The 57,126-nt window shown below is 37.4% G+C and overlaps 5 protein-coding genes and 1 pseudogene across 12 annotated transcripts; 4 read left to right on the top strand and 2 right to left on the bottom strand.

Moving 5' to 3' along the window:
* Positions 1–18,212: 18,212 nt before the first annotated feature.
* Positions 18,213–19,704, top strand: LOC126613763 (uncharacterized). Its single transcript, XM_050281353.1, has one exon. It carries the CDS (start codon positions 18,501–18,503, stop codon positions 19,458–19,460), a length of 960 nt encoding a protein of 319 aa, XP_050137310.1. The 5' UTR covers positions 18,213–18,500; the 3' UTR covers positions 19,461–19,704.
* A 1,884-nt stretch (positions 19,705–21,588) lies between these two features.
* On the top strand, positions 21,589–22,526 carry LOC126601793 (uncharacterized; annotated as a pseudogene).
* Positions 22,527–25,123: 2,597 nt separating this feature from the next.
* On the top strand, positions 25,124–27,628 carry LOC126613762 (cytochrome c oxidase subunit 6a, mitochondrial-like). 2 transcript variants are annotated; one of them, XM_050281352.1, is made up of 5 exons: positions 25,124–25,233; positions 25,266–25,410; positions 25,898–26,004; positions 26,122–26,164; positions 27,353–27,628. In XM_050281352.1, the coding sequence occupies exons 2-5, from the start codon at positions 25,296–25,298 to the stop codon at positions 27,388–27,390; spliced, it is 303 nt and encodes a 100-aa protein (XP_050137309.1). In that variant the 5' UTR covers positions 25,124–25,233; positions 25,266–25,295; the 3' UTR covers positions 27,391–27,628. The 2 variants fall into 2 exon arrangements, with proteins under 2 accessions (XP_050137309.1, XP_050137308.1); XM_050281351.1 differs by having other exon boundaries at positions 25,169–25,410.
* Positions 27,629–28,402: 774 nt separating this feature from the next.
* LOC126613756 (uncharacterized) lies at positions 28,403–31,936 on the bottom strand. Of its 6 annotated transcripts, none has more exons than XM_050281341.1 (3): positions 31,667–31,936; positions 31,407–31,523; positions 28,403–31,182 (listed from the first exon to the last, which is right to left on the bottom strand). In XM_050281341.1, the coding sequence occupies exon 3, from the start codon at positions 31,126–31,128 to the stop codon at positions 28,549–28,551; it is 2,580 nt and encodes an 859-aa protein (XP_050137298.1). In that variant the 5' UTR covers positions 31,129–31,182; positions 31,407–31,523; positions 31,667–31,936; the 3' UTR covers positions 28,403–28,548. The 6 variants fall into 6 exon arrangements, with proteins under 6 accessions (XP_050137298.1, XP_050137300.1, XP_050137297.1 ...); XM_050281343.1 differs by having other exon boundaries at positions 31,370–31,519; XM_050281340.1 differs by having other exon boundaries at positions 31,407–31,519.
* A 205-nt stretch (positions 31,937–32,141) lies between these two features.
* On the top strand, positions 32,142–33,930 carry LOC126613759 (cysteine desulfurase, mitochondrial-like). Its single transcript, XM_050281347.1, has one exon. It carries the CDS (start codon positions 32,203–32,205, stop codon positions 33,571–33,573), a length of 1,371 nt encoding a protein of 456 aa, XP_050137304.1. The 5' UTR covers positions 32,142–32,202; the 3' UTR covers positions 33,574–33,930.
* A 1,094-nt stretch (positions 33,931–35,024) lies between these two features.
* On the bottom strand, positions 35,025–38,192 carry LOC126613758 (ankyrin repeat-containing protein At5g02620-like). Of its 2 annotated transcripts, none has more exons than XM_050281345.1 (3): positions 37,568–38,192; positions 35,947–36,464; positions 35,025–35,785 (listed from the first exon to the last, which is right to left on the bottom strand). In XM_050281345.1, the coding sequence occupies exons 1-3, from the start codon at positions 38,190–38,192 to the stop codon at positions 35,165–35,167; spliced, it is 1,764 nt and encodes a 587-aa protein (XP_050137302.1). In that variant the 3' UTR covers positions 35,025–35,164. The 2 variants fall into 2 exon arrangements, with proteins under 2 accessions (XP_050137302.1, XP_050137303.1); XM_050281346.1 differs by having other exon boundaries at positions 35,735–35,820.
* Positions 38,193–57,126: the final 18,934 nt, after the last annotated feature.

Below are 57,126 nucleotides of genomic sequence, written 5' to 3'. Positions count from 1 at the left end.
GTTTGATTCTTTTTTTCTGCGAAACGGTTATTCAGATTATGGTTTGTGCCAAAATGAGAAGTGTAATGTCTAAGAAGATTGTTCAGGTGCTTATTGAGGAGTTTGTGCAGTATGTTTTCTTATCTCAGCCTATAATTTCAGAGTCTAACCAACTCAGTTGTCAGCATGAATCTATAGTAAGTCCGGTTATACGATGAATTTTGAAGAAGTTGTAAACGGTAAATCCCATGAAGGATAATTTCGTGATGTGAATAAGTAAATCCTACAAAGGGTAGAAGAAGTTGTTAACAGTAAATCACATGAAGGGTAATCCTACATAGATGTTGATTTTTAGTTGTTGAAATTGTGAAGGCCGATGCCATTGTTCAAAGAAGTTGTTTTTGATAAAATCCACAAAGGGCGATCCCGTGGTGCTATAGTTAAGGCCGATGCCACACTATATTTTGTTAATTTTCTATTTTTTGTAAATATTAAAGGCTGAAGCCAAGTTGAATGAGATTGTTGACGGTGAATCCCACGTAGGGTAAACCCGTACCGACATGAGGGTGTGTTATGACTACCTTATAGAAGGTTGTCCTTTGAGAAGCTCCTGTCATAGGTAGAGGAAGGGTGTCAATTACAGCTACTGTTATTCTTCCTACAAGGTGACGAGTCCCACAGACATGGAAGAAGATGACAAGTCTCCAGAAAAGCTTATTGGAGGTCATGAGTGCAACCCTACATATATAGATTCAAATGAACATTTCAGTGCAGAGTTGGATAATGATTCAGAAAAGCATATCATTTAGATCATTTACACGGAGAATTTGAATACTGCAGATACTCAAGTAAACGAAGGAGCATAATTATGTGTTAGTGGAGATGTCTGGAAGGCAGTTAATGTGCCACATTATTACTATGATTCAAGGAATGATGCTCAAAAGTGCATAGAAATGATGAATGGGGGATGGTTTGGCGGTAGCAAATACATGCTAGTGAGGATGATGGTTTAATTAACCATGCTTCTATCCGGAATCTGGATAAGGATGTTGCACGATCAGGGCAGTTTGGCGCCGAACTTGAAGCTGAATGAGTTTTATATAAACGCCCAATAGTTATGTTAGTCATATGCAAAATTTGATTGATGTTGATACTGATGAAGCTATTGTGACATGGAATGAATCTGAGTTGGATGAATTCAATCATCCAGAAGGATTGCAAGATTGCAATTGGTTCAAGTTTGTTCTATTTTTCTGGGTTTCATAGTAGTGATTGCTGATGTTCTTCCAATCTCAAACTGGGTTTCCCCAGTTGAGATTGAGGGAGAGTATTAAGGGTACAAGTCAGTAATACAGTTAGAAATATAGTAGCAATACAGTTAGTAAATTTGTTAGTATTTGGTGAGAGTAGTTAGGATTTCTCTTATAAAAATAGTGTGTGTAATCTTCATTTAGTCAGTCAATACAAATCCTATTTCTCTCTCTAAACTCTTTCTCTCTCTCTCTCTAATATCTCTGTGTTCATCCTTCTATTCATCATTTCTTCTTAATTTTCCCTTCAATTCCCAAATATTGCAATGTAGTTAACACTTGGAATCCAAACTCATCTTGCCATAGTATAATGAACGCCACTCCTCATGGTTAAACCCTTTCCCATTCACCCTTCCAAGTTCGACTGCAGTTTCTAAAAAAATATGTATTTTTCTTAAGGAAGAGAAGTAATGATTCCGAGGCAACCATTTTCAGTGATAAAGATGAGCGTCAGAACTTGTTCTTCAACCAAGTCTAGCTTGCACAAGAGCACCATGCCAAAAATGAATAATTATTTCGTCAAAAGAAATGGGTCCATTGACTTCAAAACCAGTTGCAGAACTACCATTTTTCCAAATAGTGAAGACAGCATAGCAACCTTCAGCATCAAGGTAAATGCCTCTGCCAACGGTCATGAAATCTAATAACCATTTTTCCTTAGTGATGAAATCTCCATCAGTCTGTAGATTAAGGGGAAGTATGATGTTAGGGTGTTCTCATTCGTACTACTTTACAGGGCCATCATCCCCTAGTTTCCAATTGTGTAGTAACGTGGAGGTACTATAGTCAGCACCGCTCACGGTTGCTAGCAGTTGACCCTTGTAGGCATTCAAAGAACAAACCGCACCTTTGGTTTGCTTATTACAAATCAGATCTCTCTTCTCAGAATGAGAGAAGACCCGAGGTAAATTCCCTTGCCAATGAACACAGAATCTAATACCCAATCTATTTCAGGTCTTCTCTTGTTCTGAGAAGAGAGAAGACATGATTTGTAATGAGGAAACCAAATGTGCAGTTTATTTAGTGAATGCATGCAATGGCCAACCGCTAGCAACCGTGAGCAGTGCCAACTAGAGTACCTCCACGTTGTTATCTAATTTTCGAAACTTGGGGATGATGTCGCTCTAAGGTTGGAGTCTAAATGGGAACGCCTTGACAGTTGACACCGTACTTCCCCGTGATCTACAGACTAATGGAGATTTCATCACTAAGGCAAAATGCTTATCAGATTCCATGTCAATTGGCAGGGCATATACCTTGATTATGAAGGTTGTTATGCTGTCTTTACATTTAAGAGAAATGATAGCTTTGCAACTGAAGTCTGTGCATCCATTTACCTTGATGAAATAATTAGTCGTGTTCGTTCTCTTGTCAAACTAGACTCGGTTGAGTAACAAGTTCTGACACTCATATCTTTATCACTGAAAATGGTTCCATGGGAATCATTACTTCTCTTTTAGATGCATATTTTGAGAAGCTGCAGTCGAACTTGAGAAGGGTGATTGAGAGAGGGTTTAACCATGAAGGGTGGTGTTCGTTGTAATATGGCAAGAGGAGTTTGGATGCCAAAAACTTCGTTGACGGCAACCTTTTAAATCGTTTCTTGATCTTAGCTACTAGAAGATGAGTAAGATTTTGTCACCATTGGGTGTTTCAGAGGACGAGCGGCACAATAGAGTGGTCCAGTTAGACGACCCATCAATCAACAAATTGGGATATAACCTTCTCAAATATTTAGACTTTCGAGTTTTTGACCGAAGAAAAACAAATTTTGGGTTACATATGATCGCATTAAACTGACTTTTATGTATTTAGTCTTTTAACCTTTCATTGAGTTTTATTTATTACGACTTTAACCTTTCAAATTCTTTGTCCCAACTCCTTAGCACCATCGGATGGCAGAGGATTTGATTATTTAAACGGCTCTTATGGTTTACCAAAATTTTTCTTGAATTAGAGCGAACTGCAGAGAAAAGAGGGAATTCTGGCCTTTTGCAAAATCTGAGATGAGATGGAGTCTCTCTTTAAGAGAGGGGACATAGTTTTGGGGAAAATTTTCTATGTACCCACATCATAATACAAGTGAAGGGAAACTGTAAATTATATCGCGCTTGACCAAGCCTGAAACTACAAGTAAGCGTCAAGTGAAATTGATACATTACCTTGTGCATCTCTACCAGTTAAAGATACCACCCCTGGAGGGAGGAAGAGTACTTCCAAAGAAGATGCCACATCTACCTATGAGACAGATAAGGCAAGTGAAGACGATACCACACTTCGGTACTTAAAAGTTTCGTGATTACGAGATCATTCTTCCACAATATTTCCTAATGTCATTTGTACTAAATCATTCACTTGTACTCACTAAAGGAGAGCTCGAACCTATATACTGTGTAAACCCTTCACAATTAATGCGAACTTCTTTACTCCGTGGACGTAGCCAATATGGGTGAATCACGTACATCTTGTGTTTGCTTCCTGTCTCTATCCATTTACATACTTATCCACACTAATGACCGGAGCAATCTAGCGAAGATCACAAACTTAATATTTAAGATGATATTCTTTAGGGTATGCTTTTTGCAAACGATATAGTGTTGATAGATGAAACGCAGGAAGGGGTAAACGCGAAGCTTAACCTTTGGAGAGAAGTGTTGGAATCTAAAGGTCCTCGCCTAAGCCGATCAAAGACAGAATATATGGAGTGCAAGTTCAGTGCAAACGGAGGCCAAAATGAGTTAGGGGTGAGGATCGTAGATCAGGAAATACCAAAGAGCGACCGTTTTCGCTACCTAGGATCTATCTTGCAAAAGAACGGAGAATTTGATGGAGATCTCACCCATAGAATACAAGCTGGATGGATGAAGTGGAAGAGTGCATCCGGCGTGTTGTGTGACCGTCGTAGGCCACTGAAGCTCAAGGGAAAATTTTATAGGACGGCAATAAGGCCGGCAATGCTGTATGACATAGAATGTTGGCCGGTGAAGCATCAACACGTAGGTGTAGTGGAGATGAGGATGCTTCGTTGGATATGTGGGCACACGAGAAAGGATAAGATTAGGAATGAGGATATCCGAGGTAAAGTAGGAGTAGCCGAAATTGAAGGAAAGATGAGAGAAAATCGGTTACGGTGGTTTGGACATGTGCAAAGAAGGCTTACTGACGCTCCGGTTCGAAGATGTGACCACGGGACAGAGGTTCAGGGCCGAAGGGGTAGAGGAAGACCTAGGAAAACTTTGGAAGAGACCCTAAGAAAAGACTTAGAGTACTTGGATCTAACGGAGGACATGACACAAAACCGAGCGCAATGGTGTTCTAGGATTCATATAGCCGACCCCACTTAGTGGGAAAAGGCTTTGTTGTTGTTGTTGTTGTTGTTGTGATGACATGTGGTGTACCGACTCAATTAGGCCATTATTATATCATCCTGGATAACACATATTTAGACAAGGTTGAATGAAGAAAAGGAAAGGTGTACATGTTACCTGAATGCGAGTACAAGAAAGTCATTAGTTGTAATTGCAGAAAAACAGCTACTTTAGTTGTGTAAGTTAATTGTTTCTCCCGCTATGTATTGAATTTAATTAAATATTGTTTGTTTTCTATACATGTAGGGGTTCGCAGTGCTGATGAATGGAAATTGTATTGAGGACCTGCAAAGGATGTAGTATTTTCACAAGAGTGAATGCCTTTGAATCACTAGTACAAGCTCTTAGCTCATACACCCAGATGGTGGGGAAGAGAATTATCATGGGTGAAGATGAAGAAATGGTTGCCTCACTCGTCGTGAGATTGAAGTTTTTTGTTGACAACATATAGAAGGAAAGCTTTGTCAAGAATTTGGATATGGGCAAAACCATTGAGAATCTGCAGGCCAAACTACTGGAAGTGGGGACTGTTTCTGATGGGCTAATGTTGGTGCAGGAAGGAGGGGGTGAAAAGCCTGGAGCAGTGCGCATGGAGCCGTGGCTGGCTGTTGGTGGTGGTGGTCTTAGTGAGTGGCGCTCAGAAGTCTATGACTTGAATTGTTACCTGACATTTAACTATTATTATGTCAAACCCACATCATACAAGTTATTTTTTTTCCATGAATGATCAAGTTTGTTTAAACGCACGTAAATGCACGGATGATGAATGTAGAGATTGAATCCTGGTCAAAACTGCTAGATGTTATCTCATTAAGTAGTGCAGTGACTAAACTTTGGTTTAACCAATTTCATTTAGCACTTCATTTAATCTAAAGCAAATTTACATGTGCTAAGATCACATTAGCCTTACTTTTATTTGAAGACACTTGATGAACCTTGTAGAAAATCTCTCTCTAATTTTTCGAGAGATATATGTGCCTTTCCTTGAATTGGTATCGTGACCATTCAAATCTTCGCCAAGAGACACTAATTCGTATGAATCTATTAATACCATGTAGAGTTTGTGATTCTATGGCTACACCCGACTGGTCACCAAACACGATCAATCGATCACTTAAGACAGAAACTTGATGTTTTTAATTTCTGAGCATAATTGATCGGTGATCAAACATGGTCCATCGATCATCATATACCAAGTCTTTCTAACTTGATTCCGAGACGAATTGAACTCAACCATCTATTTTTTAGGTTTTTCCTCAAAGATTGTCTCTTCTGAAAATCACTCAAATCCAAAATTGTCTCTTCTGAAAATCACTCAAATCCAAAACCGTTTGACAGTTGGATTAAATGATAGTTATTTTAGTGTATATGTCCATTATCTTCTCTACTTGTTTTAATGGTTTTGAGTTTGTTTAGTTTTTTGCAAGAATGGTCTATGAATAATGAAGTGAAATATAACCGATTTAGATTAGGGAGTTTTAACGAAACACTCGCAGTACGGTTTACTTTTAACGAAAAACCACATTTTTACCTTTTCCTGGTACTATTCACTACACATTTATATGTCATTTTTCATTAAAACTAAAGTTTTTTGGACTTATCGTTAGTTTTTCTTTTAGATTATCGAGTGGACACTGAGCAAGTGTGTCAAAATGTGGCCCCTAATCCTAACTATTTATGAGAGACCTTAGGAATTTATTATATAAAGGAGTTAGAATTCTTGGAAAAATATGTCTAGATTATTTATGGAAAAGGTGTTTACAAGAAGGTAGTGGATATCATTCATATAGTTAGTTAATTTTTGGCAGAGTTGATCTCTATATGGTACCTTATAAATAGATAATTCAAGTTATCATATAAAACTGCAGGATAACAAGGAAAGTTCATAAAATAGAACGGTAAGGTCCAAACAAGACGGTAATAACAACAAGACAAGTACACATGTAGAACAGGAAGCAAAAAACGCATGTGAAAAATTCCTCCATCCACCATATTCTATTTGGACTTTTTTTTCTGCTCCTAAAAATCATGTTAACAATAGCTGCTAGACATTATTGGTATAGACAATAGACTTGTAATTATTCCTCTAGCTAGCCATCATTACTTTACTTTATAGATAGTCATCATTACTTTACTTTATAGCTAGCCATCATTACTTTACTTTATAGCTAGTCATCATTACTTTACTTTGCTTTCTTTTTCTCATTATTTTCCTCTTCGGTGTTTTCCTCATGTAATCATCATTTGGCTTGTCCACTTGTTAGGACTAGTTGTGTAGTTTTTGGCCCTCTATAAGAGAGGCTTCCCTCTTGTAAACAAATAACAATGAAGTTTATTATAATTTCTAAGATGGTATCAGAGCAGTCAATCATGACTGACTCTTGAACCTCAAAAACAAGAAAAAAGGTTCCGCCATATCATATCTCAATCATTATATCAGTTTTATTTTTATTTCAACTTCATTGATCTTAAGCCTATACAATGGCTAGTGATGATGAAGTATCAGACCCACCAATTCAGTCCTTCACACCAGGTGAATCAAACTTCACCACACAAGTGGTCACCATTCAAAATGATAATTCCAATTTCTCTGCAGGAATTAAACTTGATGAGAACAACTATTCTCTATGGCATCAAGTCATAGAGATGAAAATTGTTGGTCGAGAAAAACATGGGCATATTTCTGGTGATACCAAGCAGCTTGCAGTTACAGACCCACTGTATAACAAGTGGCGAGCTGAAAATTGCCAAGTCAAAAGTTGGTTATTTGATGCTATGACACCCAATCAGATGAAGCGATTCATCCGTTACGACACAGCCATGCAGGTATGGGATGCCATTAAAAAGACTTACTCAGATGGCTCTAATGAAGCCAAAATTTATGATCTTCATAAAAGGTCATTTACCATGAAGCAAAATGGAGCTCCTATTGCTAACTATTACAGCAATCTCACCGAGATTTTTCAAGAACTTGATCAACTTAGTCCTACTAACATGAAGGACCCAGATGATATCTTATCAAGGTAGCAAGAAATTGAGCAACTTAAAGTCTATATTTTTTTTGCAAGATTAGACAACAAGTTTGATCAAATTCGTGGTGAGATTTTGAGGATGGAGCCCAAACCTGGTCTTGAAGGAGCATACTCTCATGTCAAACGTGAAAGCAATCGACAAGGAACCATGTCAGAAAGTGCTACCATGCTTGAAGCTATTGTGCTCTTTACCACAAATTCTCGATCTCCACAAGGAGCTCGACTTCAAAACATAAACTCCTCAACAGCTGATCGATTTCGTAATCGACCACCTATGCAGTGCACCAAATGCGGATTGAAAAATTATACTATTCAAGGCTGTTATGAGATTATTGGCTATCCAGAAGGATGGGTTCACAAAGGACGAAAGAAGGAATCCAGCAGAGCATCATTCACCACTTCTGAGTCTTCTTAAGATGTTAGCTCATCTGACTAGGTCCCAAAAGCCTTGAACACCTCAGGTATATCTAATTCTACATCCGCTAATACTTGTAATAGATCGTGGATTATTGATACAGGTGCCACATATCACATGACATCTGATGCTAACATTCTTCACTCACTAAAAATAGCCAACCATACATTCATTACCAGTGCCAATGGTTCAATCTCTCCAGTTACCGGAGAAGGCTTTCTTTCACTAACTTCCTTACTCAACCTTGATCATGTCCTAGTTGTACCATCCCTAGATTACGATCTTTTATCTGTTTCTCAAATAATTGACTCCCTTAATTGTTCTGTTTCTTTTTTGCCACTATATTGTCTTTTCCAGGATCTGCTCACCAGGGCCGTGATTGGTTGTGGTACTAAAAGGGGCAAACTATATTATTTGGACTTAACGAAAGAATGCAGCAATAGATTGGGTCAAGTGCATCATGTAAGCAGAGACGAATCAACCCGAATGAAGAAGATTTGGTTATGGCACAGGCGATTAGGACATCCATCATTTGGTTATCTTAAACTTTTATTCCCTGAACTTTGTCCCCAATTCAAAGAATCCGATTTCCATTGTGAAATTTGTATTTTGGCCAAAAGTCATCGTGTTTCCTATCCATTAAGATTAAATAAAAGTTATGTGCCATTCATGGTCGTTCATTTTGACGTTTGGGGTCCTGCTAGAATTCTTACCACTTCTGAATTTAGATGGTTTGTGACATTTATAGATGACTGTACTAGAATGACCTGGGTGTTTCCAATGAAGCACAAGAGTGAAGTTCCTACCAAGTTCAATATTTTTCATCAATATGTTGCAACTCAGTTTGACAAGAAAATTCAGACACTCATGTCTGATAATGGAGGAGAATATGTTAATCATGCTCTACATAACTATTGGCAAGAGCATGGTATTGTTCATCAAACCACATGTGCCTATACACCTCAACAAAATGGTGTAGCAGAGAGGAAGAATCGACATCTCTTAGAAGTGGTTTGTGCATCTTTATATGGTGCCAACATGCATTATAAGTTTTGGGGGGAGGCACTGTGTTCTGCAACATATCTCATAAATCGAACACCATCCAGTACTCTCCAATATCAAACACTATTCCAAACACTTAACCACCTTCTCACCATTCCATCTATCCAAACTTAGAACCACGTGTCTTTGGGTGTGTGGCTTATGTACAGGTTTATCCACATCAATGGGGGAAGTTTGATCCATGTGCCCTCTGGTGTGTATTCTTAGGTTATTCTGATACAAAAAAGGGATACAAATGTTTTCATCCTCCTACCCAAACTCTATACATCACTGCAAATGTCCAGTTTCAAGAAGGAGAAACATATTTTTCAAAGGGAGGCATTGAGTATCCCTTTCAGGAGGAGAAAAGTATGTTTGAAGAGGATACCCAAGACATTAGCAACATTAAAATTGTTGTAGAAATTTTGGAAACTGAGATAAATGTTGATAAGTCGGCAGACGACTGTAATCAAACAATACATGCAGAAATAGAATCATCGACTTCAACATCAAACACAAAAGTACATCCAGCAACGTTAAGTCCAGATGGCTTGGGATTGCCTTCTTCGACAGTACCACATGATCAATCAGCCCTTGAACACAATCAACAGGTAACTGATCAATCTAATTCTATTGAGATCGTACCTGAGTCAAGTCAAATTGAGTCCACTAATTATCAACTTCCCCCTCGAAAATCTCGAGGGATTCCTAAACAGTTATATGATCCTGATCCTAGAGCCAAGGTTAAATACCCAATTGCTAACCATGTGTCCTTCCATAGGCTATCTTCATCATATGAGGCATTTGTAAATCAATTATCCATTGTATCTATTCCTTGTAGTGTAGAGGATGCTATGAAAGATCCTACATAGACTCGTGCAATGAATGAAGAAATGGAGGCACTCCAGAAAAATTCCACTTGGGAGTTAACTAACCTACCCAATGGGAAGAAATCAGTTGGTTGCAGGTGGATATACACAGTAACATTCAATGCAGATGGCACTATTGAGCGATACAAAGCAAGATTAGTGGCAAAAGGCTACACGCAGACATATGGCATTGACTATGGAGAGACTTTTGCCCCTGTAGCTAAGATAAGCATTATTCGTGTACTCTTATCCCTAACAACAAACCTTGACTGGCCTTTGCAACAATTCGATGTCAAAATGCTTTCTTGTATGGAGATTTAGAAGAAGAAGTTTATATGGAGCTTCCCTCAGGACGCAAGCTAGATCCCAATCAGACCAACAACGTTTGTAAACTAAAAAAGTCGTTGTATGGTTTAAAGCAATCACTAAGAGCTTGGTTTGGGAGATTTACCAAATCGATGAATTTTTTTGGATACAAGCAAAGCAACTTGGATCATACTCTTTTCTTAAAGCATAAGAAAGGTAAAATCACTGCTCTTATTGTTATGTGGATGACATGGTGGTTACAAGAAATGATCCAGAAGAAAAGGCAGCACTGCAAAAGTATCTAGCAAATGAATTTGAGATGAAAGATCTTGGTGCTTTAAAGTATTTCTTGGGCATTGAGGTGGCCCACTCACAACAAGGAATATTTCTATCACAACGGAAATATGTTCTTGATATTTTGACGGAAACTGGGATGCTAGCATGAAAACCAGCAGATACCCCAATTGAGCTGAATCACAAACTTGGTGAACATCCTGATCAGATACCTACCAACAAAGAGAGATATCAACGAATTGTTGGTAAGCTAATATATCTTGCACATAATAGACCAGATATAGCATATGCAGTCAGCATGGTAAGCCAATTTATGCATGCACCAAGTGAAACACACATGGATGTTGTAAACCGTATCTTGAGGTATTTAAAGTCAGCTCCTGGGAAAGGATAAATGTTTTCAAAACATGATCATCTAGACATTAAAGGCTACACTGATGCTGATTAGGCTAGTGATGTAACTAACAGACGATCAACATCATGATACTTTGTTATTGTTGGAGGAAATCTAGTCTCTTGGCGTAGTAAGAAGCAAAAGGTTGTTGCTAGATCAAGTGCTGAAGCAGAATATCGGAGCATGGCACATGGAGTATGTGAACTGCTTTGGGTGAAGAATTTACTGAGAGATTTGGGATTTAGGCCCAAGCATGCTATGCGTCTACATTGTGACAACAAGGCTGCAATTGACATTGCTCACAATCCGGTTCAACATGATTGAACCAAACATGTGGAGGTGGATAGACATTTTATTAAAGAAAAAATTGAGGCAAGACTTATTGAAGTTCCATTCGTTAAATCTGAAGATCAATTAGCAGACATGCTTACCAAAGCAGTCACAAGTTCAGTATTTCACAACTCACTAAGTAAGTTGGGCATTCATGACATCTATGCACCAACTTGAGGGGGAGTGTCAACAATAGCTTCTAAATATTATTGGATTAGACAATAAACTTGTAATTATTCCTCTAGCTAGTCATCATTATTTTACTTTATAGAGAGTCATCATTACTTTACTTTATAGTTAGCCATCATTACTTTACTTTATAGCTAGCCATCATTACTTTGCTTTGCTTTGCTTTTCTCCTTATTTTCCTCTTCGGTGTTTTCCTCATGTAATCATCATTTGGCTTGTCCACTAGTTAGGACTAGTTGTGTAGTTTTTGGTCCTCTATAAGAGAGGACTTCCCTGTTGTAAACAAATAACAATGAAGTTTATTACAATTTCTGAGAAATCCTCCTAATATAGCATTATATCTATTGTATCAACCTTCCTCTCCTCCTGCTCTGCAGTTTTGCTGCCCTCTTGATATAATAGTAAGCGTCCTCTAAATGCTAACATTAAATAAATAAGGATTGTTCTTTAAATGCCATTGAGAAGAAAAACCAGAAAGCTACTTCTGGCAAGACTCAACATCTAGACACAAATGATATCCTAGTAAGCAAGGAAGTCGTCTTCCTTGTTCTCATTTCTTATTTTTCGGCATACGGTGATGTGTATTTTTTTGCTTGTAAAGCTCCTATTGTCTTTCTTAATTAAGCAAAGGATAGATTGAATTGAATAACTCATTAAGATTAAAATTAACAAGAAAAAAGAAAACAAAAATAAATAAAATAAACTCATAATAGAAAGAATTTAAGAAACGATGGAAGCCTAATATTATGAAGCCACCAACAACAATCATATTTACTTTTTCCAGAGCCAACTATTATCAAATTATCATGCCAATATTAAAGGTTGTTCTTTCTAATGTATAAATTAATCAGTGGTCATGCATCAACTCTTGTATATCTACATGATAATTTTATCCCACTGGTTAGGCATACAATTAAATACATGAAGACCCATTAAGCGTGGAAGAATCATGTCAACCAAGCAGGGCTAGCTTGATATTGGTCATGCACACTAGTTTATCTACTCTTCTTAATCTTAGTTCCAATAAACTGATAGGAGCATATTTATGTGACTTAGTGAGCTTGTTCTTGTGCATTTATGTTGTGTTTTCTTAGTTAAACTAGTATTTTAAGCTATTTTCATGTGTTTTCAGGTTTTAAGGGCAAAGTATGCAAAGTAGTGCATTTTGGAGCCTTTTGGAGCAAAATTGAGCTTGGAATGGATATCACATGCTTGGAACGAAAGGAATGGACGAGATTGAAGGAGTCCTAATTGAAGAAGGATTCCTAGAAGAATGAGGATTCCTACTCAAGTAAGGTTTCCTACTTGAAGTAGGAAAGTTAAGCCTAAAGTTTCCTATTTTGGGTTGATCTTTCCTAAACCTAAATGGCCTTAAGTTCCAGCTATTTTGAAGGTTTCCTAAGCATTTTTTGACACAATGAAAGGTTCTAGAACACTTCCCCATACCTGCCACACCAATTTCAGCAAGGAAACCTCTTTTCCTTGCCTTGCAAGGCATTCTAGAAGCCTTATCCTTTCTTAACCACCTTTTGGCCTTTTCCCTTGGGGATTCTGATTGTTTAAGCCTTTTTCCTTATGGATTTGGATTTTACAAGTCCATATCTGATTTCCCTAGGGTTTTATGTGCCTATATATACTCTTATTCAGCCCTTGGCCGAACTACCACCCCTCATAATTCATCAATTCATTCCAGAAACCTCTTCCCATTCTCTGCTGCATACATCACCACCATTCTTCTATAATTCCTGACCATTATTAACCCTTGCCGCACCACCCATCCATCCTAAACATCACCATACTATTTCCCATCCATTCTACACCATTCATAACCCACAAACCTGTCCCCAAGCTTTGTGTCGCAGCAAGGAGGAAGGAGAAGTTCGTGGATGCACCTGTTGTCCAAGTTGGCGCGTCTAGGTGTTTTCTTTCTTTGGATTTCAATGTCTAAATTTACTTATCTTTGCTTTGTGCATATGAGGAACTAAACCCCCCTTGGCTAGGAGAGGATTCGAAACCATGTTTATGCTTGCTATATAATTTGATTACTTTCAATTGCGTTTCATAAGTTGTGAATTCAATTTGCTTATCTATATGAAGTTAAACTGATTTGTGTGTGTTGGTTGAGAGTGCACGCTTAATTTTCATGCATAAATCTGATGCTAGGATATAAGGGATTTTTACCTAATTGTTATGAACTTATATTCAATAGTAGTAAAGGTTGCTAATCACAATCGTGTTAAGTAAATTCTTGGCATAAGTTTCATGCAATTCATAGTAACAAGTGCCTCGTCAATGCTTATGATTTTCATAGAACTTAATGATTCTTGTGGGGAACTTGTGGGGAATGCTTTGGGGAATGCTTTGGGTTGTTGTATGCAATCATCCAATTCAATAACTTTAGGAAAATCTGAGGGTTAATTAGTGCAATTCACGGTTAATCTGGGGCGTTAAGAATTCATAATTTATTGAAAAGCAATTGGAAATCGTTTTGTATGCGAGTGTGACATGTGTGGAGAAGAACCTCCTAGCTAGCCAATCATCCATCTAATTCACCAAATTTCGTTTAAAATATGTTTAAGTCTTTCTTGTTTAATTTCATTTAATTTTCGTCCAAAACCAAACCCCCTTTACTTTAGAGTGTCTAACTAGTTAGAATACGTTTTAGATTGTGTTTTTAAGTGTTTTGAGTCAAGAAAACCCAAAAATTCGTCCATAGGAGTGTTAGAGTTCAAATCTGCCCAGTTTGTGTTTTTAGGCAGATTTGAGTGTTTTTGGGCTGTTTTGAGTCTTTTGAGTTGTTTTAGTGTTTTCTAGTTTAGTTTTGCATTCTTTGAGTCTAGTTTAGTGTTTTAAACTTTGTTTCATGTTTTGAGTCAGTTTTAAGTGTTTTAGCAATCCCTCCTAATCCCCGGCTTAGAACGATCCCTACTTATATACTTTGCTACAATTGATAAAAAGAGGGTTTAATTTGTGTGCTTATATATTTCGCATCATAAACCTAATTGATTGGTCATCCTTATAGATTTATTTAAATATCTAGATGCAAAATTCCTAAGGGTAATCAAGCATTAGAAATCCGAACCTAGAATAAAACAAGCACAAAGATTAAGAATATAACATGACACATAATTGAATAATTAACAAAATACTTCACAAATATTCATATCATGACTTCATGATAAACCTTAGAAAATAACTTAGTTACATATAAAAATAAAAATAAAAGAAGGATACAAACCTAAATCCATGGCAAGGCACGCCCCTAGGCTCTTCTTCGCAAATTGCGTAGATGGTGAATGCTAGTATGGTGTGGCAGTGATATGGACGGCAGCCGGGGGGGGGGGGGGTAGGGAGGAGCGGCGGAGGGATTACGTAGAGAGAGCTTAGGATGCCTTAAAACAATTAATGACACAAATAGGGAAATATCCCTTCTAGGCTTGGGAAACATGTCATATGTCTTGCACGCTAGTTTTGGGGTCGATTTATTTTCTGAAAAAATTCTATAAAATATGAGAAACATAGCTTTATGTCTTATCTTTCCAAGCATACATCACACACCACCAAGAAAAATCGGGTAAGGCTCCATTCATTGTTAGAGAAATTATAATACAAAGACAAATTATCAATGTTGATTACTTGATGTAGCGGATAGCTTGTTCAAGTGTCTTGTCAACGGTTTCATACAAAGAATAAAAATGTGTGGAGAGAAAGAGCAAAAACTTATAAGTTTTTCAAAGAGTAAACTGTAGCAATGATTCCTTAACTTAACTCAATTGGAGCAATGATCCCTCAACTAAAAATCCATTACCATTGGTCACTCAACTCATCAAAATGTGCAGCTATAATCCCTCAACTAAAAATCCATTACCATTAGTCCCTCAACTTTAATCCAACTGGAGAAATGGTCCCTTAACTTGAACCCAATTGGAGCAATGGTCCCTCAACTTTAACCCAATTGTAGAAATTGTCCTTCCAACATAACTCATTTTGACAAAATTCTAACAAAGTTGATGAAAATGATCATAGCTACATGTTTTGATAAGTTGAGGGACCCCAATTGTAGCAATGGTCCTTCCAACATAACTTATTTTGACAATTTCTAATGAAGTTGACGAAAATGACCATAGCTACACATTTTGATGAGTTGAGAGACCAATGGTAATGGATTTTTAGTTGAGGAACATTGCTCCAATTTGATTAAAGTTGAGGGACCATTGCTATAATTTACTCTTTTTCAAAAGAGGCAAAAGTCTTTATGCTCGTTTTAGGGGCAATTTCCAAAGTTTCCCACCCAAATCATGCTATAAATATTCCCTTAACTAACTTATAAAAATATAAGGGTTAATCTCAATTTATTACCCTGAAGTTTCTTGGTTTTCAACATTTCATATCAAGTTTTTTTCGTCCAAGTCTAGTACCAAAAGTCATAATTCTGGGATACTTTCATACATCCGTTAAGTTTTCTGTTAAAATGGCCGTTAATCTGTGACGTGGCTCTTACGTGACCAGGGACAGGGTGCCACGTGTCAATCTGGCCCCACATGAACATTAAAAATTAAAAAATTAAAAATAAAATTACAATTTGGCCCCACATGAGACCCCCAAGGTTCGAATCCTGGATATGACATTGGTCACATAAGTATATTTCTTCAGTAACCAATTCATTGATCTGGAGATAATTTAAGCAAATAAGCATAAAGAATAATCACGAAAATGGCTATCACAAATGGTTACCACAAACAGCACCGGTACAGATTTGTTAAAAAACATAGACGCAACCAACCTGTATACAAGGACACACGCTATATCATCGCTAACAAGTTAGACTATGCTTATAAGTGAGGCCACAAATTCAGTAGCATTGGTCCCATCTTGTAAGTTGCTTTCTTAATTTGGTTGAATGAAAATTAGATTTAGTACTGCCCCATACGCAATATGGCCCCCCAATTTCATAAAATATTGTGTGCCAAACAAACGCTTGTATGCCATTTTGTGTGTGTATTGTTTGTTTGTCACCGAGATCGTATGAAAACAGCCGGGATTCAATATATCCGTGCTCGACAAACGCAATAGAAGGTGTACGAATATGCATGCAATTATTTGGATATGAGTTCGTTTTTACAAACTTAATGCCTTCATATCATTTTCAACACTTTATGCCAAGGGAGAATGTGTGTCACGTTATCACGAAACCATGTGCGATCTAGCTTTTGTGAAAGGATGTGATTTGTAAATTGACTAATTAGATTAATTAATCACTGGGATTTTTATACATTTCTTTCTTATAATACATCCAGAAGGATCATGGCATCTAGTAGAGGTAATATTTCTTAGTTGCTTGAGTTATAAGCCTGTTGCACATTTTATATGCTTTGGATAACAATATGATGTATTTTTTTTCTTGGGCGATAGTTACCACTACTTAAGCTTGATTATATATGAACAAAATGCTAACATTTACTCTGTAACTCAAAGGACATCACTTTACTCTCTGAAACTCAAAATTTGTTCTACTTTGACTTGTGGACTCTCTTTTCTCCATGAAACTTATAGGTCACCTCCTAAAATATATGTGGACCTTGGAATAAATTTGATTATAAATCTCCATTATGCGTAAACATTCAACAATAAGAGAATATTAAGTTTAAAAGAAATTGAAGAGATGACAAAAATAAAAAAGATTAATTAGTATGGCGCCCCAAAACCAAACTCACACAAGAAATTAAAAGATCTAAGGCAATGTGGAGCAAATTTTGAGTTTTATAAAGACGACTTTCAAGTTTCCGAGGGCAAATTGGGATCAAAATTGAGTCTCATGGGGAAAATTGAAGTGAACTTTGAGTTTCAGGAAATAAAGTGTCGACTTTTGAGTTACAAAGAGCAAAGTGAGATTAAAATCGATTTCTAGGGTGCGTAGATAAAAATATTGACAAACGATCGGATAATTACACTTAATTCATTTAGACTACGGAAATGAGGTGATACAAATTTGGGTGTAGAGGAGAGTGCAATGCTCTAGCTGCCTTAACTAAAATTCAAAAGAATGTGTTTAGTTATCAACTAAAATTCAAAAGATTGAGTTTAGTTATGTTTTTTGACATATAAAGGCGTATTATTTATTTTACAAAAAAAAAAAAAAAAAAAAAACCCTCGATAATCTTGTTCTAGCTAGGGTGGGTAACAAACAAAATGGCGGAAGGCCAACTCTACACAAATTGATTTTCTTACATATGCAAGTTAAAGATGCAAGCAAGTGGATTTCAAAACCCTTTTGTATTTAATCATTTCAATGGAAAAACATCTCGTAATGTATTTAACCAGAAAATAAATTATGCTTCTGCGAAAATATTTACTTGTTACATAATCTTAGATGTCACTGTATCTAGTTACCTTAAATCAATTGCAAATACAATGTATTCCCATTGCTTTTATGGTTTATTTTTCCTTGACTAATATATCCCTATTGCCAAATTAATCCAAACTGTTTCCTTTGAAGCCATTCCATCAAAATCTATCCTTATATTGTTTGCAATTAATATACAGTTTTAAATGTCTACGAGACAAAAGAGGCATGAAATGCAACGCATAGATACGTATATATAATAAGATGCCAACGACCAGCACGTGAGGCCTCATGCACTCGAACTCCCCCCTTCTACAGCGAAACCAGGACGCGGGAGTCTTCCCGATTAAGCAAATCCAACGCGGGAGTTTTCCGATTAAGCAAAATCCAACTCACACATATGCTGCTTCTGCCACCTAAATCTAGAAGTCGACGTTAAAACGTACCGCTTCCTTCGACGACTCTTTCGCCCAAACAGTTCATCACAAAAAACAAAACAAAAAAGAGCATCTTCTTCCCCTCTTCTGGTCCTGCTCCTCCACCAAATCATCCGGTCAAAAGATTCAAAACTAAATAAAATTAATTAATAAAAAAAAAAACTCCATTTCACATCTTTACCATCTCCACCGAATGGCACCGTCAGCACCAACCAACCACCACACGATCATCAGCAAGCTGCCACCAAAACCCAACTCCAAATCCACGACTGCCGCAGCCAAACAGCCGCTAGTCTGCTTCTCCGTCGCAGCCTACGCCAAGTCCGTCGTAAAACACCTCCACTCCTCACCCCACAACATCCCAATCGAGCAAGGCCTCACCGATCAAGAGCTCGCCTCCCTCGAAGCCGCCTTTGACTTCACCTTCCCACCTGACCTCCGCACCATCCTCCAGGAAGGCCTCCCCGTGGGCCCCGCCTTCCCCAACTGGCGCTCTTCCTCCCACCAACAACTCCGGATCCTCCTCAGCCTCCCATCCCGCAGCCTCCTCAGGCAAGTCTCCAACGGAACCCTCTGGTGCGAGTCGTGGGGTCCGAAGCGTTCACCGCGTCATCGTCATAGTGATGCTGACGTGGCAAACCAGCTGGTGATGAAAGCGCCGGTTCTCGTTCCGATTTACCGGAACTGTTACGTGCCTTCGAGGCCGAACGTGGCGGGGAATCCTGTTTTGTACATTGACGCGGAGAGGGTCAGGGTTCTGAGCTATGACATCACCCGGTTTTTTTGCCAAGAGTTTGGGTTCGTGCACGTGCCCGCGTGGGCCCCAAGGGCAGCGCGGAGGATCGAGTTTTGGAGCGAGGTGGTGGGGCGTGAGGAGACGCGCGGGTGGTGGAGTGGGGAGGACTTGGCGGAATGTTTGGAGGAGGTGTTTTGGAGGCTGAGGGAGGGCGGGTGGAAGGAGGAGGAGGTTAAGGAGATGATGATGATGGACGGCTGTGGTGAGAAGGTGAGAAGTGGGCCCCACATGACGGGAGATGGTTATGAGGAGGCGGGCGTGGAGTGGCGCGTGAAGGTACTGTCTATGGTTTTGTTGCGTGGGGGTTGGACCAAAGAGGATGTGATGGACTCCCTTGGTCTCGAGGGAACAGGATGAGTACTATGCTATGCGCTTCTTCTAGAAGAAAATATTGGATTCGGGTTTATAATTAGATCTATAATCCGAGTTATGTTATGAATTATTCAAATCATAATTGGATCATCCGATTTAGATTCAGTTGATATTAGATTAGATTTATATTTTAATATAGAAAGTATCTCACCAGATGTGATTGTATTTAATTAGTTAGGATGGAAATTGGTAATATTTTGATATTATTTGGAAAGTTACACATGGTCAATTAAGTTGTTCGATAATGATTTCATTTTTCAGATTTTAGCTTTTAGTTTTTATTTTTTTCTTGCTTGTTAAGAGTCTTCTTTAAACGGGACTCTTAATTCATGCCTCTATATATTAGTTAAACGTTGTTGGTTAAATGGACGGGATAACTTGGTGTGCAAACAACCACATAAAGAATATCACACGTGCCTTATTATGAATCAACTTCAAGCGCATACTTGCCACTATATAAGGGCATGCAAACATCCATGGAAAGGTAATTGGTCCTTAGCCATAAAACCTAGAGCTTACATAGTTACATATTCATTTCTCCAATCAAAGTCTAACTTATGCATTAACAAGGATTTCGTTGGACTAGAATATAGAATGAAGTAACATCAGCCTGTAATGCAGCGAAAGAAATTTCTTAGTCGGCAAATGAAAGGTAATTGTTCAGTTGCGTCTTTCATTTGAAGCCACAACTTTTTGCATGTTTTGTTTCGGTATCATTGTTATTTACCATCGTAGTTGAATATACGTAACATCAACTTTCCTTGTTGGCTCAAATATGACAGTGGCTCTTGAATCTTGTCGTTGTTCTTGTTCCTTGTTTTTTTTCCTATCTGTTTTATGACAAAACAAATCTGAGTCTGCGAGTCTAATTGTTTGGTTGTTGGAGTGGAATTTCAGACCTACTTGTGGTTCATATTTATGCAGTCTACAAACTATAATGGACGGCAGATTCTCTGCCCTCCCACTTCTCGTGCCCTTCCGTGCTCTCTTGTTTATGTGGTCATGGTTAAGCCACGTCAACATTTTATATTACTATTCTTTTTTGTCTTATTATCTCTATAAAAAAATAATATAAAACGTTGACGTGGCTTAATCGTGACTACACAAAATAAAAAAGTACAAGACTTGAGAGGACTGAGAATCTGCTTCCAACTATAATTCTAGTAGATGATCTCTGTAGCTTCATCCTTTAAATCCTAGTAGTCAAATGAAGGACAAAGGACTGTACTCCCCCTACCCCAAACAACGTACTCTACTTTTAAGAAGCTTGACCATTAGTAGAATCCATGTGTCGGCACTAAACAAAGTGAGGATATATACTCAAGAGCTTAACATAGATTACTATGATCTCGAGAACAGCGGAAGGACCTCCAGTAAATATTTGACAGAATAGAGCAAACTCCAGGGGATCTTAACAAAGAGTGTTATGATCTTCTCAAAAGGCAACAATTTGAGAATAAAGAGTGTTTTTCTACTTTCCTGCACTCTGTTTAATTATGTTGTTTATTTTTATTTAATTTAATCAAGAGATACTTTGAATTAGGTTCAAAAATTTGACCTCTGGTTGGATTTATTCAAATTTCATTATTTTTCAATTTTAATTAGATTTCTTAATTTATACATCTTCAGAATTTTTTAATTTGAATATTTCAATATGAAAATCTAACCACTTTTTTTTTATAGAAAATAATTAAACTAAAATTTATATGTCATCATATATGATACATGTACCATAGATTGATAAAATATATTTAACCTGTTATACAAGTATGTATGAAAATAAATGAAAATTAATCTACCTATCATCAATGAAAATGATATATATAGTACCTACAATATAAATTAGTTAACACAATTAACGTGTGATGGAGATAGAGTAAAAAATTGAGATACAAATTAGGAAAAGGAAAAAGGAAAAACACTATTTAATTCTTATATTTAATCCTAAAATTGAGTAAAAGATAAACATATAAGTAAGAGATTACATTTATCACAGTTTAACAAAAAGATAATGAAAAAAACCGAGGTAGATAATCAGTGAATTGACCTAATTCAACAAAGTGGACTAAATTCTATGGACACTTTTAGGATGCGTGCTAGGACTTTCAAATATATGGTAAAGGGTTGGAATACAACAACTTTTGGTAATTTAAATGAGCGTAAGAAAAAAATTCTTGGGGACCTTGCTGAGGTGCAAGAAACCATCGTGAAAAACCAAAATGTTGATTCAAAGATTGATTTAGAAATAAAGCTTAGTGAGGAACTTAATTCAATTCCAAGACAAGAAGAAGTCATGTGGGCACAGAAAGCTAAAGTCAATTGGCTGCAATTAGGTGATAAGAGCACAAGGTATTTCCAAACGGTGGCAACTGTTCAAAAAAAGAGAAATGAAATTAGAAAGATAAGGGATATTTGTGGGTTTTGGTGGAATGAAGGTGATGATCTAGAACATGTTTTTGTGCAGGACTTTAAATTGCAATTTTCTTGTGATAGTCCCCTTGCTCTCGTGGATATCTCTTCTATTGCAGATATTATTGATCCTTGTATTGACCACCATCACCAATGAACTTTTACTCAAGCTTGTTGAAAAGATAGAAATATGGGATGGAATTGGTGCGTTGAAAGCACTAGGTCTGGATAGAATTGGTGCAATTTTTTATCATGAATGTTGGGATACAACCAAAGATTCGGTGAGTGCTATGGTTAAGGATTTCTTTCAAAATAGTACTACCTTGAGGCTTATTAATCATACCAACATTGCCCTCATCCTAAAAGTGGAAAATCTTGAGGTAGTAAGTAATTATAGACCAATTAGTATTTGTAATGTGAGCTAGCTATAAAATAATCACGAAAATCATCATTAAAAGGTTAAAGCCACTTCTCCACAATTTCATATTTGGAAACCAAAGGGCCTTTGCTCCTGGACGTTCTATTCATGATAATATTTTGATTGTGCATGAAATGTTTTCTAGTTTTAAAGGTAAGAAATGAAGGACCGGAGCAATGGGAATAAAGTTGGATTTAGAAAAAGCATATGATTATCTTAATTAGAAGTATATCAGGTGCGTGCTTCTTAGATTTGGTTTCACAGAAAGATGGGTGAGCTTAATTATGGAATGCATTACTTCAACTTCCTTCTCGGTTTTGATTAATTCTACTCATGGTTACTTTTACCCTAAGAAGGGAATAAGGCAAAGGATCCTTTATCTCCTTATAATTTCATTTTTTGCATGGAACCGTTGATTAGACATTTTAACGAAATGGCCACTACCCCTAAATCGCATGTTGGTATTCTGTCATCTCCTAGTGGATTTATAATATCAAATCTAGTTTTTGCAGACGATTGTTTGTTATTTGCTAGGGCAACTACAAAAGGTGCTAGGAATGTACTTCATGTTCTTAATATGTTTGCCAAAGCTTTGGGTCAATCCACAAATACTCGCTTTATTTTTCAGAAACTACTAATGCTTAAACTAGAAATGCTATTGTTAATGTTTTACATATTCAACATAAACTACTATTGGCAAATATCTGGGCATTTATAATATTGTGTTTTGAAAAGATCCAGTTAATGAATGTGAATTAATGAAAAGAATTAAGCAAAAATTGTTGGGTGGAAGACTAATACTCTCTCTAAGGTAGGAAGACTAACCCTCATTAAGTCCAACTTATCTGGTGTGCTGGACCATTTTATGTCTTGCTTTAAATGTCCTACTTGAGTAACTAAGAACTTAAACAATGAGTGTAAGGACTTCTTTTGGGGGAGAGATAGGAAGTTAAAACCTATGGCTTGGAAAAAAGTGTGTACTTCTAAGGATCAGGGGGGGTTGGGTGTAAGAAAAGTGGATCATTTCAATAATGCATGTTTGGCTAAGTTAGTATGAAAAGTTTTAAAGGATGAAGACAATTGGTGGGTGCAAATTGTTAAAAGAAAGCACTTAAAGAAAGATGATTTTTTTAGTTGCAAAGTCAAGCAGAACCACTTTTTGGCCTCGAAAGAGATTTTGAATAGTAGACATGTTATTCACATGGGAATTAGATGGGTTGTGGGTAATGGTGAATATATCCTTTTTTTGGGACCCATCATTGGGTTTTTCCTTATCCTTTATTCCAGCTAATTCCTAAAAATCAACGACATAACATAAATTGGGACACTAAAGTGAGTGAGTTTATTGATAATAAAAGTTGGGATAGAGTTCGCCTTTCCCAAGTGTTGGACCTGGATGTTGTGAGGAAAATTTATATGGTGCCTATTTCCCTTCAAAATAAAAGTGACAATTTCGTGTGGGAACACTCCTCTACTGGTGAGTTCTCAATCAAGTCTGCAACTTGGATTTAGAGTAATAATAATCAAGAAGTTAAAAGGAATAAGCTCCTTAAGAAGATTATGGAAGTTAATGATACCTCCAAAGGTAAAAAATTTTGCATGGCTTTTCACTCATGAAAAACTTCATACTAGGATGAGATTGAGTAAATTTATTCAAAATATTGACAAATTGTGCCCTATGTGTGGCAATGAGGATGTGACTCAAAATCACTTTTTTCTTAATTACGAGCATGCTAAAGAAATGTAGAACATCTCTCTGGTAAGTCATTGGAAGAATAATTTGACTCAGTTTAATAATGTGTTAGATTGGATGGAAATAATTGACAATGTTGAATGCAATGATTTGAGTGATCGTAGTAAAGTTATTTTGAATTGTTGGCAAATATGGAATGATAGAAATAATAAATTTTTTAGAAGTATGATTCCTAATCCGGCTAGGAGTATCTCCATTGCCGCAAGTGTAAGCTTATCTTTTTTTTTAAGGATAATTGTAAGAAGATCTCTAGGGGTGATCCTTGCCACCAACAACCCATTTGCTGGCGTCCTCCTCCCCATGGCTATGTGAAATTAAACTTTGATGGGTCGGTTAGTTTGGATCGTTCTGCAGTTGATTTTGTTCTAAGAAATGCGGAGGGGCAACCTGTTGGTGTTGGGGCATTGAACTTTGATGGCGCCACCATTTCGATTGTGGAGGCCGTTGCTTTAAAGGAAGGGATTTTGTTTGCTAGGCACAAAGGTGTGAAGAAGCCGATGGTGGAAGGGTATTCTAAGCTTATCATCCAGGTGGTGCAAGATGTTTGGATGCCCCCTTGACATCTTAAACCTATCATAGAGGACATCAAATGGCTGGCTTCTGAATTTCAGCATATCAGTTGGAAGCATATTTATAGGGAGACTAATTTCGTGGCGGACGCATTAGCTCATGTGGGCCTCGCTGTTGCCAACCCACATTTTTGGGATTTTTGTCTTCCGATTTCAGCTATGGAGGCTTTTAATTTTGATTGTATGGGAAACGGTTGTATTAGAGGTTCTAAGCTTTAATAAATTTCTTCTTCATAAAAAAAATGTTAGGTTGATAAAATTTGTAGACGAAATTTATAAATTAAATGATATATCATCAATAAGAAATAAGCACGTCAATCAATACTTGACTAATAATCCAATCATCAATTTTTATATTATTTAGTTTATAAAATTTCGTATATATTACATTTAGTCTCGTTAGCATTATTCTTGTTGATAAACATGCATTTGCAATAGGCAACCTTGGGCCTGTAACTAGTTGGGTGTAAACAGAAACTGGCGTTAGATAAATGGGCTTTTTTCTCTTTTTAATTTCTGACTTCCTCTACTACGCATTTTCTGCAACGAAATTGTCAAAAAAGGGTTTCGCATTTTCACTTTCCATAAATTCTCTGCACAAAACAACATTTTTTTTTGAGAAGATCTGCACAAAACAACATCAAAGAGTAAAAGATAAGAGTTGCTAAGAAATGGCGACGGCGATGTTCCGATCTGCTGGGCTTCGAACCGCCCTGCGTGGCGGCTCTCGATCCGCTGCTCCTCCAAGGCGCTCATTCTCCTCCTCTGCTGGACACGACGATGCTCGTAATTTCTTATTTCTCTATCTGTCTCCGTCGCGTGCGCGCACACACACGCGAATATATGCGACTCGATTATTTAATTGTTGATCTTTGATATATAATTATTATTTCTTAGTTTTAATTCAAGATTTATTAATCTGAGAAAATCCAATTAGCATTTGCGGGAAAATGTTAGGGTTTTGACCTTAGTTTCTTAGGTTTGTGATAATTTTTCTCTTTTTGTTCAATGTTTCTGTAGATATGTGTATATTGTAGTGGAAATTAGCAAAATGTGCCATAATAGATGAATTTGATTTCGGATTTCGGATTTCGGTGGAGTGGAAAGCCTTTCCGGTTAGTTTGAATAATTTTGAATGCCATGGTGACAGCTTAAGGATTCAGATCCATCTGGGTTTGGAGCATAAAATTCATTGTTTTAATACGTTGGCGTCGCCGATTATTTTAGTGGTTTTACTTTGTATTTGATCTGTTTTTCTCTTTCATTTATTCAGGTGAGACGGCCAAGTGGGAGAAGATAACTTACCTGGGCATCGCTTCCTGCACTATTTTAGCTTTTGTTAACCTGTCAAAGCCGCATCCTCACTACGATGCGCCTCCCGTGAGCTTTCTTCTTAAGCATTGTGATTTTGTTCACTTTGTTTTCCTTGATATTATATATAGCTTTACCCTATGCATTTGATAGCGATTCCACGTTATCTGCTGTCTATGTTTGCAGGCTTACCCATACTTGCACATCCGCAATAAGGAATTCCCATGGGGTATGATTTTGAACATCATTATGGCCTGAATTTATAATATTCTTCTATTCACCAAATGCATGTGGTCCCTGTTTTCTTTTTACAAGAAACATTGGTTAAATTTAAATTGTGATAAAGGCTGGTTTTATGTTTTTAATTTCTTCTCTAGATGGATTCTATGTTGGAAGAATCAAGTAGTCTGGGTTTTATTTTTTGGGACGAGTAACTTGTTTGACTTGAATATTTTTTGTTCTTTCTTTACTTTAATATTTCTGCAAAGTTCTACATCTTGCAGCGCATTCTATTTGATTGTATTCACTGTACCTATTACTTATTGTTGTGGGTTTTGTTATAGTTGATCAGTATGTCTAGTGAAGAACGTCATTCTTTGGTTGTTCAGTTAGTGGAAGGAGCATGTTTGAATTGTTTTAATGACCTTAGATGCGTTTTTATAACCTTAAAATGGATAAAGGGAGACCAATGTTGTACCATGTTTGTGTGATGTGGCCCCAAGTTGATAGTTATTCTACCACTGGCTTTTAGAAATAGATGAAGTTTTTTGGTAGCAAGGAAAGATATGATCTTCCTGTCTTGAAATTTCTTCTCCCACAGATTGGTCGAACGAATAAGTAAGATTTTTGTATTTAACCTCAAACTGTTGATAATAATGGTTTGGCCCTGTCTTGAGTGGGGGCTAATAAGCTAAATGATCGTTAATAGTATGGCTCACTATTTATTGCAGTACTCCTGGCATGTTTTAATAATGTAGGCACCTATTTATGTAAGGTCTTACAGTGTATCGAGTTCGGACTGCCATATTTGATGCTTGAATATTCTTAACTTCAGTATATGCAAAACTTTGAAGTCATTGTTGAAGCTGGTACATTGTTGTTGTTTGCGGATATTCTACGAGCCTTTGTCCTTTTCAGCTATTCTAGATAGTTGTCCTTTAAAGATATTGGGTAGACATGTTGTATGCTTATTGGTAAAACGGTACTTTCAATAACCTGTTTTTGATTTTCTTAATTAACTTACAAGAAGAGAACTTTCAATTGCTTTTGTGCTCTGTACTGCTGTCTAATCCACCAATTTGAGACGTTGAAGCATTATTGTTTTCTGGATCTATGTGTTCGTTAGGTTTCACCTTTTTATTCTCTTTCTTAATAAACATTGCTCAAATATCTGAGCATTTATATTTTTGTTGTTCAGGTCCAGATGGCCTTTTTGAAACAAAGCATGAGCACTAGGCTGGCATTTGGGACATTTCAAGGAGGCACCATTTGGAATAACTCTGTTTCACCTTCATGTCGTATGGATTCATCTGTCTTCTTTGAATTTCTTTCGATATGAATACTCGCACTTATTTTTCAACATGAATTCGGGATCAAGACCTTGTGGCAAGTTGTTCAAATTTTTGTTATGTTTGTCTGTAACCATTGACACAGAGAAATAAGATGATGACATGTTGGTTTGTTTCCCTTTCCAGCTTCCTGTTCTTCAAAATTTATGCCTATAACAAATACGAGTATAGATTAGTGTGTCATTCGGCAATAGCACTCGAAGTAAGATATTATGTCCTCCCGAAACAATAATCTCAAGTCCTTTCTCTGGAGAAATTTTAAGGTCCAACTACTGGACCGCCTAATTCATAAGGACCTGGACACAAAATATCTTCCCCTATCCCAGGTCCAACTGCCCCCACACCCCCTGAATTGTCATGCTAACCACCCTCTCCTCGCACTGCCCCCAATCCGGTAACCTCTCCTTTCCCTGACTTAGCATTGATTTGGCGAAAGACAGGGAAACAAAAAAGAGAGATTCTTGTTTCCTTTGGCAAAAGGGAATAGGATTTTCTCCCCTCCTAATCTCTCATTCCTTCCCACCCATTCTATTTAAACGGTTACGATTAAACCATGTCAACAGCTTATAAAGGAAATGTGAGAGTAGGGGAGAGAAGGAGAGGGAATTAGGAGGGAAGAGAATCCTACGCCTGACGAAAGACAGGTAAAACAAAAAAATTCGTGTTTCCGGATGCTTGTATAGGGTACTATACATAAGGGGCAGGACGGCAGGTTGGAACAAAATACAAGCGTTAGGATTGTGTTTCCGGAGATAGTCATATGGTCTGGATGTCCGAACCTAAAGAATTTCTCTAGAATAGTAAGAGGAAATACATCATCACAGAGTGGATGATATGAAGTTATGAACTATGCAATTTCAAAAAAAAACCTGTCAAAATATTGCCCTCAAGAGTCAAGATTGATAAAATAACTTTCGCACTATAATCACAAGAAGGTACAGCCATCAATGAAGGTTACAGTTATGCCGAATCACCTCACAAGAAAAAAAATGAAATCAAAATGACATATGGTTGCGCAAATGAATGGTGAACTTATTGAAATGTTTTACTCAGCGGCCGTATCATCATTGTTATTAGTTGCAGTTTTGCTTTCCGGCAAAGTATCCAGGTCTATACGAGCCTCTTTCTCTTCTTCGGGGATTGAAGCATTAGACGAATCCACTGTCACATTCTGGCTCTCATTAGTATTGTCATTCGTGTTTGACGCATCTTCATTCTCCTTCTGGGCATTACCAGAGTCTTCTCCGCCAGCACCTGTGTTCTCCTTTTGGCCTGCATATGTGTGGTCATTGGTGTTGCTCTTAACAACATTCACATTCTCATTCTGTCCAGCCTCAACATTAGTATTGGCGTTTGAAGATTCTTCTTTGTCCTGGGATACTGAAGAATTTGACGAGTCAACTGATCCTTCCTTTTGGCCTGCACCTGTATCAGCGTTTGCATTTGTGTTGTTTGGAACACCACTGCCATTTTCGTTCTGGCTTGCATCCGATTTGTTATCTGGGTTTGAGGGCGCATCTTTCTCTTGTTGAAAGGAAGAAGAATCACCACCTTGCTTTTGGCCAGCATCTTCATTCTCGTTTGTTTTTTGAGAGAGTATATTTTCCTGTGTTCCTTCTACCTCGGTGTTACTGCTGAGCTTTTGAGTCTGAACAATGCTCATGGTTGAAGGTGCAGAACTTTTATCTGTTTCCGTAGGTGTACCGGAGTTGACAGTCTGACTATCCGAGATAGCAGATTCAGAATTACTAGAAGTATCTGGGGTTACTCCATTTGTAGCATCACCATTCTCAGTTATAGTGGAAGCTGTTGTGGTAGAGTCTTGTTGCTCGCTGTTGGCAGCTACATCAGATCTCTCAGTTTGCTCTAATACAACATTTTGCTGTGTAGAGTCATTGAACTTAGTCTCCACGTGCTGCTGATCTGTAGAATTTTGCGGTGTAGACTCATCCATCTTTGTGTCCATTTGCAGCTGATCGGTTGAATTTTTCGGTGTAGAGTCATCTGTCTTGGTGTCCACTTGTTTCTGTTCCGTTGAATTAGGCGTGGAACCATTGTCTGGTTCCAAGTGATTACTCTCACCACCGCCCACTTCAGTTTCCTTGGCCTTTTCATTACCATACAGTTCAATCTTTTCAGTCACTTCCACATTTGAGACAGACTTGTTTTGATCAACATCAACCACTTCAGTGCTATTTGTATTATTCTCTTTGTCTCCAAACTGCTTTTCTTCATTAGAATTTTCTGAACTGCCATTATCTTGTGTCGCATTCTGAGTTTCGTGGGCCATAGCACTGGAAGCATCATCTGCCTTGTAAGGCTCTTCTCTTGCCCCCTCATCAGTTTCACCTCCATCTCGAACCCGATCATCAGTTAAAAGCATCTTCTCAATCTTATCACCTTCCTTCTCCTCGGCCTCCTTTTCTTTATCATCTGTATCATTGCGTTCCTCTCCCTCTTTATTATCCACCCTTTGAGTCTCCTCTGATGTTCCTTTCTCTTCAGTTTTGTCCTCTTTGATCTCTTCATTCTCCTTCTGTTCAGTTTCTTTCTCTTTGGTCTCATCGTTCTCCTTCTGCTCACTTTCTTGCTCTTTGTTCTCTACATTCTCCTTCGGTTCACTTTCCGTCTCTTTGGACTCTCCGTTCTCCTTCTGTTCACTTTCTTTCTGTGTAGTCTCTACATTCTCCTTCTGTTCACTTCCCATTTCCTTGGTCACTCCGTTCTCCTTCTGCTCACTTTCTTGCTCTTTGTTCTCCACATTCTCCTTCGGTTCACCTTCTGTCTCTTTGAACTCTCCGTTCTCCTTCTGTTCACTTTCTCTCTGTGTAGTCTCTACATTCTCCTTCTGTTCACTTCCCATTTCCTTGGTCACTCCGTTCTCCTTCTGCTCACTTTCTTGCTCTTTGTTCTCCACATTCTCCTTCGGTTCACTTTCTGTCTCTTTGAACTCTCCGTTCTCCTTCTGTTCACTTTCTTTCTCTGTAGTCTCTACATTCTCCTTCTGTTCACTTTCCATCTCTTTGGTCTCTCCGTTCTCTTTCTCTACAGTCTCTACAATCTCCTTTTCTTCACTTTCTTTCTCTTTGGCCCCTTCGGTCTCCTTCTCATTGCTTTCCTCACTCTGCTTGGCTTTGTCGTCTTCATCGTTCCTGTTTCCATTTTCGTTCTCTTTACTCTCTTCATTTACATTCACGTTGCTCTCTTCACTAGTAACCTCCTTGTTCGTTTCACTGTCTTTCTCACCTTGTACTGAATCACCTTGATCTTTTGTCCTCTCATCAATTTTGTTCTCATCATTTTCATTCACCTCATCATCTCCGGTGCCTCTTCCAACATTATCGATCTCTTCAGGCTTGTTTTGTTCTTCTTCTTCCTCCTCCTTCTGCCTTGCATTCCTATCGACAATTTCCTCCACAACAGGCTTGAGATCCTTTCTTCCTAACTTGAGGATCTGATCCCCACCATCCTTTATTTTATCCCTGAACTCCGCTTTCTTGCCATGAGACTGCTTGACTTGGTAAGCCAGCCAGACGCACACACCCAGCAAAAGAAACAGCTGCAGCGCATGCTTGACCTTAAACCCCCTAGATCTCGAGTTCCTGCGAGGAGATAGCTTGAACATCCCGAATCTCTTTCAGGCTACAAGCCTACACCCAATACGTCCTTTAAACAAAACCTGAGTAACAATTAAACTTTTCTTAATTCATCGATTCGCATCCAAACACGGGTAAACAAAAATTGAAATCTTCCCAGAGTCATAAAACCAAAATTTAGTACAAAAAGAACAAGTTCACTTATAACTGCAAAAAAGTGTTTGCAAGGCAGTAAGTATGTGAACGAGGGATGGAGCCGAAATCAGCAACCTTGAATTCAACTGGACAAGAACCTACACCCACTCACCCAGCAATCAATGTCCCATCCATTCTCACATGAAAAGCTATCAACACTGTTAATGTCTGATATCACCAATGAGAATTTTCAAATTCCATAGAAATCCCACCTGGGTTTGATCACTATCTAACCAAATCAGTAATCTTTTTCACATTCCGATCCAAGACATTAACAAAATTACCATCAGATCTAATCATGTTCCTAGTTTCTAAATCAGAACACCGAGTCAGAATGCCAATCAAGAGAGAGAGAGAGAAGGAGATAAATACCAGAGGGAGTTGCAGGCGGTTGGATTCTGCCAAAGGACGAAAAGTTTTGAAAAGTCCAAAACTTTTCCTTTTAGGAGTAGTAGGTGGGTATACTCCTTTTAGAAATGCAGACACCAAAATGCTGCTTTTTCTTCTTCTTATTCCCACCCACCTTGGATTTGGATCTGGAATCTGGTAGTGCAAATTTGGAAGTTGCAACTACGATAAAACGACAATTTAACCATCAAATTCTAGTGAGAGAAAGAGAGAGGGGAGAGAGAGAGGGGGGGGGGGGTGTTTAATAAAATCACCGGGGCTTGCTGTCATAAATTTAAGGCAAGTGGGGACGTGGCCCAAATCCAAACCCTTTGCTTTACATATCCGTTACCTTTTTTACTCCAAATACGACGGCGTTGCATTTGGCACGTACCAGATTCGGATTCGGGGTTCACGACCCACCACGTGTCCATCTCGATATTAAGGTCCTTTGCCCTTTGCGACTTCATCACAACACCGCCAGAAAGACGCAGACGACGACCCACAAAAAAAAAAAAAAAATGGCAGCGAAGCTTCTCGCTTCCGCTCTCCGCCGCCAAACCCTAACCCCAAAACCTGCCTCCGCTGCCTCCCATCTCGTCCGCACCCTCTCCACCGCGGCCGCCGTCGCCGAACCCGTCGACGACGCAGATGGAGTTTCAATGAAAGGGGTGAAAATTTACGGCCGGCCTCTGTACCTGGACATGCAGGCCACGTCGCCGGTGGACCCCAGAGTCGTCGACGCCATGCTTCCTTACTACCTCACCCGGTACGGAAATCCCCACTCCCGGACCCACATGTACGGCTGGGAGTCCGACTCCGCCGTTGAGACCGCCCGCGCCCAGGTTGCCGACTTAATCGGCGCCTCCCCCAAAGAAATCGTCTTCACCTCCGGCGCCACCGAGTGCAACAACATCTCTGTCAAGGGCGTCATGCACTTCTACAAGGACAAGAAGCGCCACGTCATCACCACCCAGACGGAGCACAAGTGCGTTCTGGATTCGTGCCGTCATCTGCAGCAAGAGGGCTACGATGTGACCTACCTTCCGGTGAAGTCCGACGGGCTTATCGACCTCGACGAGCTCCGGACCGCCATTCGGCCCGATACAGGGCTCGTATCGGTCATGGCGGTGAACAACGAGATTGGGGTTATTCAGCCGATGGAGGAAATTGGGGAAATTTGCAAGGAGTTCAAAATTCCATTCCATACGGACGCCGCTCAGGCGCTTGGGAAGATCCCAATTGATGTGGACAAATGGAATGTGAGCTTGATGTCGCTTTCGGGGCACAAGGTTTACGGGCCGAAGGGGGTCGGGGCTTTGTACATGAGGAGGAGGCCGAGAATTCGGGTGGAGCCCCAAATGAATGGAGGTGGGCAGGAGAGAGGAATTCGAAGCGGAACAGTTCCTACGCCGTTGGTGGTAGGATTTGGTGCGGCCTGCGAAATTGCGAAGAAGGAAATGGAGTACGATGAGAAGAGGGTAAGAGAGTTGCAGGATCGGATGTTGAAGGGGATTAGGGAGAAGCTTGATATGGTTGTGGTGAATGGTAGCGAGGAGAGACGTTATCCCGGGAATTTGAATCTGTCGTTTGGTTATGTGGAAGGGGAGAGCTTGTTGATGGGGTTGAAGGAGGTGGCTGTGTCGAGTGGGAGTGCGTGTACCAGTGCGAGTTTGGAGCCGTCGTATGTGTTGAGGGCATTGGGGGTGGATGAGGACATGGCTCATACTTCAATTCGGTTTGGGATTGGGCGGTTCACCACGGAGGAGGAGATTGACAGGGCGGTTCAGCTGACAGTGCAGCAGGTGAAGAAGTTGAGGGAGTTGAGCCCGCTGTATGAGATGGTGAAAGAAGGGATCGATATCAAGAGTATTCAGTGGTCACAGCATTGAGGAGTTTGTTAGAGGGACCGGGTGAAGCTGCGAGTGTAAAGATGCACGAGTGAGAGCTGATCGAGTAGATGGAGAATTTGAGGTTCATTTTGCTATCCTTGTTGTAAATGCTTTTGACAACTCTCCATAATTGCTCCATAACTAAGTTTTGCAAACACGTAGTTGTTTTCGATACTTGCCCCCTGCTGTTGTGCATTCTTGGCATTTGATATGGGCAAAAATACGGGAGGATGACACGTTTGTTGGTCTGATATTTTGTTTTCTTTGCTAGGGTTTTGTATCTTGTTGAATGGTTAATGTTTCTCTACAGAGATGCTTCTATATGATATATGAAGATTGTGGTGAATATTTGAATAATGGTTGGAAATTTTACTTCTTTTTCTTACATAATATTCACATTTTAAGGACGTGGAGCATCTGTGCAAATCCCAATGGAGGAGTATCTCATGGAACAGTTGTGGTTAAAATTCGAGGTCATTTTATTTTTCGGCTTTTGTATTGAATTGTTTGTTAAAGTGTAGTTTATGTGTTATTCATGCACGTAAATAGTTCATTACTTGATTCAAGAGGAAGTTGTGCAATACATGTAGTCAAGATGAACCTCGTTGCTTGAAATACACTTGAGGCACTTTGACTTTCTCCCAGTGAGAAGTTTCTTGATGGTGTGTAATGCATATTTAGAAGCAAACGCTGTTGGTAACGGTGCTTTGCTTTAAAACAGTTAGCCAGGGAATTTGGATACGTTAGGGTTACCCCCAAGTTTAGGATATGCATCTGTTTATTAAGTAGTGAATGTATTTCTGCTTTTTCATTGATATTTAATTCCCTTGTGTTTTTTGGTAATGATATATTGGCAATGTTCTTGAAATGTTAAACATGCTTAGAGAGTGTATGAGCCTAGGAGAACTCTGTGAAGCTGTTGGGATTAGAAATAAGTTGGGGCTCAACTAATAAATTCTAATGTTAGTAATGTCGCCCTACACGACGCATGGGTCGATTCTGAATTTCCTGAAATTGGCCACCCTGCTGAATTTTCATATCTTTGTAACTGAGACCATTGCCTCCTGTTGGAAGCCATGCCTTCTGTCTCCTACTTGTCTTTCTGCATTAACTGGAGTGCAGTGCAGTTAACCTTACTTTTCATAACCGTGCTGTATTTTGTGTCAAGTGTAGGTTTACATAGTGTTTTGTGGTGTATATTATGATCATGCGATACAAAGTTCGAGTAGTTCATTTATACGGGTTTGATTGTAACTTTATCAAGTGTTCGAGTAGTTCATTGGTAGTGCATTTTTAACAATGATTTCTAAAGTTCCTTGTACTTTGACCAGTAAGAGATATCTCAAGCCCTTTTACAATTAACTTTCGTCCACCCTCGCTCGAGCATTTCTTATTGGTTTTGTGGTGTAAATTTTATACCTCCAATTTGTACTTGAAGTTATTGCAAATGGTAACGGACCCGAAACCACAGCTTGATTAGTAGGTAGTTTCGGTAACTTAAAGAGTTTCATGATAAGATAAGCAAATACACCATCAAACTTGTACAATTGAAAGATGAAATGAGTAAAGACTGTTTTTCTAGTAAGCAGCATCATATTATGCGGGTTCGGAGCCATTGCCGGAACTTTATTCGGCGCATGGCCGGTTGAGCAATCCTGGACCTTATGATGACAGCATAACAGACTCTGCAGCATGCTAGAATGATCAGAATGCCAACTGGACTGTATTTGGGTAGCACTACAAACATTCCTGAAGAAAATGCTACCACCATTCCTCCAATGGCGTACTGAATGAGAGCTGAAGGTGTTGCTAGAGCAGTTCGTGAGACAGTTTTCAACATAAAATGGTTAAACACCACAAAAATTGATAGAAAGAAGGAGATGCTGTCGAATACCACAAACACTTGGAAAAATGCCCTTTTGTACAAGACGGGCATTCCGTTGCCTTTGAATCCTCCAGGCAGGGTGAAAGCTGCTGCAAACGTGACGGTTGCAATAAGCATCGCTACCACTAGATGGGTGTCAAACTTGCTCGATTCATCCCAATCAGCTAGCAGTGCTCTCTTCTCTGCAATATCCAAAATGTTGTTTGGTGTATCGTTTTTCTCTGTTGATTCCAGTTTCATAAAGTCGAGGCGGATTTGTTGTTGGAAGATCGGCACACCAACAGGGCGGCCCAGAAGCTTCAAAGCCACACGTCTACCGAAGGTGTCCTAGAGTGTATAATGCTTTGTTAGGCTAACCGGGTCTAAAAATTAATACAGAAAGAGTAATGTTCTCTTGCCAAACAAGTGTTTATGTTGCCAAACTATAAATCTAAACAAAAGACGAGGGCTAAGAACTCAAAATGAAATAGCTATTACATATTTCTTACCAGTTCAATATTGTCCCCAAGAAAAATGTCAGCAGCTTTCAAGTGTTGATTATTGATAGCAGTATTATCCACTCTAGGGTTTCTTGCCATAGTTTTTATGACCGCAAGACTACGTTGAATAGCAGCTAGATGCAAGGGCGTGTTTCCGTCGTTGTCGGCTTCATTTATAAGTCCTGCAAACTTAGACGTCCTCAAAATGTATCTGACAGTAACAAACTGCCCACCTAAAACTGCTGCGTGCAGAACCGTTTGGCCTTTGTGATTGACCAATTCACAAGTATCAGGCCGGACTTGAGTCAGCACTTCCATCACTTTCCGGCGGCCTGCGTAAGCCGCAACATGAAGAGCTGACATTCCAGATTTGTCCAAGATGTAAGAAATAGAACTATCTTGCTGCATCAATAATCGAGTTGCTCTGACGTTCCCTGTCAATGCTGCATAGTGTAATGGAGTCCATCCGTTGGCATCAACTTCTTTGATTATTTCAGGGTTCCTGGAAACCATCATCTTCACGATGCCTAAATTGTATGGAAACATATAGGCCGGCAGGAAGAGAGAAGTTTTAGTTAGTTAAAGTATGTTTTTAAGAGAAGTGATTTCCGTACACTGTTATTTTTTTCTAGCCTTCGAAAATTTAGAAAAAAACTTGATATGAATCAAATTTTTTGAGCTGCTTCTGAGATGATTCCAATTATATTCCATGTCAGTTTCCCTTCATTCCCGTAACTAATTTACCCCACTTGTAACTAATCAATATTATCCCTGGAGTTTTAGATTAGGATTAGGGTTTGTGATGAGTTTTGACTCGAGGTTTAAAGAATTTAATTCTCATAAAATTGTTGGATTTAGTTCTTTGTATTCTTTCCTTTTCTTCTTGTTATATAAAACCCTTTTCTTATTGTTATACAAAGCCCTTTTCTTAGTTTAGGATATAATATTTACCTATGCTAATATTCTTCCTTTTTGTGCCTTACGGTATTATTTTTCAGTTTTCTTCTTCTCCTTCTTCCGCTAAATTTAAAATTTGGTTGTGTTTAATCGAAGAATGGAGTGGATCTATGGTAAAAGTATTTTATTTTATCATAAATTAAAGAATTAAAACGTTTTTTTTTCTAGAAATTTAGTAGATAGGGAGATGTTTAAACATTCACGCCATCTCCAACTGAAGGAGGGCTAAAGGGTCATTTTCAGCCCTATTGTCCTGCAAGATATTATATTTTAATTAACAATGCTAGATCATATTTTGTACCATCTCCAACCGACATGGCCAAAAGGTCATAGGCCATAGGCCAAATATAGCCACTTCACAAAAAATCCATCTCCAACTGAAAATGCCAAACGGCTATAGGCAAACATAACCCCTCAATAATTTATTATTTTAATTGAATTAATATGGTTAATTAAATTAAACTATCATATTAAAATAACATTTTCGAACATATTTTGAGTATCACTTGACACTAAATGAATAAAGTGGACCTAAATCACAAATTTCTAAACATTGGACTGAAGCCGATGGTACATGAATTTTTTGGAACTTTATCTTAATGCTCCTTTAATATATATAAAATGAAAATTTAGGAAAAAAAAAAAAAAACAGGAGTACGCAGAAATCATTTACCTTTACAGCTGATATTGCGAGTTATTGCGGCATGCAAAGCTGTGACACCATTAATTCCATGTAAAGAAGATGTTGGAAACTTTTCTAACATGTAGCGAGCAATCCTCGGAAAGCCCTTGGTAATAGCTAAGAACAACGGGGATTCGTTGGCACTATTAGTAAAACAACACAACTCAGGATCGGCTTCGACCAAAAGAATGACCACTTTGAGGTGACCGTACTTGATGGCAACATGTAATCCTGTATCTTCAATCAAATTTTTGATCCGGAGCAAATCTTTATATGCTTTGCCATCGGCCAGCGCACTTTCTTCATCTGCTCCTTCAGTGTATAGTATCCTTGCACGATTAATGAGCAACCCTACTACTTCATCACAGCCTGCTTTGGCAGCTACGTGCATGGGAGTGTCGCCTTTGTTGTTGGTGTCCCAAAATAGTGGAGATTGATTGTCGATTGGGACGCCTCTGAAAAAATTGACTTGTTTGAACTCAGCTGCAAGGTGAAGAATATTGTTATTTTTAGGTGTTTTCTGCAAAAGAAGATTAATCGACAGATCACCATCTCTAATTTTTTTAAGGAAACCAAGATCACCCGATCTTGCTGCCTCGTACACAGAACGATCCATGAGTTCAAACATCATCTTTCAACTTTTTATCGAAATATATAGTAGAAAAGGTACTGGTGTGAACATTGAACTGTACATATATGCCAAAATTAGTTTATTGCAAATTGCCCGTCAACGGGCACAAGATTAGTCTTCTTTTTTTTTGTTGGGTAAATAATATGGGAATATGACCTTAGTTGGATCCTTTTGGTAAATATCAGGATGATCAATTAATTGTGTTCGTTCATCATAAATCATGCAGTCAGAAATTATTTTAAATTAAATATAACAATACTTAATAAAAACTGACCGTTTAATGTACGATGAACGAATACAATGGATTAATCCTCCAAATCCTCACAAAGAGGATTCGGAAAGGATCCTCATCCAATAATATGAGCCATTTCAGTGCGATTATATTATATGCATATTTGCGCAATCAAATTGAAAAAGTGTATGAAGTAAGAACGGTGCTTATTTTAATGTGAGGAGGTCGTCAGCATTTAAGTACATGTCTGAGATAACTTTGGGTATGTTTGGTGAGGAATTTTCAAAATTTAAGGTGCCGTTCGGTCAGTAGCGGAGGGAGGGGGGGGGGGGGGGTCAATGGGTTGACTCGACCCAACAACTCTGTATTACTCCATATAATTTTTGCTACTGGTCCCGTCCAACAATTAGGTTCAGCTTAAGTTTTATGTCTTCGTGCCTTTGATTTCTTATTTGATTTCCATTAGTTTTCAAACACTCTATTAATCAATGGTCTTTTCACAAACGTTGGTGTATTTGCTTATGACAATCAAACTAACAGTTGTGAATGATTGACTGGAAAGAGTCTAACTAATTATACAGTGAAGATATATAGTTATAATTTAATTGTATACATTGAGATATGTAGTAACGATAATGATAATGATATCGTACAATAATGAGTTCAAAGTTTAAGAACCAATCATGAATTAAAAATGTTACAATATCTTCTTTATCACAATAGCAGCGAGTTTAAATTTTGGATCCATCACTACTTTTTATAATTATTTTATTTTCAATTTTTATATTTTTAAAAAACTAAAATTTTGTTTAGTAACTCTATCTGTCAACTTATATAGTAGAAGAGGCACTGGTGTGAACAGGGCAGAGGCGTTGTACAAATCTGACAAAATTAGTCTATTGCAAGTTTGTTTTGATGGAATATTTTTTGCAAATTGCCCGTCAATGGGCCCAAGATTCGTCTTTTTGTTGGAAAATAATATGATCAGTCATTTCGGTGCGATTATATTGATATGCATATTTTCGGAATCAAATTGAAAAAGTGTGTGAACGGTGTCTGATTAGGCTTACTAAAATACGTTAACGTCATCAACATTTAGGTACATATGAGAAATTACTTGGGTACGTTGGGGAGGAACTTTCAAATTTTAAGGAGACATTTCATAATCATTTTGTTTTTCAGTTTTTTCATTTTTAATTTTCAATTAAAAAAAAAAGAAACTGAAATCGTGTTTGGTAACTACTTTTAGTTTTACAAAAAATAAAAAATAATAAAAAAGTAAAAATTCAAGGTCAAATTTTGAAAACTCAAGAAAGTAGTTTTTGTTGCAGTCATATTAGATTAGAAATGTGATTGTGTAAATCCTAACATAACTGAGATATCTTTATAAGATTCTACCATATCTTTGAGACTAGATATTATCATATTGGAGTTGTAAAGAAATTTACCTTCCCTACTACCAAATTAGTTTATTGCAAACAGGTGTGCTATATACATTTGAACGTATATATATGTGTGTGTGTGTGTGTGTTAGGGGTAATAATATGTGTGTAATTATTTGTTCATTGTAATTAAGGTGAGTAATAAAATTTATTGATTTATTTTGAATATTGTGGTACAAGTTGTAAATATTTTGTAATAATAGGTCAATTACTTTTTTACTTTGCAGTCATTTTCAAAATTGGGTTTTATTTGGATGTTTATAATTAGGTGGGTTTTTGTCTAAGAAATAAGAGTTGCAAGGGTCGATATCTAAAAAACTCTTTTTTGTATCACATTTGTGCACTATTTGATGTGATAAGTGATATGTACATATTACGTCAATTAATGAAGTTATCCTATTCAGAGCCGGCCTTGAGCGTAGCCGAAGTAGGCGCCCGCCTAGGGCCCCCTAATTTTTAGGCAGAACTAGGAAGGTTTGGACAAAGACAGGCGGGAGCTATGCGGACTTATATGTAAACATCGGAATCTGGAAATTTTTTGTTGCAGGGTCGGCCTTGCGCAAGGAAGAAGACAACCCTATTTCCAACATCATTTTAATTGCACGATTTTACTTAAGATGGTCCAACTATCTTTTTTTTTTTTTTTATAGCTGCACGTCTTCTCCCTTTTAAATAGTCCACACCATTTTATTTTTACTTTTTTGCTTCTCTCTTAAATATCACCTTTATGTTTATTTTTATGAGGTTTTATTACCCTATTTTAAGATCACACCACTTATATCTTTATTATGTACATAAAAGATTAAAACTTTCACCTTTTTGAAAATGACATATTTAATCTTCAAATTAATTAGTTTATATAATATATAATAAATTATTCAAATCCACCTCGTCCATGGTTCGTATACGAAAATTACCATCCTCTTCACTCTAGTATTTTTCCTAGTTGTAAGATGTTGTCTCTGTAATCCAACTATTCATTCATTTATTGAATGTAATAAGTAACATTGTAACAATAGAAAAATGATTGGAATTTGGCGTACTAGGTAGGGACTTCTCTTTCTGTTTGAATTAGTTGAAAACTTAGATTATGTAAACTTAATAAGTGCATTTGCATCTAAAAACACGAGACGGGTAATATTTGAGTAATGTTTGTATATCTTTCTTGTTTTTTGGTATTAATTTTTAATGATATTTGATGTAAAAATAGACTTTTCATGTATTTAGTGAAATTTTTTTACACACTTCAATGTACAAAAGGTCGGGAGTTAGAGAACTCTTGAGCCCCACTTCGAAGGCTCGCCTAGGGCCTCCAAATTCTCAGAGCCAGCCCTGATCCTATTGAATGATGATTGTGTACTTCTACCAGCATTTTTTCATTAATTTTTTATTTCAGAAAGCAGCTTGCTTAATTTGCACAAAGAATTCAATGTAGTGCCTTATTTGAGAGGAGTCCAGAACCATAAAGTCAGGAAAGATACATCTAAATGAAAATTCATGGAAGATTCGTAGAAAACAACTATCCAACAGTTGATAATTTATTATTTTATCTTTTCTGTGGTGCCTTATTTGAGACTAGGAGACCAGAACCATAGAGTCAAGAAAGATACATCTAAATGAAAATTCATAGAAGATTCATAGAAAACAACCATCCAACAGTTTATAATTTATCATATTATCTTTTCTCTTTCTTTTTAAATTGGGTCATAATCTGTGTTTTATTACACCTGACATTCATGTCATGTTTTTTATGTTCGTGTCGTTTTCGTGACATATCTGATATCTTAACGGGGTGTGTCGTGTAACACCCGTTAAAGTAAATGGGTAATATGACCTGACCCGAAATCGACCAGTTACCCGTTGAAGAAAATATATTTTAAATTAATAAACAATGAAAATGAAAAACATAATTTGACCCAAAAAAATGGAAAGCATAATACTAAATTAGTATATGCATACCACATTGTTGATATTATGTTCAGAGTTTTAATATTAGTGAAAATATTGCTCGAAGTTTATAAAGTCTCTAGAAACTATATAACATCAACTCATATTTCAGTTAACTATAAATATCGGAATGTGATATTCACGATCCGAACTGTTCATTTTTCTACATCCGTTAAAGATCACTTTTCAAAAAAGAAAATCTAACAAATTTTATTTGATTGTTTTAGGCAAACTAAGATCCACGATATTGGGTAGGCCTGGCAATTCCTGACACGACCCGATAACCCGACACGACACGACACGAAATTAACAGGTGTTCGGGTCGACACGATAACGAAACAGGTCGTTATCGGGTAACCCGATAAGCACCTGTTAAGATAACGGGTTTGTTCGGGTATACACGTGGGTAACACGATACACGATAAGCAGAATATTAATTTAATAATTTATAACCCTAAAAAAATACTATAATAATTATATATATATTAATTTAACAATTTTATAACCCTAAAAACTATAATAATTATAATAATTATATATACTATAATAATTATACCCAAAATATTAACTATAATAATTATATATATATATATATATATTAAATTTTATACCCCTAAAAACTATAATAATTATACATACAAAATAAATAGATTTAAATCTACTTAATAAATAAATATATATATATACACACACACCATTGAACTTCATGAGATACGAATTGTACGAAACTAATTTCAACGATCCAACTGTCAAACATGTTTGTATATATTTCGAGATCGCATACGCCAAAAATTGCAAAAAACAAACATTCAGAGAGCAAGTGACGGGACAAAACTTTTTGACGGTTATAAACGAAAAATCACGATTTAACGGTCATTTTAACTCCGATTTTGATGATTTTTTACAACCACACTCCTTGACCCTATATGAATACAATGATTGAATTCGATCTTCAATTTAAAATATTTACACTAGTGGATACCACAAAATCTTATGTTATACTTAATAAAAGTATGAATAAACTCTTAAGTATTAGTGAATCTATTGTTTTGATGGGATACTCATTCTACAAAACTAGTTTCAATGATCCAACCGTCAAACATGTTTGCATATACTTCGAGATCGCATACGCCAAAAATTGCAAAAAACAAACATTCAGAGATCAAGTAATGGGACAAACGTTTTCGACGGTTATAAACGAAAAATCACGATTTAACGGTTATTTGAACTCCGATTTTGATGACTTTTTACAACTACACTCCTTGACCCTATATGAATACAAGTAATGAATTCGATCTTCAATTTAAAATACTTACACTAGTGGATACCACAAAATCTTATGTTATACTTAATAAAAGTATGAATAAACTATTAAGTATTAGTGAATCTATTGTTTTGATGGGATACTCATTCTACGAAACTAGTTTCAAAGATCCAACCGTCAAACATGTTTGTATATACTTCGAGATCGCATACGTCAAAAATTACAAAAAACAAACATTCAGAGATCAATTAACGGGACAAAACTTTTCAACGGTTATAAAAAGAAAAATCACGATTTAGCAGTCATTTTAACTCTAATTTTGATGATTTTTTGCAGCTACACTCCTTGACCTTATATGAATACAATGATTGAATTCGATCTTCAATTTAAAATATTTACACTAGTGGAAACCACAAAATCTTATATTATACTTAATAAAAGTATGAATAAATTATTACGTATTAGTGAATCTATTGTTTTGATAAGATACTCATTCTACGAAACTAGTTTCAAAGATCGAACCGTCAAACATGTTTGTATATACTTCAAGATCGCATACGTCAAAAATTACAAAAAACAAACATTCAAAGATCAAGTAACGGGACAAAACTTTTCGACGGTTATAAACGAAAAATCACAATTTAACGGTCATTGTAACTCCGATTTTGATGTTTTTTTACAACCACACTCCTTGACCCTATATGAATACAATGATTGAATTCGATCTTCAATTTAAAATATTTACACTAGTGGATACCACAAAATCTTATATTATACTTAATAAAAGTATGAATAAACTATTAAGTATTAGTGAATCTATTGTTTTGATGAGATACTCATTCTACGAAACTAGTTTCAATGATCCAACCGTCAAACATGTTTATATATACTTCAAGATTGCATACGCCAAAAATTGAAAAAAACAAATATTCAGAGATCAAGTAACGGGACAAAACTTTTCGACGGTTATAAACGAAAAATCACAATTTAACGGTCATTTTAACTCCGATTTTGATGATTTTTTACAACTACACTCCTTGACCCTAGATGAATACAATGATTGAATTCGATCTTCAATTTAAAATATTTACACTAGTGGAAACCACAAAATCTTATGTTATACTTAATAAAAGTATGAATAAACTCTTAAGTATTAGTGAATCTATTGTTTGATGGGATACTTATTCTACGAAACTAGTTTCAATGATCCAACCGTCAAACATATTTGTATATATTTCGAGATCGCATACGCCAAAAATTGCAAAAAACAAACATTCAGAGAGCACGTAACGGGACAAAACTTTTCGACGGTTATAAACGAAAAATCACGATTTAACGGTTAATTTAACTCCGATTTTGATGATTTTTTACAACTACACTCCTTGACCTTATATGAATACAATGATTGAATTCGATCTTCAATTTAAAATATTTACACTAGTGGATACCACAAAATCTTATGTTTATACTTAATAAAAGTATGGTATAGTACTATTGTTTTATTTTTTTTTCATAATTATTTTGGTAAACTTCTCATAATTTGAATGATTTTTAATGTTTGGTTTTTCTATGCTTAGTTTATGCAGAAGATAGTTATGACGTGGAAAACCTTACTGAAAACATCATCAACATAACTCTTGAAGGCAATAGATCAAGCCAAAGTTCCAATGCAATTTCATGATGATCGATGTAAATCGAGGATTTTGTAAATTGAGGTTTAAACTTTTGAGAAAGATTTCACAACCTTGAAAACAAAAACTGTTTCATTTTGCAAATCCTTGCACATTTAAAATTTGTAATAGATTAGTAGTGTATGTATTATTTTTTTATTAGGCTCTTATTTTCGAGTGTAGATGTAGTACTTAAACGACAAATGTGTTTTAATGTTTTGAAGTAATATTTATGTGGCAATGTGTGGTATGTGCAAATTTAAGAAAAAAAATATATTTTTCTTAACGGGTCATAACGGGTCGGGTCACTTTACCCGTTGGGTAAAGTGACACGACCTGTTAAGGGCCCGTTAAGATAACAGGTGTGACACGACACGACCCGTTAAGATAACAGGTGTTACACGAAAACGACACGAACACGACTGACACGACCCGTTTGCCAGGCCTAATATTGGGGCAAGGCTGGTAGGTGTTGATAGTGTTGGCAATAAATATAATGAGAAGCTTGACACTCAAAATGTTTTAGTGTTTTCCACATTCCCCCCTTCAAATTCAGTATAATTTCAACGACGGCGTTCTTCTTCAAATTCTGTTGCAACTTTTGATGCTAAAAACAAAGAACACAAAGAAAATTTCACCGGGGGAATGTGATGAATTTATTTACTACTCAAAAGGCCACAACCTCAATCCAGGGCAGAGAGACTAGACCACGTACTAAGAGCAGTTCCACCGGAGGTGTAATAGCCCAGCACCCAGTCAAAAAACCAGGTTGGCATCTTGTCAATTCACTCCAGCCCAACAGCTTGCCTGGCACCCAGCCCAAGCTGGTCTTTGGGCCAACCCAAAATTGACTGACCAAGGAGCTGGGCTATTTGCTTGGCGCGTGCAGCTCACTTGCGAGTGGGCGCGACTAAGGGACAAGGGTGCAAGCAGTGGGAAGGAGGCGACGTGCAGCTCACTGTCAACCTACTTGTGCTTCACCTGGAAGGAGGCGACGTGGCCCTCTCAATGCCGGTGGATTTCCAATGGCTAGTTTTTGTAGACCATTGGATTTCCAACGGTAAAAAAAAATTAACAAAAAAATAAAAATAATAAAAAAAGGCCCAACAGTCAGAATTATGACCGTTGGCCACGTGGTAGCGCCTTGGCTCTTGGATTTGAATATTTTTCAAATCCAACTGTCCAGATTAATTAACTATATTAAAATTTATTAAAAATTATGAAAAAATACAGAAAAATTATTAAAAAATACAGATTTTTTTTAAAAAAAATATAGAATATTTTTAAAAAAGTTTTTTTTTTCTATAAATACCTAACCCTCATCTTCCACCTTACACCACATTTCAATATTTTCTACACTGTCTACCAAAGCTTTCATATACTTTTTGTGTGAAAAAAAAATACCAAAAAGCTCATCCTTAATTTTTTTGTCCATATAAACCATACATCCCTACATCCATCTTCATCGTTTTCAAATCTTTAGTTTTTTTTTTTACAATGTCTTCTTCAAGGAGAGTGCATAAACAATTTGTGGAGCAACAGAAAAGATTGTTGGCACAACAAGAAGAATTGATCAATCTCGAGGAAGGTGGAGGTGGAGATGAGGCTTTTGCAATGGAGGAGGACTCGGATGATGACCATAGAAGGCAGAGGGCCTCACATTTCCGTTGTGTCATGGAAGTTGTAGGTCAGATAGCCAAACCCAGACGTGCTGCAAACTTCGATAGAAAAAGGGAAAGACGAGGTAAAGATCTCTTGGAAGATTATTTTATTCCCAACAGCGTATTCCTTGATCATGTTTTTAGACGTTATTTTAGAATGCAACGAAGTTTGTTCAACAAAATCATGAGTGCTATTTGCAACCATGATCCATATTTTGTGCAAAAGGAGGATACTTTTCGTGTTATAGGTCTTCTTCCAGAGCAAAAAATTACGGCTGCCTTGCGAATGCTTGTATATGGAAGATCAAGTGGATGAGATTGCCGGAATCCCTTTCAACTATAAAAGCACTCTGTCTCCAAAAATCACTACAAAATGAGCAAATGAAGACAATGAAAAGAGTGGAAACTTATCATTCTTATAGGGTTCAACATGGCCAAAGAAATTCAAAATTCAAAATTCAAACCATGAGAAAACCCCACATGGAAAGTCTTCAAACTTCCACACAAGCTAGGGAGTTTACAAATTTCAAACCTATAGCACCCCCACTCCCCCTCAAAAAAAAAAAAAAAAAAAAGGGGGAGGAGGTGAACACATTAGCTTCATCAAAGGAGTTTAACCACAATTCTCAAAAGCTTCACACACTCTTGATCAAGACAATGTGAAGCAAAACCAATTTATGGTGCCAACAAGAGCTTCATCAATGGAGGGGAATTATAATTCTCAAAAGCTTCACACATTCTTGATTAAGACAACGTGAAGTAAAACCAATTTATGGTGCCAACAAGAGCTTCATCAATGGAGGGCAACTATAATTCTCAAAAGCTTCACACACTATTGATCAAGACAGTGTGAAGCAAAACCAATTTATGGTGCCAACAAAAGCTTCATCAATGGAGGGCAACTACAATTCTCAAAACCTTCACACATTCTTGATCAAGACAGTGTGAAGCAAACCAATTTATGGTGCCAACAAGAGCTTCATCAAAGGAGTTCAACTACAATTCTCAAAAGTTTCACACACTCTTGATCAAGACAGTGTGAAGCAAAACCAATTTATGGTGCCAACAAGAGCTTCATCAAAGGAGTTCAACCACAATTCTCAAAAGTTTCACACACTCTTGATCAAGACAGTGTGAAGCAAAACCAATTTATGGTGCCAATAAGAGCTTCATCAATGGAGGGCAACTACAATTCTCAAAAGCTTCACACACTCTTGATCAAGACAGTGTGAAGCAAAACCAATTTATGGTGCCAACAAGAGCTTCATCAATGAATGACAACTACAATTCTCAAAAGCTTTACACACTCTTGATCAAGACAGTGTGAAGCAAAGTCAATTTATGGTGCCAACAAAAACTTCATCAATGGAGGGCAACTACAATTCTCAAAAGCTTCACACACTCTTGATCAAGACAGTGTGAAGCAAAACCAATTTATGGTGACAACAAAAGCTTCATCAATGGAGGGCAACTACAAATGCCAAAAGCTTCACCTACAAAGCTTCAACTCCAAAGCTTCACCTACAAAGCTTCAACTCCAAAGCTTCACCTACAAAAGCTTCAACTCCAAAGCTTCACCTACAAAAGCTTCAACTCCAAAGCTTCACTTACAAAACTTCAACACAAAAGCTTCACCTACAAAGCTTCAACACAAAAGCGTCACCTACAAAGCTTCAACTCCAAAGCTTCAACTCCAAAGCTTCACCTACAAAAGCTTCAACTCCAAAGCTTCACCCACAAAGCTTCAACTCCAAAGCTTCACCTACAAAAGCTTCAACTCCAAAGCTTCACTTACAAAACTTCAACACAAAAGCTTCACCTACAAAGCTTCAACACAAAAGCGTCACCTACAAAGCTTCAACTCCAAAGCTTCAACTCCAAAGCTTCACCTACAAAAGCTTCAACTCCAAAGCTTCACCCACAAAGCTTCAACTCCAAAGCTTCACCTACAAAAGCTTCAACTCCAAAGCTTCACCTACAAAGCTTCAACACAAAAGCTTCACCTACAAAGCTTCATCACAAAAGCTTCACCTACAAAGCTTCAACTCCAAAGCTTCACCTACAAAAGCTTCAACTCCAAAGCTTCACCTACAAAGCTTCAACTCCAAAGCTTCACCTACAAAGCTTCAACTTCAAAGCTTCACATACAAAAGCTTTAACTCCAAAGCTTCACCTACAAAGCTTCAACACAAAAGCTTCACATACAAAGCTTCAACACCAAAGCTTCACCCACAAAGCTTCAACACCAAAGCTTCAACTACAAATGCCAAAAGCTTCACACACTCTTGATCAAGATAGTGTGAAGCAAAATCTATTCATGGTACCTAACAAAGCTTCAACCTCAAAGCTTCACCTACAAAGCTTCATCACCAAAGCTTCACCTACAAAGCTTCATCTATAAAGTTTAAATATATATATATATATATATTTTTTTTTTTCTTTCGGAAATTCGAAAATTCAAAAATTCAAAAAAAAAAAAAAAAAAAGGCCTAGGCCTCATCTTCTTTGGGCGTAACAACTTTCATAACAAATATATATGAAAGAGGATTTTTAGGCTACCATTTAGAAAGGAAAACGGTGAAGTTTTGTTACTTTGGAAACTTGGCTACTAGCAAGACACCTCCTTCGTCAACTCCCTCGACCGGAGACTTGGGGGACTCCTACCTTATGCTACTACATCTCGGTACTTGGAAGGTTCATGACTACCTAGTGACTTGGATCTTTCAAGTCTCCAACCAATAAGTTTTCCTTACTCGGGAAATTAAGGGAGCACTACCTCAACCTAAATGCTTCACTCATAAAGCTTCAACATACAAGCTTCAACAAAAGAAAAAATTCAAAGAACTTAGTGAAGAAGGATTTGGTGTATTTAACACAATACGTTGAAATGAAGCAAAACTTATTTATTAATATCTTCGATAAGTTACAAATATGTACATATACATGAATCAAAATAAACAAACAAGAGGGAGCATTCACAAAGGTTGCTCAAGGGAAGTCTCAGCAGTCGGCAGAGCCTCAGAAAGAGAATGCACCGAATGGTGATCATTCAGAGCCTCAGTACTGGGCAGAACCCCAGAAGGAGGAGGCACTGGAGGTTGATCATTTGGAGCTTCATTACGCAGTACAGCCCCAGAAGACGAAGGCAATAAATGTCTTTGGAACAAACCCACAACCTCTGATGATCAAGTAAAATCTGACCATCAGATTCCTGCAGCTGGTCAAGCTTCTTCTTCATGTTTATAGCATAGTCATGTGCGAGCTTGTGCAACTGTTTATTCTCATGCTTGAGCACTCTAATCTCATGTTTGAGACTTATCACTTCAGCCGCCAATGATTCAACTTAGCGGGTTCGAGCAAATAGGCGTTGGGCCATATTAGACACAGAACTTGCACACTGAACATTGAAAGCCAGAGAATCCTTAACAACCAACTCATCAGACCGTTTGGAAAGTAGTCTGTTATATTTGGGAGTGAGAAGGTTCCTGGCCACCACCCAGCGGTCATATCATTCTTCATCATAGAGTCCCCAACGATAAGGGGACCAGTAACGGATAAGAAGGATGAGCGCCATATGTTATCTTGAGGAGGCATGGCTGCCTCTTCACCAAAGTTCAAGTGAAAACGACGGTTGGATGGGCCAGACATTTTCAGAAATGATGAAGAAAAAATGAGGTCAAATAAATCTCTAAAGTACGAAAATAAGAGGAAATTCCTACAAACAATAACTCTCTAAACGTACTTCTTGCACACAATTGGTGCCCCTATAAAAAATGGCAGTAAGCCCGTTTGTTCAAAAATCGAATAGGCACCACTCTTTGAATTTCGAGAAGTAGATTTTCTTGAGTAAAATATGTCGACAATCATCACACGCAATATCAGCTCCTCGGGTACCATAGATAACTTTGCCAAAGATCTCTGACAAAGTTTAGACACATAAATTTTGAAGGTTCAGCTACCCTGCCATTACCCACAAAGGTAAAGGAACATCACACTGCTTGATAACTGGAGAGTCCCTATGTGTGTCAGCCTCTGTGCTCCGTGGCATGGCAGACTCGCAAAAATGCCCAACCTTTACTCATATCAAGAAAACATTCCCAACAGGATTACTTGCTAAAAAATCGAAGAGGCACCATTTTCCGAATCTCGAGAGCCAGACTCCCACCAGGATTGCTTTCTCAAAAATCGAAGAGGCACCGCTATCCGAATCACGAAAGCCAGACTCACAACAGGATTTTTTTCTCAAAAATTGAAGAGGCACCGCTCTCTAAATCTCAAGAGCCAGATCCCCAATAGGATTGCTTGTTCAAAAATCGAAGAGGCAACGCTCTCCGAATCTCGAGAGCCAAATTTCCAATAGGATTGCTTGTTAGAAAACCAAAGAGGCACCCCTCTTCGAACTTCGAGAGCCAGATTCCTTGGATAAAATTTGTTTGCAATCTTCACACGCAACATCAGCTTTCCAGATACCACAGACCACTTTTTCAAAATGCTCTGACAAAGTTAAAACACGTGAATCTTGCAGCTCCCACTACATTGCTATGACTGAAAAGGGTAAAGGAACATCGTTACTACTCGTTGTTGGGACGATTCCTATATATGTCGACCTTCATCCTCCACAGTCAGGAAAACCTACAAATAAAAAAAAATGCTCAACTTTTCTTCACATCCGAGAGGGCACTCTCTGCAGAGTCTATCGAAATACTCAGCTTCTTTTCCCCCCGATAATACCTCTGCAAACAAGACACACCAGAGCAAGAGTATCTTATATCATCAGGGTTAAAAGCAAGAGTATCTCATATCATGCTTTTTCCCTGTCTTTTCCTTTGCCCTTGTTCTTACCTGCAAGACAAGGAGAAAAAGAGCAATCAGTCAGCGCCTGGAATCAAGCTTCCAGTCAGGAACTAAATGCCTGGAACTCCTTGCCTGATTACTTACCTGGCATTGCTCTTGAAAAGATACCACATCTGCATGAGGAACAGATAGGGCAAGTGAGAAGGATATAAGGAAGCATGTGGAGATAAGCACAACAAAACACGTGCCGATTCATCTATTACTTTGACAACAACAAAAGTATCTCATATCATCAAGGTCGAATGCACTATTGATTTGATGGACTTGTTTTGACCCTCAAATTCTTGAGTCGGCCTTATACTCTGGAGGAAACTAGAAAACCCTCCAGCCAAGTTCAAGAATAAGCCTGTGGAAAGTTACTTATTCAAAGGCAAAAGTATCTCATATCATCTCTTCTCCATTTTCTTCTCTTTATCCTTCCTGCTGCCTGCAAGATAGGGAGAATGAGAACAATCAGTCGGAACTCGAAATCAAACTTCTGATATGTGACTGATTGATGGGAGCTCTGATTGCTTACCTTGTTTGTCACTTTTTTCGGCAGATCTCCTAGCTCGATGACTTGGGAGACTCATACTACATAGTTTGTATCGCGCTTGACCAAGCCTGAAACTACAAGTAAGTTTTAAGTGAAATTGATACATTACCTTGTGCATCTTCACCGGTTAAAGATACCACCTCTGGATGGAGGAAAAATACTTCCAGAGAAGATGCCACATCCACCTATGAGACAGATAAGGCAAGTGAAAACGATACCACACTTCGGTACTTAGAAGTTTTATGATTACTCAGCGGCTTGGATCTTGCAAGTCCCCAACCGAGGAGCTTCTCTCACTCGGGAACTTAGGGGAGCACTGTTTGTCCCATACTTGACCAATCCTGAAACTACTGAGCACCGGTTAACGTTATATCGTCAAGAACCCAAAAGAGTTTCCCTCAAACCAGGAGGCCAATCATAGTGCGACACGTGTCGACATCAGAAGCCAATCATAGCGTGACATATGTCAACATCAGAAGCTAATCACAACACGACACGTGTCAATGTCAGAACAAAGCTATAAACTCTCTTCTATAAAAAGAGATCATTCTCCCACAATATTTCCTAATGTCATTTGTACTAAATCATTCACTAGTACTCACTAAATGAGAGCTTGAACCTATGTACTTGTGTAAACCCTTCACAATTAATGAGAACTCCTCTACTCCGTGGACGTAGTCAATCTGGGTGAACCACGTACACCTTGTGTTTGCTTCCCTATCTCTATCCATTTACATACTTATCCACACTAGTGACCGGAGCAATCTAGCGAAGGTCACAAACTTGACACTTTCTGTTGTACCAAAATCCTCACTGATTTTGTGCATCAACAAAGTATAAAATAAGATTTTGTGGTATCCACTAGTGTAAATATTTTAAATTGAAGATTGAGTTCATTCATTGTATTCATATAGGTATAAGGAGTGTAGCTATAAAAAATCATTAAAATCAGAGTTAAAATAACCATTAAATCGTGATTTTTCGTTGATAACCGTCGAAAAGTTTTGTCCCGTTACTTGATCTCTGAATGTTTGTTTTTTGCGATTTTTTGCTGATGTGATCTCAAAGCATATACAAACAAGTTTGACGGTGGGATCGTTGAAATTAGTTTCGTAGAATTCGTATCCCATCAAGTTCAATAGTGTGTATATATATATATATTAAGTAGATTTAAATTTATTTATTTTGTACGTATAACACCTAAGAAATTGAATGGTATATATATTTAAGCCGATCCAATGGTCACCAATTTTTAATATTTATTTTAATATATATATATATATATAATTATTATAGTTTTTAGAGGTATAAAATTGTTAAATTAATATATATAATTATTATAGTATTTTTTAGGGTTATAAAATTATAAAATTAATATTTTGCTTATCGTGTATCGTGTTACCTACGTGTATACCCGAACCAACCCGTTATCTTAACAGGTGCTTATTGGGTTACCCGATAACGACCCGATTCGTTATCGTGTTGACCTGAACACTTGTTAATTTCATGTCGTGTCGTGTCGGGTTATCGGGTCGTGTCAGGAATTACCAGGCCTAGTCTCATCCATCTCTTGATCTAAATCAAAGTTGGATGCACGCAACTATGTCAATATAGGAACAGATTCATAATTCATTTGTGATGTACTATCAGTTTGTTGCTCAACTTCTTTAATAACAAAGATGTCTTGTACCAATTTTGATACATCCTTATGTTCAAGAAACACTGCATTATGAGTTTCTTGCACTCTAGTACATTCTTTTTTTTTTCTTCCCAAACTCTAGTATGTTCTTGAGGACAATAAAACTTGAAACCTTTTGACTTCTCAGAAAATCCAATGAAAAACATGAAGTAGTCCTAGAATCAAGCTTCTTCTTATTTGGATTATAAAACTTGGCTTCAACCTTGCAACCTCAAACATGGAAGTGATCAAAGCTAGGTCTCTTACCTGTCCACATTTCAAAGGGTGTTTTTGGCACTGCTTTCGAATGAACTCTGTTTAGTATGTAATTTGTTGTTTTTAGAGATTCACCCTAGAGAAATCCAGGCAATTTGGATATGGTAATCATGCTCCTTACCATCCCCATCAGTGTTCTATTTCTTCTCCTTGCCAGCCCATTCTATTGAGGTGGACCAGGGGATGATATATTGTGCCACAATCCCTTGTTGCTCAGAAAACAAGCAAAATGGCCTTTCTATTGGCCTGCTTCCGTGTACCTACCAAAATATTCCCCTCTTCTATCTAATCTAAAAATTTTAATCACTAAATTTAACTATTTTTCAACTTCAAACTTAAGGATTTTGAAACAATTAAGAGCTGAGGACTTTTCACTAATCAAGAAAATATGACAATTTCTGGAGAAATCATTAATAAAGCTCACAAAATATGAATTTCCACATATGGTTTTAATAGGAAAGGGACCGCATATATCAGTGTGTAAGTAAACTATGACTTCTTTTAGCATCCAATTTCCTTACATTAGTCCTCTTTCCCTTTAAACAATGAACACATTGAAAGATGCATTTTTAAAATCAATGGAAAGAATTAAATTTAATTTTGACAACTGGGAAATCCTATCTTTTGAAATATGTCCCAATCTTTTATGTCAAAGCATGAAAGTGTGATCAGAACCATGCATCCTTTTGGTTGTGGTATTCACAAACATGCGTTCGATTTTCCTCTATTGTACATTGTAATCTCCATAAATGATCATGCATGAATGCCCTTCCAATTAATGAACCTTTATTGAAAAACTTAACACATATATCATCACCAATGAAAACATAATTCTAATTAACTAGTTTTGATGCAGATATTAAGTTTCTTCTCATTGTAGGAAAACATCATCCAATTGCATTATGAAACCAAATGAGTTTGAATGTGAACTGATGATCTAATATCAAACCACCATGAATTAGGAGGGATTTCAATAAGATTTGATTTTTCACAAACATAAACATCAGCCTTTCCTTTAAGCCTTAACCAGTCCTTATAAATTTCCCAATTTTTTCTATAGGGACCCTTAGCCTTACAATGATGACATCTAACATTTTCTATGTTTTTAGTCTTCACTTTAAAATTGTTAGACTTAGAGGAATTGAAATTCTTAGCAGGCACAATAGTTTTATCATCATGCTTATATTTAGAAAATTTACCTGAATTGAAGTTCTTAGCAACTTGCACATAGTTGACAGATTCAACTTCCTTGTTTCTCTCTTGCTTTTGATGATTTTCTTCTTGTACACACTGGGTTGTAAGCTTATCCACTATCCAAGATTTGTCCTGAGTATTGTAAGAGACTTTCGGTTGGTTGATTTCTGAGGCAAAGCTTGGAAGATCATGAACACCAATTATTTTTCACAGATTTTGACATCCATAGAATTAAGTTTCTCAGCAGCATTAGTTAGCTTCATAATATGATCTCTGATAAAAATTCTTCCTTCAAACTTGTAGCTAGTGAGTAAAGTCATATGCTGAGCAATCTCGACCTTTTATAATACCTTAAATTTGCCTTCAATAGCCTTGATATAATCATATGCAAGATCACACTTCTTAATCCCCCAACACACATTGTCAGTCATTCAACTTTTCAATATTGAAAGTGCAACCTTATTTGCCCTTGTCCACCTCTCAAAATCAGCCTTCACGACTTTAGTACTTTTATCTGTGAGAGGCGCTGGTTCTGGTGTATCAAGTGCAATGCCATACTCATTTAGTGTCAATAAAAATTTTATATCTCTCATCCACTTCTAATAGTTGCTTCCACCAGTGAGTATTGGCACAAATGCCAAATTGATTGATTTAAGTGAGACTGCAAAATGCAACAATGAAATCAGCACTTTGAATCTTGTTCGATTCCTGATTTCTATCCACTTCACTCAAATCATACAAAATGAATAAAAGAAGACACATATAGAACAAACAATTCACCATGAACATTATATACAGATTCATGTTCAAAAGATGCCCAAATTTGCATCACATGTATCTGCATATTCAAATTTCCAATTACACAGATTCAATTAATGCAGTATTTAATTGGCAGTGGAAACAATTGATCAGATTGAAAGATATTGAGTGAGATTCAGTAATTAATACTCAGGTATGATCGAAAATCTCATATTTCATATTACTCTAATCTTGCTATCTTTCTCAAGCATGTTCAAATAAAGAAAATTTACTGAATTAGGTATATGATCGAAAATTTCATAATTCATATTACTCTAATCTTGCTATCTTTCTCAAGCATGTTCAAATAAAAAAAAATTATGTAGACTGCAGCAATATTTCAAATCTATGTACATACCTCTGAAGATTAAGATAAGTTTTTCTGCGATTATCATAGATCGACGTAAGTCATGGTGTACAGTCGTGCAATCTCCAGAGAGAGTGAGCGAAGAAAGAGCGAGAGAGAATGAAAGAAGCAAGAGAGAGAACCAAGATTTTCCAATGGTCATATTTCTACTTTTAATTAAAAGGTGAGTTAACGGCTATCTAGTCTAAACGACATCGTTTGTATCAAAACTAATAAAAATGCAAGTTTTACTAATTTTTAGGTTTCGACAGTTCTTTGATGAACACCCAAATTTGATTTTGTTAAAGTTCTTGAACAAAATTTTTGAACTCAATAGCAATAGTCACCCATGGCCCTGATACCACATGTAAGATGCATACACACATATCTTGTTAGAGCAGTTCCACCAGAGCAAAAAGAGGCCAGCATCCAATGGAAAAAACAGGTTGGTACTTAGCCAATCCACTCCAGCCCATGTATTTGGCTGGCATCGCTGGTCTTCAGGCCAGCCCATTTTTGACAGACCTTGGGACCGGGCCATTTGTGTTGTTGCACCTGGCGCGTGTGCTACACGCACGTGTGGGCGCGTGTGCTACACGCACGCGTGGGCGCGAGTAGCAGACAACAAAATCAGAGGCTGGGCCCAGAGGCACATGCACACTAACATCTCCCTCGGGTGGGCGACGTAGCCCAATTTTAATCATTGGATTTCCAACGACTAGTTATTCTAGACCATTGGATTTCCAGCAGTAAAAAAATTTTGAATTTCACTTTTAAACTCGACCGTCTGATCACAGATCAACGGTCCACATTTTCCCCCAAAAAATTTAAAATTAAAAAAAAAAGGCCCAACGGTTAGAATTAGGACCGTTGGCCACGTGGCAGCTTATAAGCTGTTGGATTTGAATATTTTTCAAATCAACGGTCCAGATTAATTAACTAAATTAAAATTTATTAAAAATTATGAAAAAATACAGAAAAATTAATATGGGCCAGCTTATAGGCTGTTGGATTTGAATATT

The sequence above is a fragment of the Malus sylvestris genome, chromosome 2, assembly GCF_916048215.2.
Source record: "Malus sylvestris chromosome 2, drMalSylv7.2, whole genome shotgun sequence".
NCBI lineage: Eukaryota > Viridiplantae > Streptophyta > Magnoliopsida > Rosales > Rosaceae > Malus > Malus sylvestris.
Note: the sequence above shows the minus strand (reverse complement) of the source record. Positions and strands in the feature narration are given on the sequence as shown.

Excerpts from the sequence above, each read along its gene's own strand:
- LOC126613763 (XM_050281353.1), top strand. The coding sequence starts at position 18,501 with ATGGCACCGTCAGCACCAACCAACCACCACACGATCATCAGCAAGCTG.
- LOC126613762 (XM_050281352.1), top strand. The coding sequence starts at position 25,296 with ATGGCGACGGCGATGTTCCGATCTGCTGGGCTTCGAACCGCCCTGCGT. Across the intron at positions 25,411-25,897 it reads TGCTGGACACGACGATGCTC|GTGAGACGGCCAAGTGGGAG; the intron begins GTAATTTCTTAT and ends TCATTTATTCAG. Across the intron at positions 26,165-27,352 it reads CAATAAGGAATTCCCATGGG|GTCCAGATGGCCTTTTTGAA; the intron begins GTATGATTTTGA and ends TTTGTTGTTCAG.
- LOC126613756 (XM_050281341.1), bottom strand. The coding sequence starts at position 31,128 with ATGTTCAAGCTATCTCCTCGCAGGAACTCGAGATCTAGGGGGTTTAAG.
- LOC126613759 (XM_050281347.1), top strand. The coding sequence starts at position 32,203 with ATGGCAGCGAAGCTTCTCGCTTCCGCTCTCCGCCGCCAAACCCTAACC.
- LOC126613758 (XM_050281345.1), bottom strand. The coding sequence starts at position 38,192 with ATGGATCGTTCTGTGTACGAGGCAGCAAGATCGGGTGATCTTGGTTTC. Across the intron at positions 36,465-37,567 it reads TCGCAATATCAGCTGTAAAG|GCATCGTGAAGATGATGGTT; the intron begins GTAAATGATTTC and ends CATACAATTTAG. Across the intron at positions 35,786-35,946 it reads TTGGGGACAATATTGAACTG|GACACCTTCGGTAGACGTGT; the intron begins GTAAGAAATATG and ends TATACACTCTAG.